General features: G+C 32.6%; 2 protein-coding genes and 1 long non-coding RNA gene across 3 annotated transcripts; all 3 read right to left on the bottom strand.

The window, feature by feature from the left end:
- Positions 1-19,913: 19,913 nt before the first annotated feature.
- LOC134707304 (galaxin-like) lies at positions 19,914-25,592 on the bottom strand. The gene is made up of 3 exons (XM_063566955.1): positions 25,542-25,592; positions 21,367-21,457; positions 19,914-20,507 (listed from the first exon to the last, which is right to left on the bottom strand). Exons 2-3 carry the CDS (start codon positions 21,446-21,448, stop codon positions 19,939-19,941), a joined length of 651 nt encoding a protein of 216 aa, XP_063423025.1. The 5' UTR covers positions 21,449-21,457; positions 25,542-25,592; the 3' UTR covers positions 19,914-19,938.
- Positions 25,593-26,225: 633 nt separating this feature from the next.
- On the bottom strand, positions 26,226-36,305 carry LOC134709499 (uncharacterized). Its single transcript, XM_063569690.1, has 9 exons — positions 36,290-36,305; positions 35,112-35,366; positions 33,644-33,739; positions 32,461-32,553; positions 31,864-31,905; positions 30,822-30,925; positions 29,522-29,577; positions 28,506-28,582; positions 26,226-26,323 (listed from the first exon to the last, which is right to left on the bottom strand). The coding sequence occupies exons 1-9, from the start codon at positions 36,303-36,305 to the stop codon at positions 26,226-26,228; spliced, it is 837 nt and encodes a 278-aa protein (XP_063425760.1).
- Positions 36,306-42,371: 6,066 nt separating this feature from the next.
- LOC134707315 (uncharacterized) lies at positions 42,372-44,213 on the bottom strand. The gene is made up of 3 exons (XR_010105698.1): positions 43,983-44,213; positions 43,213-43,330; positions 42,372-42,707 (listed from the first exon to the last, which is right to left on the bottom strand). It is a non-coding gene; the product is annotated as an uncharacterized LOC134707315 (long non-coding RNA).
- Positions 44,214-72,089: the final 27,876 nt, after the last annotated feature.

Below are 72,089 nucleotides of genomic sequence, written 5' to 3' on the forward strand. Positions count from 1 at the left end.
GGGCTGTGCGGCATAATTTCAACGTTTACCTGCCCTGAATTTCCCAAGAGTTTAAACTAACACTAATTTTCTTAACTACCCCTACCTCGAATGAAAGGTTACCATTGATATCAATGTAAACAATGTGCACATGTAAATGTCCTGGTAACATTCCCAAGTTATGTTTGCACATGCGTATAATGACTACTACAGAGTAATGAATTTTATTAAATTGGCATGCATTTAATATATTTTATTATCTTTCAACATTTCCAACCTCTTAAATGATGCACATGTTGTTACTATTTCTTTTATTATGACTGTAACTTGTTGCACTTCGATATTGATATATTTGACCTAGATACAACTACCGTTCTTGCAGGCTGTTCAAAACTCCGCTCTCTAAAAAATCACATTGCCATAGAATGCAAAACATCCCCCTTTATAGGCTGTACTTTTATGTTTTTTAAAACTTACTTGAAGTGGTATTTTTATGGTTAAAAATTTCACTGCTTTCATCTGTTGATGCGAAAAAGTCATCTTCATGCAAAATAGAACTTCCTGATATTGCTAAAAACATATTCGTATTCATTCGATTTTATTTTTAAATATTTACCTTGAAATTATAAATGCATGCAGTGATTCATTAATTCCTTCGTTTTATTGTCTACCACAGTGTGTTTCTGTTTATCTTTGGAACATAAATATACGTTTTTCCCCGTAATTTCACTACTTAATATTAATGTTGAATTATTGGATGTACTGCATGTTTTGTTTTACTCACATGCATTGATTGCCTTTGACAAATATGGCACAACTTTGTCATATTTGGGTTTTCAACACTCTTAAACTTTGAATTATATTAGGCATTCTAACTTTTTTGATTCGCGCGCTTAAGATAGACCATCACTATATATTTCTACAGCTACAATTTTCTAATACTTCGCTAAAATGTAGATTTGGGTTTTTAAATTAAATAGATGCTTTTTTGTAGGTTGTTTTTGTTTTTGTTTTGTTTTGAGACTGTAACACAGTGATTACTGCTATAACTATATTTTGACTATTTTGCTGATTATGTCTGTTTTTTTCAAGCATCGTTTTAAAAATAACGGAATTTGATGCCATTGTCATACAAGAGAGGATTATCGCTATTAAACCAGGTTCAATCACCCATTTTCTACATTTACAAATGTCTATTCCAAATAAGAAATAAGACATTTGTTGACAATTAATTTGATGTGTTTTGTCCTTTGTTTTTGCCATTTGATTAGGGACTTTCCATTTGAATTTTCCTCGGAGTTCAGTATTGTTGTGCTGTTACTTTGTTTTGTTCGTATTTGCTGTGCATTTTTGAGTTGTATGATACAGTTTGCAATGTTATCTTTCATTTTTTATTGGTAATTATCACCTTTTTTCTGGAAAGATCAAAGCAAAATGCTAGGAAAATAAATTCAAAATCATTTATAACTAATCATCTAAATATGTGTAATACACCAACCTTCAAATGATGGGTTATTTCACGATTCGTTCCTCTGTTTGGCTAAACAGAGGTAAAAACGTGAATATTTTCGCTGAGAGAGGCTGTACTTTTATTTATTTTTTTAAACTTACTTGAGGTGGTACTTTTATGGTTAACAATTTCACTACTTTCACCTGTTGATGCGAGAAAGTCATCTTCATGCAAAATAGAACTTCCTGATATTGCTAAAACATATTGGTATTCAATCGAGGTTATTTAAAAATATATATTTACCTTGAAATTATAAATACATAGATTGATTCATTACCTCCCTCGTTTTATTGTCCTACACAGTGTGTTTTTGTTTATCTTGGAACATAAATATACGTTTATTTTCCGTAATTTCACTACTTAATAATTATGAATGCTGAATTATTGGATGCACTGCATGGTTTGTCTTACTCACATGCATAGATTGCCTTTGACAAATATGGCACAACTTTACAACATTATTTGGGTTTTTAAAACTATTGAACTTTGAATTATATTAGGCATTCTAACTTTTTTGATTCGCGCGCTTAAGATAGACCATCACCATTTTATTCTGCAGGTAGAACTTTCTTATACTTTGCTAAAATGAAGGTTTTTGTTTTTTATTTGATATATGCTTTTTTTACTTTTAAGCTTTATTTTTTTATTTTTTTTTGAGATTGTAACACAGTGATTACTGCTATAACCATATTTTGCCTATTTTGCTGATAATGTCTGTTTTGTTCAAGCATCGTTGTAAAGCTAACGGAATTTGATGAATATGATTCAGATTTTTAGTGTTTTCATTCATGATAAAGAGTATAAAAAAAATCATTCAAATAGCAAGAACAGTTGGGTCAATTTAGTCAAAATAGTTGACATGAAAATGTATAGATAATGGTCTTGAACTCCATCAAACTACTGTGCGACTTCGAAGTTTGAGTTGCAACATCTTTTAATCTTATTGTGTTCATATCGCGCTCTGATTGTAGCTGTTTTAATTGCAAAAACACCAATTGAAGATTAAAAAACTAAGGATTCTAATATGGCGTTCTTCATTTGCTTTATAAATAAACGCATACCATAAATCCAATAAAATATGTTTGCACATGCGTATAATGACTACTACAGAGTAATGAATCTTATTAAATTGGCATGCGTTTAATATATTTTATTATCTTACAACATTTCCAACCTCTTAAATGATGCACATGTTGTAACCATTTCTTTTATTATGACTGTAACTTGTTGCACTTCGAAATTGACATATTTGACCTAGATATAACTACCGTTCATGCTAGCTGTTCAAAACTCTGCCCTCTAAAAATCACATTGCCATAGAATGCAAACCTTTACCCTAAAGAGAGACTTTACTTTTATGTTTTAAAACTTACTTGAGGTGGTACTTTTATGGTTAACAATTTCACTACTTTCACCCGTTGATGCTAGAAAGTCATCTTCATGCAAAATAGAACTTCCTGACATTGCTAAAATCATATTGGTATTCATCGAGTTTTTTTGTAAATTTTTTATTTACCATAAAATTATAAATACATAGAGTGATTGGTCGTTTATTGTCCTACACAGTCTGTTTATCTTTGGAAAATAAATATACGTTTATTTTCCGTAATTTCACTAAATGTTGAAAAATTTGATGCACTGCATGGTTTGGTTTACTCACATGCATAAATTGCCTTATAAAATATATGGCACAACTTTGTCATTTTTTGGTTTTTCAAAACTCTTGAACTTTGTATTTGATTACGCATTCTAACTGTTTTGACTCGAGCGCTTAAAATAGACCATCACTATATAATTCCGCAGGGAGAATTTTCGTAAACTTACCTAAGATGTAGATTTGTGTTTTTTAATTTGATATGTGCTTTTTTTGCTTTTTAGTAAATGTTTTTTTTGTATTGAGATTGTAACACAGTGATTACTGCTATAACCATATTTTGACTATTTTGCCGATTACTAGAACATTTGTATATCTGCTTTGTTCGCGCATCGTTGTAAAATAACAGATTTTTTTATGCAACTGTCAAACAAGTGAGAGGATTACTGCTTTTAAACCAGGTTCAATCCCCCATTTTTCTACATTTGAAAATGCCCGTACAAAGAATATGACATTTGTTGTCAATTTATTTGATGTGTTTGGTGTCTGATTTTGCTATTTCATTACGGACTTTCCACTTGAATTTTCCTCGGAGCTCAGTATTTTTTTTGTTTTACTCTTTTTTGTTCATGTTTGCTTTGCATTTTTGAATTGTTTGATACAGTTTACAATGTTTTCTTTCATTTTTTTTCGGTTAATATCAACTTTTTCTGAAAAAAATCGAAGCAAAATGCTAGGATAATTAATTCAAAATCAATTATAACTGTTAATCTTAATATATGAAGTACACTAACTTTCAATTGATGGGTTATATTCCGTTTCGTTCCTTTGTTTGGCAAAACAAAAGTGAAAACATGAATATATCCATGTGCATTTATCATATGATTACGATTTTAAGTGTTTACATTCATCATAAAGAGTATACAAAATCATTCAAATATCAAGAACAGTTGGGTCAATAAAATAATAAAAGTTGACACGAAAATGTATAGATTATGGTCTTGAACTCCATCAAACTACTATGCAACTTTGAAGTTTGAGTTGCAACATCAAAAGTACGCAATTTCTTTGCTAATATTGTATATACAGTGGACTTAAAATTGATGTTTATAGAAAATATATCATGTTTGTTGTTTTAATCGTTAATTTAATTGTGTTCATATTCCGCTCTCATTGTTGCTGTTTCAATTGCAAAAACACCAATTGAAGATTAAAAAGCTGACGATTCTAATATGACGTGTTTCATTCGGTTTATGAATAAACCCATGCTTAAAATCCAATAAACTTTGTTTGCACATGCGTATATAATAACAACTACAGAGGAATGAGTTCTATCAAATTGGCATGTATTTATTATATTTGAGTATTGTCTCTACTCCATGACTAAATATAACTAAAACACAAATATAAATTTGCCGACAGCCCGTCGAACGTGATAGACGCCATATTTAATTTGTATCTCAAATAATTTCCAGCAGTACACATTTTACAATTATTAAAACATATATATATATGTACAATATTCAAAATATCAAGGTACCCACAGTGTATTCGCTTAAGTTTCTGAATGTTTACCCTTCATAGATCAAGGCCGTCCAGGAAAAACCAACAATTGTTCACATGATATATGAATATGAATGGAAACCTGCATCCGTGCCAATGCTCGAGCCTATCTCCGGATAAAAGTGGCGGACCACACTTTTAATTAGCAAATACGTATACGAATAGAAAAATAAAAAAAACCTACTTTAATTGCAATGAGCAATTAAAAATAAAGGAGCTTACTATGTTGAACGACGGCTAGAAAGTGAAGCGCTTGAAAAACACCAATATATCGGAATACAAAATTCGACTTCTGATTGGTCAATTTTGTCATGTCTTATGAATATTTATGAAAAACGAAACGACAATACAATATTTTCCCGCTTTACTATACGAACCGCGGGAAAATACAAGTATTGCCTCTACTTCAAGACTAAATATAACTAAAACACAAATATAAATTTGCCGACAGCCCGTCGAACGTGATAGAAATATACAAAGAAAGTGTACACGATCCCAAATATGAAAATTATAAACCTAAAACTTGAGAAATTTTCAAACGTTTTTCTATGGAGTCTGCGATATAACCATCTTTACTCGAGTCAGATTTCCATCTGCCGTGTTTTTTCAAACACCTGTCGCTAAAGTCTGCGTTAGCAGCCACTGTGGCACCACCTGATCTGAACGATTGAAGACCTATGTTACAACCAGGACTAATAGTTCTAATTCTCTTAATAAGACACTCCCTAACCGCCGTGTAACTGAGTTACTTATCCTTATTTATCAATTTAGACGCTAAAGTCTGCGTTAGCAGCCACTGTGGCACCACCTGATCTGAACGAGTGAAGACCTATGTTACAACCAGGACGAATAGTTCTAATTCTCTTAAGAAGACACTCCCTAACCGCCGTGTAACTGAGTTTCTTATCCTTATTTATCAATTAACACCACTCTCCTGACCTGTAGATAGGACGAAATAAAAATTGGTTCACATGACTACTAAAACCAGTCAAACGTGTGTATTTAACTAACATATTATATGGACATGCAATTTTAGAACCTGTTGCTATTATAACCTCATTGCTTTGCCTGTATTGGTCAGTTTTGCTCTTAGTTATATGTAAAATCATAAAAGAATCTTGTATATCAATGTCAAGAAAACGCAAAGAACTAAGTTCATCGTATCTAAGGAAACCTGCAAAACAAAGTAGCATCATAGTCAAATCTCTTAACACAAGTAGGTCAGAACAATTTTTAAAATTATCACAAAGTTCTATCAAAACGTCTGTAGTAACTGGATCTTTCTTGTTAGTCTTCTTTTGGCGCAACTCTTTTAAACGCTTCTAACAAAAGTGTTCGTGGTAGGATCTTTTAAACCGTTGATTTCGTGTGCCCATTTTATACCATATATTGCATTATACACCGGATGATAAGTGGAACCGTTGTTAACTAAGTCTGTATGGTATAGTGCTACGTGCACTGGTTGAGCTGGTAAAGCAACATGTCCATGGAGAGATATAAAACGTTCCCATCTTTTCAAAGCATTAAAATAAGATTTTACTGTGTTGTTACTTCTGCTGTTTATTAAAAATTCGCACATTTTTGGATAAAGCCCATGAAGATAACTGTCACCATCGATTCCGCTATTTCTAATGGCTTCCTTTACTGTACGATCTAATTTGGCCCCTGTTAAAAAAGAGAGTAATCATAAATATTTTGATCTAAAATTGTATTCTTAAACCAATCAATCTAAATTTCAAAAATTGTTGTCCAAATATTCGGCCTTCCTTAGTCAAGTTTTCTCCCTGAAAGAAAATGTGTGCAACTATGAAAGCTTTCATGTTCCCTTTCTCGTCTATTAGCATAGGCCAGTATGGTGCAGAGGTCCACTCTGGTATAACTAAAGTAACATTGCATTTTTCTTGTTTTAATTTGTTTGATACTTTAGGAATCAAATTTGGTGGTGGCACAAGCCAATTATTTTTACCTTTCCAGTCAACTGTGAAAGCGTCAATACCTGATGTTCCTGGACACGAATATTTTGAATTGAAATGCTTACACGTGGTGTTGTAGTCATGTGCAATTCTATCGGCGTTATGAGGACCCCACAAGTGATCTAGATATGTAAATATTTCATCCTGTACCTCCCACCTAGGCCATCGTCCAAATACATAACGATTTTCATGCCTCTACTTCACAATGTTTAACGATCTCTCTCATTACTTTGCTGAATATATACCCACTAGAGGATAACCCAAATGGCAAAACATAATACTCATAGTATTCATTTGCCCATTCGAAACCTAAAAATGTTGTATCTGCTTGACATATTTTTATGAAGTGATATGCACTTTTTAAATCGTAGTAAAATACATAGTTTCCCTTCTCAAACAACTGTCTGGCAGTTGTTGCGTCTTCATACTTGTGTTTGAATTTTACAATATGTGGGTTTAAATGCCTAGCATCTAAAACCAATCTTAATTTTTAGCCTTTATTATTTGCTACGGTTAATGGATTTACAACGTGAGGTTTCCTTTTCACTCGACGTATGCAACCTTTTTCTAAAAGTTTTTTTTATCTCATCGGCGACAAAATAAGAGTTGTCGCGTGCAGTTTTATTATTTTCTAATTCTGTTTCTAGAGGTGCTGTGCTAAATGGTATTTTATACCCGTTTTCTATTATATCAACAACGAAATTTGCAGCACCTATCTCTTTCCACGCATCTACACCGTGAAGAACACCACATGCGGGGTGTCGGCTTTGTTTTACATGGGGTGGCAATTTTGAAGCGACAAAAAAGTAACAAGGTAAGTTCAAGCATCAAAATTTCTTATTTTAAGAACTCTCAGTACCATAAAATGTATCGCACGGAAGGAACCGCAACTTAATCTATTTCCTGAAAGCAGAAGCAGTCGTTTTCAGTGCTTAGTTTTCTCAAACACCTCGCCCTAGTTTTCCGTGTTGCAGATTTTGAGGTTTTATATGCAAATTTAGGTATAGAAACTACTTTACACAACTACCCTCCGTATTATTTATATAGAATTGTATTCCTCTCATGGACTACCAAATACCAGGTTCTTAGTAAAAATCAATTGGTTTTAAAATTATTATTCATATAAATATAAAGTGTCGCTCGGGGTGTCAGATTTTGCATGTCAAGGAGTAGAGGCTTGTCATAAAAAAAGATATATTTGCGTGTAAATAAGTCTTCATATGATACATTTTATTTCAGACACAACTTTTATACTATGACAAAATAAGGGTACTTCATTTTGCCTTTTTAGCTCACCTGGCCCAAAGGGCCAAGTGAGCTTTTCCCGTCACTTTGCGTCCGTCGTCCGTCGTCGTCCGTCGTCGTTGTTAACTTTTACAAAAATCTTCTCCTCTGAAACTACTAGGCCAAATTAAACCAAACTTTGCCACAATCATCATTGGGGTATCTATTTTTAAAAATGTGTCCGGTGACCCGGCCAACAAACCAAGATGGCCGCCATGGCTAAAAATAGAACATAGGGGTCAAATGCAGTTTTTGGCTTATAACTCAAAAACCAAAGCATTTAGAGCAAATCTGACATGAAGTAAAACTGTTTATCAGGTCAAGATCTATCTGCTCTGAAATTTTCATATGAATCGGACATTCCGCTGTTGGGTTGCTGCCCCTGAATTGGTAATTTTAAGGAAATTTTTCTTATTTTGGTTATTATCTTGAATATTATTATAGATAGAGATAAACTGTAAACAGCAATAATGTTCAGCAAAGTAAGATTTTCAAATAAGTCAAATGACCGAAATGGTCAATTGACCCCCTAAGGAGTTACCTTTATAGTCAATTTTTAACAATTTTCAGAAGATTTTTAAATTTTTATTAACATTTTCCACTGAAACTACTGGGCCAAGTTCAATATAGATAGAGATAATTGGAAGCAGCAAGACTGTTTAGTAAAGTAAGATGTACAAACACATCACCATCACCAAAACACAATTTTGTCATGAATCCATCTGCTTCCTTTGTTTAATTTTCACATAGACCAAGGTGAGCGACACAGGCTCTTTAGAGCCTCAAGTTTAGTCTTATTAAAGATATGCTTTTGATTTCATTCATAGTATAAAATGCCTCAAAACATTTAGTTTTAAAGCTGGTAAATGATTATTTCTTTTCCGTTTTAGTCACTACTATAGTCAGAAAAATTCATGGCTATGGCTTAATATACCCAAACCTGGTGGAAAATCACAAAATAGTTCTCAATATAAGATCTACCCGAATCCTCCACCAGCCACACTGCATCATACCTCAGCACTTGCTTCATATAAAAAGCCCTCGTGCACGCAGCAAAAATGCATCACTCCAAAAAGAATTAGAATACTCTCTCCAAAGATACACTCACCGGCATCTTTTCCATGGAATGACAACACAACTTCAAGTTATCCTGAAAACATTGATACTACAAAACAGCGATTAAAAATTTAAAAATAGCTCATTTCGCTGCTGAATTTCTATCATTTATCCAAATGGTAATAGAATATACATTTCCTCTAGACAATATTTCGCTTAACTTTTTCCTGGAAACAGTCAGATTCATGTTTCAAAAATAGAATAACATCAGATTGGTCTGTTCAAAGCATTTAATTAGTGTTGTCAACGGTTAACCGGTTAACCGGTTAATCGGTCGAACGACCGAATATCGAATACCAAAAACACTAACCGGTTAACCGGACTTTTTCAATTTAGATAAATTTGATATAAATCTGTATTGAAATCATAAAAATTGTCGTCGTGGTAATTAATTTGACAGATCAATTATTCAGTATATTGATTGCTATAATTGTTAATCCTAAAAAAAAATGATTAGAGTTCGGGGTAGGATCTTAAAGAAACATAATTAGTATAAATGTTTTTTAACAGTAACTTTAAATCAGTAATGAGATTAAATTTTACTAATTATTTCGTGTCCTGTTGGTCTCTTGTGAAGAATTGTCTTATAAGCAATCATACCACATCTTCTCTTTTTATAATTTATCATTTCAAATTGAAACACTACACATTATTTTGGGAGACAACAAGAGAAAAGGAAGAATAATCGGTTTCAGACATACTTATGACATATTCAATTCTACGAGATTAAGATTTTATTTTCAATCTGAAGTTGGTACAAACGCTATAGTTGATACGGTGTATTTGATTACAAGTATCAAAAGTCAAACTCCGCCAGGAATCCTCATGAACAAGCCTAAAATTCTAAAAGCGTATTTATGTCTTGAACGAAAGGTTGTCAAATTGACACTCATACCACATATTATATGGTTCTATTGATAAGGCTTTCAAACACCAACTTAACGGTCGAACGATTATCCGAGTAACCGGTTAGACAAAAGTGTACGATTTGACAACACTACATTTAATTAATTGTATTCCTATGCAACTTAACTTAAATCATTAATGATTTGATAATAAATCGGGAACACCCTTTTTCATTCATACGTGAAATTTTCATATTCTTACGTGCATTTGTCATCATTTTTGTTATTTAAAGGTATAATTTAAATCAAATAACATTTCACTTCTATTTATATACAATATTTTTTCTACTTTGATATGTTTGAGGCTCTATTTGCTATGTTTATCAATAAAAATGCACATTACTTTATAAAAGATTAAAATATGGACCAAATGACATACCTTAAGTTTGAAATTTGTCATCATAGCAGTGTAGGTGTGTTTGAATTAAAAAGTATCAGACAGAGACCTATTTATAAGAAAATGTATTCTTTTTTAATGACAAGCCTCTACCCCTTGACATGCAAAATCTGACACCCCGAGCGACACTTTATATTTTGATGAATAATAGTTTTAAAGCCAATTAATTTTTACTGAGAAACTGGTATTTGGTAGAAGTTCATGAGAGGAATATAATTCTATATAAATAATACGGAGGGTAGTTGTGTAAAGTAGTTTTTATACCGAAATTTGCATATAAAGCCTCAAAATCTGCAACACGGAAAACTAGGGCGAGGTGTTTGAGAAAACTGAGCACTGAAAACGACTGCTTCTGCTTTCAGGAAATAGATTATGTTGCGGTTCCTTCCGTGCAATATATTATATGGTACTGAGAGTTCTTAAAATAAGAAATTTTGATGCTTGAACTTACCTTGTTACTTTTTTGTCGCTTCAAAATTGCCACCCCATGTAAAACATAGCCGACACCCCGCATGTGGCGTTATACACGGTGGTCTACCTTTTCCTTTAAATACCCTACACCTGTACCGTTACCTTGACATACATTATTGTGTGTACTTTTCATTGATTTAAAATCAGCTGATATTTGTTTACACAACAGAGGTGCGCTCGATTTTATGCGACTAAAATTGTAAGTACTATTTATACTTATCTTATTCTTTTGTTCTGTTGCGGCCGTTGGACACTGTCTTATCCAATGCCCACTCTCATGACAATAAAAGCATCTCCCAGGTCTTCCAAATCCACTGCTGACATTAACAGGTATCGACTTACTTCCCGTAGAATTTGATGTCGTTGTTTTTTTGTATGGTGTTGCCCTTTGGTCTGTACGTTTTTTCTGTTTTTATTTTTTCATCTTGGTATCTGCCCGTGACTGAGCCTTGTACATTTTCTTTTCGTCCTCGGAATCTGCCAAAGGATTAGCAATATAATCAGCTACTACCCGCCACCCTACGTCGGACGAATCAGCTAATTTGATTAACTTTTGTCTGTTCTTGATAATGTCCATACCTTCAGTTATCTTCCGTTTCGCGTCGTTAAGATTTGTCTGACTCATGTTGTCTGCTTCCATCTCGGTTGTGGCCTCCCTCATCTTCACGAATACTTTGTGGTTGTGTTTGTACTGCTCTTTGTTACCTCTTATATGTGTCGGACATATTTTCATCTATCTTGGCTATCTGTGTGTCCGACAAGGATTTCTGGTTTTCCTGGATTCTTCTTTGGAAACCGTCTAAACGAGACTCTAGTAAAGTTGTCATATTGTCCAATAACTGTTCTAGTGTGTTTTGCACAGCATTATGCACTTCTGCACGTATAGTTTGTTGAATATCGGCGTCCATGAGCTTACTATGTTGAACGACGGCTAGAAGGTAAAGCGCTTGAAAAACACCAATATATCGGAAGACAAAATTCGACTTCTGATTGGTTAATTTTGTCATGCCTTATAAATATTAATGAAAAACGAAACGACAATACAATATTTTCCCGCTTTACTATACGAACCGCGGGAAAATACAATTATCTATCAACATTTCCAACCTCTTAAATGATGCACATGTTGTTACTAATTCTTTATTATGACTGTAACTTGTTGCACTTCGAAATTGACATATTTGACCTAGATACATCTACCATTCATGCTGGCTGTTCAAAACTCCGCTCTCTAAAAAATCATATTGCCATAGAATGCAAAACTTCCCCCTAAAGAAATGCTGTACTTTTATGTGTTTTTTTAAAACTTACTTGAGGTGGTACTTTCATGGTTAACAATTTCACTACTTTCACCTGTTGATGCGAGAAAGTCATCTTCCTGGAAATTAAACTTTCCTGACATTGCTAAAACATATTGGTATTCATTCCAGTTTTTTTTTTTTAGATAATTACCTTGAAATTACAAAGACATAGAGTGATTCATTTTCTCCTTTGTTTTATTGTCCAACACATTGTGTTTTTGTTTATCTTTGGAACATAAATATACGTTTATTTTTCCGTAATTGCACTACTTAATTATTAATGTTGAATTATTGGATGCACTGCATAATTTGTTTTACTGACACGCAGAGATTGTGTTTGACAAATATGGCACAACTTTGTCATATTTGGGTTTTCAAGTCTCTTAAACTTTTTATTATATTAGGCATTCTAACTGTTTTGAACCGAGTGCTTAAGATAGACCATCACTATATAAATCCGCAGGTAGAATTTTCTTAAACATCGCTAAAATGTAGATTTGGATTTTTTCCTTCAATAGATTCTTTTTTTTTATCTTTGTTGTTAATGTTTTTTGTTTTGTTTTGAGATTTTAACACAGTGATTATTGCTATAACTATATTTAGACTATTTTGCTGATAATGTCTGTTTTGTTTGCGCATCGTTTAAAAAACCTGTAATTCGATGCGACTGTCATACAAGTAAGAGGATTATCGCTATCAAACAAGGTTCAATCCACCATTTTCTACATTTGCAAATGCTTGAACCAAGTTACAAATATGACATTTGTTGTCAATTCATTTGATGTGTTTTGTCGTTTGATTTTGCTATTTTATTAGGGACTTTCCATTTGAAATTTCACCGGAGTTCAGTATTTTTGTGATTTTTACTGTTTTTTGGTCGTGTTTTTGTGCATATTTGAATTGTTTTATACAGTTTGCCATTTTATCTTTCATTTTTTTTTCTTTCGGTTAATATCACTTCTTACTGGAAAGAATCAAAGCAAAATGCTAGGATAATAAATTCCAAATCATTTATAACTATTCACCTAAATATGTGTAGCATACCAACCTCCAATTGATGGGTTATTTTCCGTTTCGTTCCTTTGTTTGACTAAACAAAAGTGAAAACATGAATATATTCCTGAGCATTTATCATATGATTGCGATTTTAAGTGTGTACATTCATGTTGAAGAGTAAAAAAAAATTCATTCAAATATCAAGAAGAGTATAATCAATTTACTAATAATAGTTGACATAAAAATGTAAAGAATATGGTCTTGAACTCAATCAAACTACTGTGCGACTTCGAAGTTTGAGTTGAAACATCAAAAGTAAGCAATGTCTTTGCTAATGTTGTATACATTGTGGACTTAGGAGAAAATATATTTTTTTGTTTTAATCTTTGAGTCTTATTGTGTTCATATTGATCTCTCATTGTAGCTGTTTCGATTGCAAAAACACTACATTAAAAATTAGAAAACTGACGATTCTAATATGACGTGCTTCATTCACATTATGGATAAAGCCATGCTCTTAATCTAATTAAATGTGTTTGCACATGTGTATAATGACTACTACAGAGTAATGAATTTTATCAAATTGGCATGCATTTAATATATTTGATTATCTTTCAACATTTCCAACCTCTTAAATGATGCTGATGTTGTAATAAATGTTTATTTATGACTGTTACGTGTTGCACTTCCAAATTGACATATTTGACCTAGATGCGACTACCGTTCATGCTGGATGTTCAAAACTCTGCCCACTAAAAATCACATTGCCATAGATAAACATTATTTTTTGTGTGTAATTTTTTCCTGTTTTTCTTAATTGCGTATCAAGGTGTTTTACCACCTATAAAATTAACGAAATCTCGGATCGTCTTTTGGGAGGAGTTGAGACCTGAGGAGAATTCTTGGACTGTCTTACAAAGAATGACAATGAGCAAAACTCAAACGGTACCGTAAAATGAGTTATAAAAGGCCTACACATGTAAACATATTAATCGCTTTGAATTAAAAAAAACAGCGGACTGGTTTATTCTAAAGCAAAATACAAACAAATCGCAAACAACGACAACTGCTAAATAGGTCAGACATAGCACATTTACTTAAACCCATCCCTCGAATACAAGAACATGAGTGTGACATCAAAGCGTAAAAAAGCGATAAAAATCAGTTAGAAAGCTGCATATGCATCAGAACAACTCGACGCACCGAAAAAGAAACCCGATACCAAGTACCAATCTAAAAGTGCACGCATATTCTCAAAGCCAGTTGAAAACCAATTACAACTAACAAATACATCATGTTTTCCGACTTTAAACGCGACCACCACGAAATAGCACAGATGTGCTGATAGTGGCATTAAACCCTTATTAATCCAACTTAAAGAACAATCAATATACATCTGAAACATTTATTATGAATAGGCCATAAATAGTCCGACAAAATTATGACCCTTTACAATACAAACATATAAGTATCGCCGGGTTGCAAGCTCCATAGTGTTTATAAGAAGTTTCAATTTATTAAAAGTATTATTAAGTATAAATCCTGCTTCTTATATAACATGAAAACTACTTTTGCTATCTAAAGCTACTAGAGCATTCTTAACATTCCATTGTATCATAATAAGACAACATTCATTTTTTTTGGACATTTTGATACAGCATGAGATGTTGAGCAGGATCTGGTGCCCTTCTGAAGCACCTGAGATCACCCCTAGTTTTGGGATTATTCTGTGATTGTGTTGTTAATTCTGTGGTTGTCTATGTTGTGTCATGTGTACTATTGTTTGTCTTTTTCATTTTCAGCCATGGCGTTGTCAGTTTGTTTTTGATTTATAAGTGTGACTGTCCCTTTGGTATCTTTCGTCCCTCTTTTGGGACTTTTTTTGTCTTTTCTATAATTTAATGCTTCATTAACTAACATGTTCAACATTTATGCATACATACTATCAGATTATTTGAAATTGAATTTAAAAAATTAAGCAAAACCTCATGTAGATAGAATTACTACTTTAACAAAGCAATCATAAGATTTCTTGATAGAATAATATCACGAATCCAAACTTACCCTGAATACTATCGAAAAGTAGCAGTAATACAACATACATCTGTAAAACTAATTAAAAACACAGAAACATATATAAGAGCAACCTAAAGGATATAATAATCTAAAAGCAACAACGTTATGATCATAATGTTCAAGTAATCACAACTGTTCCAGTTCAGGTGTTGATTCGCGCATTCAAACATGTTGAATACATTCTATATGTGCCTGTCCCAAATCAGGATCGTTGATTTCAGTGGTTGTTGTTGGTTCATGTCTGTCAAAAGATTCAAAAGCTTACGTTTTTCGTAAATTGTTTTGTTATGAAATAGGCTGTTAGTTTTCTCAATTGAATTGTTTTATATTTTTCATGTCACGGCTTTATATAGCCGACTATACGGTATAGGTTTTTGCAATGACGAAAGCCGTACCGTTGTTTATAATTACTTATATCCACTCAAATTGACCTTTGGGGATAGTTAGATGTCTAATTGGCAATTATACTAAATCTCTTTATTTGAAACTACAAACGACAAATTTTGACAATAATTGTCATGACATATACTGTGCAATATAATATTGGTACGATTTTAAAACGATTTTCGTGATTTAGTTGATTAATCTTCATCACTCTATTTCAACTGGTTACTAAATAATGCAACACTGGACTTCAAGTTAAAATTCGTACATGTTCATGATAAGTTGGATTTTGGTAAAGTTGAAATAAAGAAAAAGAGGACGGGATTGTAGCTACGACAATTCAAAGATATCGGAGGGCATCTGACACCAAAATTTTCCATAATGGTCACTTAATTCATAATGGCGTTTTTTTTGTTGTGTTGGAAAGATTCCTATCCTTTTTGGTTAATAGTCTGCTTCAATGTGTCTCTTTGAAAACAGAAACTTGGTAGGATCAGAAACTCTTTCAACTGATAACCTCTTTATAGGGATCTCTGTGCACGTGGTGCATTGGATGTCGCAATGTTTCACATATATATTCCATGCATTCTCAAAAATCCATCAAGATAATTCATATAAAAAAAGATAATATGTTATTGTTGTTGTCAGTAGCCATTTCCGATCTTGTTATATTAAATACAAAATGCATTCATTCATATCTTTAATTTTATTAAAATACAAAATGGTTACCGTATACCTGTTTTTACAGAATAAAAATTATATATTTCGATAAGTGAAAACGATAAAGTTATCATATGCTCGTTGCGCTGTATTAGAGTATGCTAGAAGAACACGTGTCCTTCCTTTCGTAACACTTTATTTATTTGTATATAATAGAGATAATTATTAATTCAGTGATATCTGATTTGTATACACTGATTTCTATTGGATTTTACCACCACTAGGGGTCAATTATGCTTGGTCCTCGATTTTACCCGATTTCACTTGAATTTTGTCACCATAGAACAGTCAGGGGTTTTCTTCGTCATAATCGTCTCCCCATTACCTTGTATCTCTTGAAAAAAACAAATTTATCATCATAGCATCCTTACAAGTCTTAAATGACAGTTGTGTTATAGTAAGCTATCAAGCATTATTTGATGTCATTCAAGGCCTTTCATTAACTTAAAACTATTGTCTGGTCGATTGTCAAAAAGAATTTTCAAAATGTCAAATTACACTTACAATGATAATTAAATATTTCGTGTAAGGGAAAACTTAAATCTTTCATTTTGATGACAGTAATGTGATGTTAGTGTGAGTCTGACTTTTATTGTTTTTAATACATTTCATAAATGAAATAATTAGTCTGTCTTAATTTTAATCAAAGAGGTAGAGAACGCAAATGAAATGGAATTCAAAAAAGAAATACACCTTAAAGGACAAGGCACAATAAGTATCAGAGAACGGCCCCCTAATTTCGTTCAAATTAAAAGTGACTTGCCATTTATTATAATACATTATTTTTTAAAGTTTAAAACCTATATTTTTGTAAACATCAATAGATTTTTCAACTTCCGCTGATATTATTCATGCTCTGAGATAATGACATGCACGTACCTGAATGTTTCAAAAAGGGACCATGATGATTAATATTCCCGTGGGTTGTGTTATTAATTCTATAAACTTTGCAACTTTTAAACATTGTCGCATCAAATCTTTTGATAATATTCCTGTCTTAATTGTCAATTTCCATGTCGGCAATACAAAGATTGTCTGTATTTTGAGCAAGTTCTCGAAAGAACGTTGTTTTTTGAAAGAATATATCGACATTTAATATCTTTTTCATAAACTGTATCTAAGAAGTAGTATCATTAACATACAGTACAATTGGAAGTAAACGATCAGGTTTGTCAGAAATCACTAAACATGCAATCGTTGATATGCTTATTAAAGGTTTTGCTTGTCCTAGCACTATGCGAGACTGTGAAATTGAATATTCTACGCGTTTGATATATTATTTATGTGCAGCGAATCTAAGATGCATTCCGCGGAAAGTACTGATAAAATATGTGACAAATTTACAAGATCTAATGTCAGTAATTCATGATACTGATCCTGATGAATTACATGGCTTCGTTGCGCGCGACATCTCTTAACTGACGTAATAAAAATTTGATCATACAGATGTTTCAAATATCAAAAAGAAATCGAATTGTTGAAATATGATATATTAGAATTGACTTAATGCCGAAAGTCATTTGTGAAATGAATACTATAGTATGAATGTATGGACTTTTTCATATTGGCCCTGTAACATGTCCGAGGTATTAATAATGGCCAAGATGGTTGTAATGGCCCTGAGGCAACGCCGAGGGCCATTACAACTGTCCGAGGCCATGATTAATATCAAGGGCATGTTACAGGGCCAATACGAAAAAGTCCATATATTGATACTTTTATTAACCAACTAAGTCAACTTCATTCAAGAACAGTCTTCGAGTCTCGGATCCAAAGTATCCACAAACTACAACAGGACCAATACAGAAAAAGCCAGTTTTATAACATTTTTATTAAATGGTTTTAATTCTTCGAGTAAACAAAGAGTAAGAAACTTACCGTGGCCGTGAGGAAGAACTTCAACTAGTCTTTTCGCATGGAATTTTGGTCAACATTGTGACTGTCAGATGTTATTTCTGATTTCTCATCCAAGTACTTAATTTTATGCTATTAAAATTAATTTCATCTAGCAAATATAAAGTAGCTGGGAAGAATAAATCAGACAGTTTAACTATTCTCAAAGTCTGCTTTCTGAGGATTGAACAACGGAAACGAAACAGTGATAATAATCGAAAGTCGTACTCGAAAAAGGCTGTGAAATATTTCCGTTTCAAGTCGTTATAAAACAATGAACATCATTTAATCTTGTTTTAATGATATTAAGTTTAAAAAAATTTAAAAAATGTCACACTTATTTAAAGAAATAAAAGATTTAATCGATGTCCCGTTTCATCTGTTAATAATGCATGACTGTGATTTCATAATGCACGGGTGTAATTTCGTAATGCATGACTGAGATTTCGTAATGACTGGCTGTAGCAATTTCTCCGTTTATAATGACTAGATGTCGAAATTGTCCTTTTATAAAGCATGGACATTTCTATACATATTGTAGTAAGTTGGTTAATAAAGCAGTTTAAAACTTCAGAATATCGTAATACTGTAATTAATTAAAGGAGAAAGTAATGCAGATAATTGGTGTGCTAAAAAGTATTACTATAAGTTTATTCGATCTCGCCAATACCTTGACAGAGTTAAAAAAAAAAAGATTGAATGATCCTGAAAATGAACAATTGGCTGTCATTGATGAAACTAACTTAAATATGTATCCTGTTGCATTGTTTTACCATCTATCTCAAATAGCAGCATAAAATTCTCGCGATGATATGAGGCTCCGAATGACTGAACAATTGTTATCATTGAAACACAGTTCTTAGAAGAGTTCGCAAAAATGCTATTTATTTATTTCTGCTGATGTTGCTTGTTCTTTGAAAAAAACTCATATTAAAAAAACCAGCTATACTAATGCTATGTGTATAATAAGCCAATCAGTTGCTCGATTTAGATTACTTTTGTCTGTTTGTGAAAAATTTGCTGCTGAAAATAATACAGCTTTGCATGAGGGAGATACATTCCTTAAGTTATAATAATTTCTTACATTTTGTAATAGCAAATTTTACAAAAAATCCGTATTTTAATGCCAACACCAAAGTACTGGCTACTGGGCTGGTGATACCCTCGGGGACTAACAGTCCATCTGCAGAGGCATCGACCGAGTGGTAGTAATAACATTAACGGTACCAATTTGTCTGCTCTAGATAGTCATAACGCATTTACATGACACTGACCTTTAATTTCTGAATTTCCAGTAAACATGTACAAACCTCCTAGTGAAATTATAGCACTTTCAAATACTCTATCAATATGCAATTTCTTTGATCAGATAATAAAATATTAAACATGTTGAATAACTTTTGATAGATACTTTAGGGAGTGAGTGTATTTTCAAAATTCAAATTAAAACAAAATGCTTTTGATGTTTCAGTTTAATTAACAAGGAGAAAAACAATGGGTGTTCATAGGACACATTTTCCCATTCGCACTTTTATATTGCCATGAGCATGCGCAGTATTCCTTTAGCATTGTAATAAGACAGAACACGTTTCCATTTGATGTGTCTACAACTTCAAAGTGAACAACAAAGGAAAAAAATATCAACTTGATATTGGACAGACGGATGAAATATCATATATAAACACAGAACAGAAAACATTATGCGACAGGAAGTTCGTAAGCGGGGAGTACAAAATACGCTACTACATATGTTTTAATGACCATATTTTATTTCATTTAACAAATGCGACCGTTACAACACATTCGAAAACGTCGATCATAAGAAACTGTGCCACAACAGGAACCCTTTGATGTTATCATTCCTCCGCAACAGCTTCGGAAACGATAATCGTAGGACTTTGTTCCACAGCATGAACCTTTTGAAGTTATCACATCTCCGCAGCAGCTGTGGAAACGGTAATTGTAGGACCTCGTTCCACAACATGAACCTTTTGAAGTTATCATTCCTCCGCAACAGCTTCGGAAACGATAATCGTAGGACCTTGTTCCACAACATGAACCTTTGGAAGTTATCTTTCCTCCGCAACAACTTCGGAAACGATAATCGTAGGACCTTGTTCCACAACATGAACCTTTTGAAGTTATATTTCCTCCGCAACAGCTTCGGAAACGATAATCGTAGGACCTTGTTCCACAACATGAACCTTTTGACGTTATATTTCCTCCGCAACAGCTTCGGAAACGATAATCGTAGGACCTTGTTCCACAACATGAACCTTTTGACGTTATCACTCCTCCGCAACAGCTACGGAAGTTTGGATCGTACCGTTGGTAACCACATACGCCTAGAATTAAAAACACAGTTAACATTTAGAAAAGGAATGAACTATTTTTATTCAATTTTGGAGAGAAAACTAACGCAAGAATAATTTATTTTTATTCTGCTATACGTATTGTCGGAATTTTGGAAGTCAAACATAAATAAAGATCTTTTTATGGAACAAATTGCTCAACAGAAAGATGTGTCTTCATATAATTTAATGTTATCGTTTACTCTTTGAACATATAAACCTTGATTTTCATTTTTGAGAAACAGTGTGTAATCAAATAGTCAGATCAATGGTGTAGAGGAGATATAATTTCCTGTTTTCAAATCTCAAATTAAATATCAGTGGTCCCTAACATATACAACTTTAGCACTGGATTTAGGTGTTTACATTATTTTTTTCCTAAATGATCAAGCTTATGTTTAAGCAATCAACCGAATATGTACAAAATTCGAAAAAAATGTAATATCCTTTATAATGCGTGCCAATTTTGGAAGATGAATTTTAACAGCAAAGATTAAGATTTAACTGGATACAAGCATGAATATATTAACCTTATTTGAAAACATTACTCTTTTTTTTCTCTAAACTAATTACTCTCACAATATAACTGTATGTCCGAATTTAAATGTGATAAACCAACTAGCGGTGTGTGAGAATGACCATCATGAATATGTGTCATCGTTGTTATCCAGTATTGAAAATATAGTAATACCCATTTCTTAAAAACAAATACAAGTTTAGAATTGAGATATTTTACAATAACTGTAGGATAATTAAACCAGACCGGCGTGATTTATAGTTTACATCTGTTATATTAGCTACATACATAATTTTAATTTTTATACATGTATGTATATCATATCAAAGTATTTACTGTTCGAACTGTGTAACCATCCGTCCACGAAATGTATATTCAAAGTAAACACGACCAGGACAACGGAAAATCCAATTTTCATGTTGAATGCCTGTGAAAAGAAATATACGGAAGCCCATAGGGGACCTACAAAAAAATTAAATTATTTCGTTATCTCAATATATATATCGTTATTTCGATATAATTAAATCGTTATTTCGATATAATTAAATCGTTATCTCGATATATTTATATCGTTATCTCGATAATTATTTATTTCGTTATCTCGATATAATTATATCGTTATCTCGATATTTAAATCGTTATATCGATATATTTATTTCGTTATCTCGATATAATTTCATCGTTATCTCGATATATTTATTTCGTTATATCGATAAAATTACATATAATTGCAATTTTTGTCTCGCCTGCGACGAAAGTTGCAGTATGCGAGACATAGGTATTACTATCAGGTGGCGTAAACTATTTGTTTAAAGCTTTATATTTCAGAAGCCAGAAGACCTGTATGCTTCATATCTTGTATGCATATACCTTATGTTACGAAGTTTCCGTCTGTCATATGTCCTTTGTCCCTGACCTCATTTTCATGGTTCAGCGACTGCTTGAAAAAAAAAGACTTTTTTGTCATATGAATTTCTCACTTATTATGAGTAATAGGATAACCATATTTGGTATATGTGTACATTGCAACGTCTTCAAGTCTGTCAGACAAGTTTCACCTGACCTCGACCTCATTTCATGGATCAGTGATCAAGGTTAAAGTTACGTGATTAGGTCCGTTTCTCAAATACTATAAGCAGTAGGTCAACCATATGTGGTGTATGGAATGACTAAAACGGGTACATGTCAGTCTGGCAGGTTTTATCTGACCTTGACCTCATTTTCATGGTTCATTGGTTAATGTATTCTTTTTTTTCTTTTTTTTATAGTCTGTTTTTTAAGTACTATAAGCAACAGTTCAACTACTAATGTATATAAGGTGTATGTTATGACTGTAATGGGAACATTTTCTAAGGCAGAAAAATCTTCATATCATCAACAACCTTCCTTCTTGTGTTTTATGATATGCTTAATTAGCCCACATGTGCCGATGGGCTGCACCACCTTTTTATTTTTCTTATTTAATTCTTATAATACTTAATTTAACTTTAACTATAATACATTGTAACACTATTATTAGTGCAATTAAATGAAATAATGAAAGAATGTTTTCAAATTAAAAATTTAACATGACGACGAATAGTGATCCCTATGTGTCGCTTCTGCGTGCGCAGGCGACATCAAATGAGGGTCTACCCAAAAAGCGCATGTGAATCAGTCTGCGACATTTCTAAACGATGGCAGGGTTCACCTGACCTCCACCTCATTTCATGGATCAGTGATCAAGGTTAAAGTAACATGATTAGGTCCGTTTCTCAGATACTATAAGCAGTAGGTCAGCTATATGTGGTGTATGGAATGATTGTAAGGGGTACACGTCAGTCTGGCAGGTTTCATCTGACCTTGACCTCATTTTCACGGTTCATTGATCAATGTTAAGTTTTTGTGTTTTGGTCTGTTTTTCTTATACTATAAGCCATAGTTCAACTATATTTGGTGTATGGGATGATTGTAAGGTGTACATGTCTGTCTGGCAGGGTTCATCTGACCTTGACTTCATTTTCATGGTTCATTGGTCAATGTTAAGGTTTCATGGTTTGGTATTTTTCTTGTATACTATAATCAATAGGTCAACTATGTTTGGTGTATGGAATGATTGAAAGGTGAACATGTCTGTCTGTCTTGTTTTATATGACCTTGATCTCATTTTCATGGAGCAATGATAATTTTAAGTTTATATATGTGATACTTGTAGTGCTTTAGGACTATCAACATTACACCAATCATGGTTAGTAAAGCAGGCGAGACATTTCAGCGTGTGCACTCTTGTTTAACGAATCCACTACAAAGTAGCAACAGGACCTATATAGTGAACACCTATACCAAGTTTGGTTTGATTCTGATTAGTGATTCTCAAAAAGGGAGATGCAAATGTGGTTTTCCATAGGGTTTCAATGCAAATTTTGACCTCCGCTAGTGGCCAGACAGTTGGAATTTCGGATCGGCTCAAAAAGTAACAACACTTGTTAAGGACTTTGGTAAGAACATATTAACTTATAATTAGATTCAATCAAATCAGTTCAGTAGTTATAGAAAACTCTTGAAAATCGACCAAACAGAATGCTCAAAGTCCCCTGGTGGACGTACGTACGGACGGGCGGACGGACAAGGGTAACACTATATGCCAGAATACCCATAGTGGTTCCAAAGAAGATTTTTAAACTAAACGGTTTATGGACGGAAGACGGATGCATGATGATGGCATTGGCTGAAGCTCATGTGATTCTTCAGATTAGGTGCAACAAAACACAAACCAACATATAATTATAAAAAAGAAGATGTGGTATGATTGCCAATGAGACAACTCGCCACAAGAGACCAAATGACTCAGAAATTAGCAGCTATAAGTCACCGTACGGCCTTCAACAATGAACAAAGCCCATACCGCATAGTCAGCTATAAAAGGCCCCGAAATCACAAATGTAAAACAATTCAAACTAGAAAACTAACGGCCTACTTAATGTACAAAAAAATGAACGAAAAACAAATATGTAACACAGCAACAAACGACAACCACTGAATTACAGGCCCCTGACTTGGGACAGGCACATACATACAGAATGTGGCGGGGTTAAACATGTTAGCGGGATCCCAACCCTCCCCTTTTTTTCTAGCAGTCGCTGAACCATGAAAATGAGGTCAGGGACAAAGGACATATGAGAGACGGAAACCTCGTAACATAAGGTATATGCATACAAGATATGAAGCATACAGGTCTTCTGGCTTCTGAAATATAAAGCTTTAAACAAATAGTTTACGCCACCTGATAGTAATACCTATGTCTAGCATACTGCAACTTTCGTCGCAGGCGATACCTATGTCTCGCATACTGCAACTTTCGTCGCAGGCGAGACAAAAATTGCAATTATATGTAATTTTATCGAGATAACGAAATAAGTATAGCGATATAACAATTTAAATATCGAGATAACGAGATAACGAAAAAAATATATCGAGATAACGATGAAAGATAACGAAATAAATATATCGAGATAACGAAATAAATATATCGAGATAACGAAATAAATATATCGATATAACGATTTAAATATCGAGATAACGATATAATTATATCGAGATAACGAAATAAATGATTATCGAGATAACGATATAAAAATATCGAGATAACGATTTAATTATATCGAAATAACGATTTAATTATATCGAAATAACGATATATATATTGAGATAACGAAATAATTTTATTTTTTTGTAGGTCCCCTATGGGCTTCCGTAGAAATAAGTATGTACATGTTAAATTTTGAAAAATATATATATTTTTTTAATTTTCCTAAACGACCAAACAATTCATAAATATAACAGATGAATAAGTTTTCTTAAATAAGCGCATCATCCGTTTTAAAAATGTGTCGCAGAAATTCCTCTTAATTTTTTTTTTTAGTTCACCCCGTAAAGAAAAAAACTGTTGTACTTGCTTCAAAATTGCATATCTTGGTTGTATTCATTCATAAAACTTGTGTAAAATTCAATACACTCCATGATCACACCAACATTACTAGCAACACCAATTAGATCGAAACATTTATATTATTTCGAGAAAAACACAAGTTGAATGATATTGACAGCACCCTAACAGTTATATTTTTGCGATATATATGCCACTAAAAATGTCAAAGTTTATGTGTTATTTTTTAATTGTGTCTTTCTTTTATCTAAATCAAGAACATATATTGACCCGTTTTGAAATAAACGTGACGTATGTGTCCCTCTCGGTGCAGCTAGTCGAGAAGGGTCTGATCCTTGCTGAATTTGTTGGACTTGACGTTGCCAATTATTTTTCTGTAGTGTATTGTAGACCTGTCCGTTTATCCGTTGTTATTTTGGTCATACTATTGTCAAGTTTTTCGATAAAATTATCATCCTATTAGAATCATCAGCATTTTTGCTCTTACATCTTTCAAAATTAAATTGATAAAACACATTTATTTTTATTTTACTTTTTTTTAAAATTTTAAACATTAAAATAAAAAAAATATTGATATTAAACTTACTTTTCTAATGTCTGCCTGTTTAACTTCGCAGTAACAATGACAACAGCTTGATAAAGCTATCAGTTTACATAAAAACAAACGATAAAGTGTCAACATATGTTCCATTTTATATCAATTCTTAAAAAACTTTGTATCTTTCACAGAAAAAATAAAAAGGTCACTTTAGCGCAAGTCATGATGAAAAAGTTATTAAAGCGAAAATATTCCTTTTCATGAAAAGGTTTTAATCATCTTTGCTGTTCTTCAAATTTTCTTCTACGTCGTCGCTGAATAGTTCATTTTTTTAGTGCTGATTTTGCAACATTTTTGCGCATACAAACGCTAAACATGTCAAATATTCATTTCTGGTAAACAGGTCACATGCAAAGAAGGTAGCCATCAAATCTGGTATATTTTATTATAAAAGAAGCCCAATGAAACCTGAAAAAAAAACCAAGCCATTTTAGAAAAGGTGGGGGGGCATCTTGAAAAAATGATTTTTTTTTATGGCCAGCAGTTTTTTCTTAAAAAGTATATAATAGTGATGCTTCGTGCTAATTTTCATGCTTGTATAATTATTTGCACAATTCTCTCGATTTTGCTTGTTAATATCTTCCACTATTTGTTTCTTCTCTATTAAAGTACTTTTCATACTGATTTTTAAACGTTTTGATTTGTTTGATTTCGACAATTCGTTGTTATTTTTCATATCATGCCTCTTAGTTGCATTGTCTTTTTGCGAGCTATGACTTCATTCGGACAACCTATTGCTTCTTCGTTGTCATGCCCTTTGGACCATTTTTCTGAAGAAAAAAATCAATAATATTAACATTAAGTTCTTTAAAAACTGATGAGAGCAAGGCAAAGTCCACTTGGTATGTCAAAAAGGTAACCAGTAAAATAAACTGTCTTACTTTTTACCGGAATGTCCCTTCTGACTTGAATTAAACGTCAGGGAAATCAAATACATTTGTCAATCACAGCGCTAATTGATATAGAGATTTATTTGATAGTCCGGTAATATATTTGACCAAAAACTTTTAAGAATTGCATGGTCAGAAAAAAAACCCGCCGAGAATGTTCTCATCGATGCTCAAAGCCTTCAATGATCTGTATAAAGGTCACTTTTGAATATATACAAAAAATGTTTATTTCACAAATATCATAACAGATACACGTGCAACACACACGAAAAACCAATGACCAATATCAACTGAAACGTTGAAATCTCGTTCTTAAATTATTTCCAAAACATATGATAGAAGTGGAAAATATCAATGAACTTTAAAAATATTATAATCAAACATAACTCTGTGAAAAAATTGTGTATTTACCATGAACGTTTTTTGAATAATCCAGTTTTCAAATTTTACGACCATACAAGTCAGTATTTTTAGTCAAAATTTTGAGAAAATGGGTGAGGGATGCAAAAAATGATTTTACAACAATAATATACATCCCATCTCATTTTGGTCTTTTCTAATTTCTTAGATATGTATTTTTTCAATCATTTATAACAAAAAAGTTGAATTAATATGCATTTTGTTCTTTAAAATGAGACAAATCATAAAAATACAAAATTGGCAGTATGGTAAATTTTACACAAAAAAGCATCAAAATATGATAAAACTTTCTTATATTAACACCTACCTATAGTTTTTGTAAGTTAAATTTATTCAGATTGGTCCACTTCATCTTTATGGAAAGTATGAAAAAAAGTTTAATTGTGGAACTGTGATTTTTTTCACGATAATAGCCCAAAAATAGGTAAAAATCGATGAAAAGTGAGAAAATCATCAAAATTGGGCATTTTCAAAGGGCCGTAGCAAAAAAAAGAAGCACACCACCATATTATTTTTTCTTCACTAATTGTTTTTTTACAGTCTTATAAACCTAAAAATCAGGTTAAGAAAAAAAGTTTAATTCTAGAAATGTTTGGCTCCTCAGAGGTGTACATCCTTAAGAACACGTATTAGTTATAAAATATTGAATTTCAGAATAATAAACTTACAAGCTGATTTCCGTCAGCGACAAATTAAATTAAAAAAAGTTGTTCCTTGAATACCTTTCTATGGAATTTTGATGAAGGTGGAAACGTTCATATACAAGAAAATACTAATAACATGAAAGACTCCCCTTCATTGTACTTTTACTAGCATTGTCATAACAATTATCATGATTATTCGTACTATATTGATTATATAACAAAACTTCTTGCAATGGCACCAATCAAATAGAATTAGGGTACAAGTAAAAAAAAAAAATAATATTAAAAACATGTAAAATTTGTTTGATCATATTTGTTTCATAAGAAAGTAACCCACGCAAGTGCGGACAAACTGTGTTAAAATAAAAAAAAAATACAATTTGTGTGTCCATTTTAATTTTAATTCTTTTAATAGATAACTTTTCTCTTCCCTCAATATGTTTATTGAAGTTTCAATGCAGACAACCCATGCAACCTGATTTAAGTATACATATTTTTGTCTGGTTTTACAATTTTAATTATTCTTGGTGTCCTCAGTGAATTATTGTTTTTTAACCATATTTCGATGACTGACCTAATATCTGTAATGTATCTGTCCTTTTTGGTCATATAACTTTTCAACTGTTCTTGTACATCCTTAAGTGGCTTTCAAATATTCGGCTTTGAATTTTATGTGTTAAGGATAGAGGTAAACCAAGAAAATATAGTTTTAATGTTTAAAATTTACAGAGTACGGTTTTCTTTTTTGCAGTTACACTGTCAGTTATTTCATGATAACATTTCATTGAATGGATATTATGCTTTAAAGAATCAGAAGATAAATAACATTTGTAATGTTACAGAATTCCATAATATTGTACTGTTTGGGGAATTCAAGAGTGAATACAAAATGAATTTGTTAATAAAGGTGAAGAAAGTTATGCCAGTAGGATGTGTCTCCACATACAAGAACTACGTATATTAACTGTTGTTCTCTTCTTTTTTGAGTGAAGACAAACCTGAAAATTCTTTCCATTGGTCTAATAGATTGTATAGAAACAACTGAATTAGTTTAACAAGAACTAAAGTCGTCTCCCTGAAGCTCAATTAAAAAAAATAATGACAAACACACAGTCAATATTGTATATTTATCTATTTAGATCAGAGCAGATATTGATTACAAATCATCAAAATATGATAACAAAACTGAAAATAATTTTTAAACCTAGTGTTTATTTAATACATATTAACGAGATAATTCCTATCCCATCTAAAACAAACAAACATTCGGTTTATTATAACTTTGTAAACTTTGGAAATAAAGAGAAAATGTAGAAGAGAATGTAATATAATGAAGCAAAATTGTTGCAGATATACAATTATTCGGATAAAAAAACTAAACATGTAAGGGATATTCAACCAAGTAGTTGGGAAGTACGAACACTGAAAGTGATGCTAGTTGGCTGCATAGGTAATCAAACCCAGCTTTAAATGATACATTAAAATAAAGTTATAATAGATATAGGAAGATGTGGTGTGAGTGCCAATGAGACAACTCTCCATTCAAATAACAATTTAAAAAGTAAACCATTATAGGTTAAAGTACGGCCTTCAACACGGAACCTTGGCTCACATCGAACAACAAGCTATAAAAGGGCCCCAAAATTAATAGTGTAAAACCATTCAAACGGGAAAACCAACGGTCTAATCTATGTAAACAAAACGAGAAACGAAAATCACGTAAATTTTACATAAATAAACGACAACTACTGTACATCAGATTCCTGACTTAGGACAGGTGCAAACATTTGCAGCTGGATTAAACGTTTTAATGGATTGTTTTTTTAAAACATCTATTACATAACGCCTTTAAATGGTAGTGATAACCGTAACTCAGTAAAGATGAATACATGAGTGTTTGATTTTTTTTTTATTAAAAGCTTGATTACCTAAATTAAAGATATAAAACTGAGTATCAAAAGATTTCACGATTGAGAATTTCACATGGTTTAAAATATTAATTTACTGCACATACCATTTGACACGAATGACAGACGACAGGAAGAATGTCCTCCAGTCCAGCTTTCGAAGCTGCAAGTGACAATCGTATTTCCAATCATGACATAAATAAAATTATGTGAGCAGACGTAATGAAGCTGGTCATCCTGATTATATGAACGTTTTGTTCCAACATTCTATCCATTAGCAATATTTTCAGGCTCATGAACGCACCAAGGTAACATTTTTCATCCTAGTCAAGTTTGGTACAAGCGTTTGGTTTTAAATAAAATATGAATTACAATTGTTTTATCCTGAAGAAAGGGATTAAAGATACTAGAGAGACAGTCAAATTCATAAATCGAAAATAAACTGACCACGCCATGGCTAAAAAAGGAAACAAAGACACATAATAGAACATAAAAAACAAATACATAGCAACACGAACCCCACCAAAAACTAGGGATGATCTCAGGTGCTCTAGAAGGGTAAGCAGAACCTGCTCAACATATACGTTAGAACATTATTTTTAAAATTCTGATAAGTGAAATATTCTATGATTGATTAATAAAGATCTGACTAAAAGCACCAATATTTAATTATTTTTTTACAGTCAATAATTTTTTTGTAACAAACAATTTGTGTAACTTTATTTTCTCATTTATCACGTTTTGTATTTTCATTTACTAAAATAGTTATTATTCCAATAAAGGTTTCTGGTGGTACATTATAGGCATTCAAATATTCCATTCCGGTCCATTCTTTGGGATTTGCTACATCAACACACAAGCAATTTTCCATGTAGATCATGACATCGTCTTTGGTTGAACGCTTTTTCATATGCAAAAAAAGAAGAAGAATTGTATTAAAATATTGTATTCCCTAGTGGGATATTCAATGAACAAAAATCAAACAAAATTCACTTTTTCAATGTGCATGTCCAGAAATTCAATAAAAAAGTAACAATACCGGTGACGATACTGATCAAAATGTATTTATAAATAAAAATTGAACAAGAAATTATTTGTCGAACTGTGTTATATGTAAGTTTATTATTAATTTTGAAGGCTAAATTATTGTCCAATATCTTCCGATAATTAGATGATATTGAAAGTTGAGTTCCGATTGAATTCCAAACGTTATACTTTCAAAAAAGTGGCAAATATTTCCATTGTAAAATCTTCATGAACTTATGTCATTCTGTATGATTTTCTCATAAAAGTCCATTGATTCTTAAAGATAAAATTTCCATGTCTCCCTATTTAGTACCTAATATCTTAAAAAATCATAATTTTGTCATAAATTTCTGACACTAGAAAATGTACAATATAACTTACATCATGTGAATGTGGTGTTTTCAAAATTCTATGTATAATCAGGAAAATACCACCAAAACTAGTGACTGCTCCTATTGCTAAAACTATACCCCAAAATGTAATTCCTGTGTAAAAAGATAAAGATATGATGCTCAAATGTCTGATGCTGCAAACTATTATAAATACTTTTAAAAAGTAAAATCACAAAAATACTGAACTCAGAGGAAAATCAATTTGGAAAGTCCATAATCACATGGCAAAATCAAAAAACAAAACGCATCAAAAACGAATGGACAAGAACTGTCATATTCCTGACTTGGTACAGGCATTTTCAAATGTAGAAAATGGTGGATTAAACCTGGTTCTATAGCGCTAACCCTCTCACTTTAATAACAGTCTCATCAAATTCCGTTACATTTACATGATGCGTTAAATAAACAGTCACAATCAATAAAATAGTCAAAATATGGGAACATCAGTCATCATCGTATAACAATTTAACAGGACACAACAACATCTACTATCTACGAATACATGGATTGATTTGAGTGTCTGACGTCAGAAAAATTATATACGTCACATAAATTTGTCGTTCAATGTGAATACAATAGTTATCAAAAGTACCTGGATTAAAAACAATTTTAAATTTTACATAGGCAATGAGCGCAGACAGGGTTAAAAAATCAAAAGTATGTAAGAATAAATTACAGAAATCAAACTAGTCCAAAAGTTATACATAGAATTTATGAGAATCCAAAACTTTAATTAGTTCTATTTATTCTAAACAAAGTAAACAAATATCATTGTAAAAGATTATAAATATATATCAAGGAGAAGGACAACCAGTACCATATGACCAAAAAGAAAAAACAAAAAGACAAAAACAATATTCATTTGTGTATAACAAACTAAAAAATACACCAAATATTTAAGAATGAGTTATAATTATACATGAGAATCTTAACAGTTAGTACTGAAGCAGAGAATGCTACATCTTAATATTGAGATTAGCAATTCAAAGAAGTTTCCAAACCATACAGCTAAATACGTATAATATACCAACCTTCAATTGATGGGTATTTTTCCGGTCCGTATTTTAATTTTGCTAAATAAAGTTAAAAAACATAAATAAATCCATGTGAATTATTTATATATGCGATGATTTTAAACAGGCTATGATAATTAAAAAAACAAGCAGAGAAGAGTCAATTTGCAAATAAAAGTTGTCATGATAAAAGACCGAATGTATAGATTAGGGCATTGCACTCATTCAAATTAGGGAACGATAATTTAACTTTAAAGGGGGAGGGGGTTGTTATGGCGTTTTGATTCAAAAAGATGCACCTCTTAAAATCAAATAGTTGCTCCCTTAATACACAGTTGCCGACGACTTCGAAATTTAAATTGCAACATCAAATATGTGCAATAGTTTTCTAATATTGTATATACATTGTTTTGTTCAGTGGACTTTGTTTGGGATATATCATTTTGGTGTTTTCGCTTACAATACTATTGTTTTTATATTGAGCTTTCTTGGTTACTGTTTCAGTTACAAAAACGGAAGTTGTCGATTAAAATAAATGACGACAAATCAGTATCAATCTAGAGTGTAAAACCTTTACCCTAAGAGAGGCTTTATTGTTATGGTTTAAAATCTTACTTGAGGTGGTACTTTTATGGTTCAAAATTTCACTACTTTCACCTGCTGTTGTGCGCAAGTCATTCACCTTCAAATTCGACCTTCTTGGGATTGCTGAAAAATATTAAAAGACATCGGAGGTTTTGTTAGAAAACTTCTATTTTTAAATTCAAAAACATGGAAGTGATTGGTTTATTTTCTTAGGTTATTTATTCCTACAGTGTTATCTATGAAACTTAGATACAAAAGGATTTTCTGTAAAATTTAAATGATGGTATTACGAAACGCTGCCACTGAGGGGTTTCTACCCACATGTTTAGATCGACGTACTTTGCTAGTACAAGTAATGGCACTGTTGTTCAATTTACGAGCCTTAACTGCTTTTCAAACTTTGGAGTAGAGGCATAAAGGGCTAGTTTTGGCCCAAGAAAATAAAATGTTTGATAGCCATTTAAAATTGGCACATAATGTTTAGAAATGCACAGGGTCAAGAAATATAAATGAAAAACATGAAGATTTTTATCTGATGACTTCACAAAACCTATGAAAAATACAGAGTTATTGCAGTTTTTTATCTTTATTTCCGTTGTGAAAACATCCACCGTACCCTAGAAACAACAAAATAATTTAAAAGAAGATTGGGCACATACTCGCACCAAATATGAAAATGTTTTTGGGTGCGCACGTACTTTTTTAATCTAAAATATACTTTGTTGCCATGACAACTTGCTCGATGTCAAATTTCTTTTGTTTTTGCTAGTACCTTAAATATACCTTAGTCAAGCTTTTAGTTATTTAAGAATATGTATGATAACTTTTAAATTTGCAGTAATTTTGGGCCAAATAAGGGCCTTATTGCCCCATCTCCTTTGATTTTGTATTCTACATGTTTAGGCGCTTCAGTATCAAATCGGTTTTTCAATCGCCAGAGCTTTAGTAATCCAGTTGAAAGCATTGTAATACTGGTCCAACATGTAAAAGCATTGGAGTATAATTAAATATAGGAATGTACAAAAATAAATGATGTGTTTTTTTAAGACTTTGTTCTCCAAATGCACCTATTACAAATAAAAAATGGAAATGTAAGAGACAATGAGATGAAAATAAAAAGTAAACAGGAAGAAGATTTGTCATAACCACGAACAAAGAAAAAAGACGACTGTAAAATTCATACATGTAGTAATGATTAGATTTTTAAATTTACATGATGTTAGTACACGTTCATCACTGTAACTCTCACTTCTGCCACCTGATGTTGTGATAACTTCATCATCATATACAACAGGACCTCCTATAATTGCTGAAAGAAATCCATTAAAATGAGTTTTTAGATACACGAACATAAAGTTTAACGCTAGTGTGAACGGGGTCTTCATCGTTTTAAAAGGTCCATGTCCATGAACTTCGTGTGTATTGTAAATTTGGGATATCTTTGATATTTCAAATTATAAGGACAAAACGTGGATGGACTTTACTCAGTCCTTGGTTTTTCTATGTTGTCTTTTGTACACTATTGTTTTGATCTTTGTTTGGTTTTTGCCATGCTAATGTCATTTTTTTTTCGACTAATGAGTTTGAATATCTTTTGGTTAACCTTCTTTCCTTTACGGGTAGACTTTATATACATAAATTAAGTGGTACAAGAAAAGCAAAATGAGTATGTTAAATTTGATGTATGCCTTTTTGTGATTCTTCGTTACATTTGTTGTTTTTATAGTGATGCAAGTATGTTTGTTTTGTTCATACTTTTAACGACAAAATTATTTTTATGTCTACCTGTACGAATTTCAAACGCGCATTTTTACACCAGCAATGAAAACCTTCTTTCCTTGACGGGTAGACTTTATATACATAAATTAAGTGGTACAAGAAAAGCAAAATGAGTATGTTAATTTTGATGTATGCCTTTTTGTGATTCTTCGTTACATTTGTTGTTTTTATAGTGATATTAAGATGATAACACAATAATGACTGCTGTACCCCTATTTTTGACATTTTTACTCTTTGAGTATGTTTGTTTTGTTCATACATCGTTGACAATGTAATGGAATTTGATGCGACTGTCATACAAGTGAGAGGTTTAGCTAGCTATAAAACCAGGTTCAATCCACCATTTTCTACATTAGAAAATGCCTGCACCAAGTCAGGAATATGACAGTTGTTATCCATTCGTTTGATGTGTTTGGACTTTTGATTTTGCCTTTTGATTTTGGATTTTCCTTTTGAATTTTCCTCGGAGTTCGGTATTTTTGTGTTTTTACTTTTTGGTATCTTTAGTCTAAATAAAGATATAATAATAGTATTGATTTCACATTAGCTTGGACGTGGCAATGTTATAACATTTTGTCATAGAAATTGTAAATTGTAGAAATTTTAGTCCGAATATTAAGATCATGCATATTTGCGCAGATTTAAGTTATTACAGTACCTATTAGTAAAGACAGTCTCTTTTCTTGCTGGAATATAGCGGTTGTAATGTTTTCAGTAGTATAATAGACATTTTTATTCTGAAACTGGTTGACATTGTTATACAAATAAAATGCGTTAACTATGTATCTATCATCAGAGTATATCTTAATTGGTTATCTTCTGTGTTTGTTTAAGAACCTTTAATACAGAAATCATATCTATGTTCAGTTAATTGAATTTTAAATAAAATATAAATATCTTACGTGTTGTGCTGCCGAGCATATAATGGTCCCAATAAGGCGTCAAATAATATTTAGTAGCATCGTTTTGAAAATTTGCTTCAAGGAATCGACAGGTAGAATTGCCTAGACTGTACTCAAAACCTAAACATGCGTATCCATTCCTCATTAAGCTGAAGCATTTATCCATACACTCATCTACGCTGTAAGGTTTCCCACTGTATTCAATTAACGGTAAACCAAACATACTATATACCCATCTCATGTAATAGGCTTCACCTGTTTAATATAATTATTTCTTTATATTACATGTAAACCTATTTTCAAACCCATTGTGTAATAGATAAAATTTAATGATCATATTTGTAATTCTATAATATGTAAACATGTATGTCGAAAAAGTGTTCAAGTATTTGACATCTTTTACTTTTACACAATTGAGAACTTTACTTTTAAAGACAAAAAATATTATGTCAAGTTTCTAGTTTTCGGTATTATATTTAATATGTGTAGCAACATCTTGTGGAGCCGATATATAAAGTAGTTTTTGCACAACTGTTGATATATATGATATTCCTTGGCGTGCGCTTTTAAATTAACATGGTCTATGTAGAGAGTGGCTGCTTACAAGCATGATTTTCATTGATTGATCACAAGGGTTTAAATGGTCAATTTTCCTAAGTCAGGTTGGAATATGATGTTAAGTACTTGTCTTCTGTCATAACTTTTCTCGTTTCTCGTTTTTATATAGATTACACCGATGGTTTTAAACTAGTAATGTTGGGGCCCCATATAGCTTCCTGTTCGGTGTGAGCCATGACTCCGTGTTGAAGGCCGTATTTTGATCTATAATAGTTTACGTTTACACATTGTGACTTGGATGAAGAGTTGTTGCATTGGCACTTATACCACATCTTCTTATACCCACAGACATCTCTATTTACAGTTTCCAACAATAAAACTATTCTCGTTTTCTTTCTGAAACGACATTGATCTAGACAATATGTGAATGAATGCAACAAAAACTGTCATAAAAATATATAATTGTGGTGTGTACAACCTGTGTTTCTTGATTACTCTTCAACAGGTACACTCAAATGAAAAATTCTGTCGAGTCAAAAATATAAAAAGTTGGAAGACAAATAGAGGTTTATCAATCTAACAATAAAAATTAATCATCCAAGCTTCTTGATGACACTAACCTGTAACTGCAATCATTACAGGAGAAACTTTATTGCTTTTTCTCATGCAAATAAAACTATATTTTGAGTTACAGGAACCAGTGAAGAATTCTATTTCAGGTAATTGAAAAAGATCATATTTTATAACGGCGTATACACACGCACTATAATTGCTTTGTACATGATCGTTCGGGAATGTTGACGTTTCAATGTCTGCTTGAATAGGATGTTGTGTCCAGAAGCTTGGAACCCTGAAATATGTTTCTCATGCAGATCGAAAATTATGATTTGGTAATATAGCTTTTATTAACATTGTCTTTTCAATGAAGAAATATTATGGCATTGATAAAGTTGTTTTGTGATATGTTTGTGTTATAGAAGTAGTAATTTTCTTTTAAGGTGAATACCTAGTTAGATCAGAAACAAAAATGTAAACTAAATACAAAATGTGTTTACAGGAATGAGCATAGTATATACAGGAAGCGCTTTTAGTTGTAATTTGGAAAACTTGTAGGAATTTTGGTCTTCAAGGCTCTTCAACTTCGTACTTTGTTTGGCCTTTTTATTTTTTTTTTTATTCGAGCGTCACTGATGAGTCTTTTGATGACGAACCGCGCGTATGGCGAATATACTAATTTTAGTCCTGGTATCTATGATGAGTTTATTTAATACGTCGGCCAATATGTAGATTTGATGTTAAAAGCAATGTCTAGCTAAAAAAGCTTTGAATGGTCAGCCCGGATTTAAAGTAGTGTCTTCCTCATGACAGTCTTGGTTGACCTTAAATGGAAAAAAAATGTTTTGGAAGGAGAGTTGTCTTATTGGCACTCATACCACATCTTCCTGTATTTATTAAACATTAAAACTCAATATTAGATAAAAGACATTGCTATTTTCAATGTATTTATCAAAGTTGTACAAAAGTCGAACATTGAAGAATGTTGTTGTTGTTTATAGTTAACACGTGTGTAGTTATTTATAGTAAGGTCGGTTTGAATGGGGTTTAAAGTTTCATGCACGAGTGAATTCAGGTAGTTTAAAGTCATTCGAGCCATTGCAGTTAAAGTGACCAGTAGCACTTTTCCAAATAAATAATATAACAATTTTATATTATTTATTTTCAGATTTGTTGACCTTTAGTATGCGGTAACCAGTACCAGCTGAGAAAGTTCGGTGTATATTACACAAAAACATTGATTTCATTATACATATACGAATAATAAAATGTGCACTTGTCTCTGCAAGTGGCGTCTCCCATGTGAGAGTTTGTGGTTATTTGATAAATATTTTATATTCGTTTGAGTTTACGAATTAGAATTTAAGTATTTTTAGTGTTTGGTACAGTTTGACTATCACTGGGGACAACCTCTCAACATACGTAGAACCCTATTGGGAATAACCAGGGAACTTCTTTTGTCTAAAAATAGTGCCAAACATCAAAACATACTCTCCACACTGATCTGTATCCACACTTGTATTCACTGAACATATATTGTATCGACTCTAGTTATTCATTACAAACTTTAATAACAACTTTTTTATTTATTATTATTGATCCACGTCGTGACGATATTCTATTTATTTAGTATGGTGATATGTATATACCCCAGTTATATTTCCAAATTGACTTTGTATTTTAAAAAAAACACCATCTAAGTATGTTTGTCCAAATGTTTGACGTGTTTTTTCTAGATTGAACGAATTTAATCAGTTTTGGTTGATAACAATCTTATGATAACAGCATTTTGTCATAAGTTATAGAGAGTTCAGCATCTGAAACAACACTGTTTTACACCTATAAGCCTTATGGTGCAAAATTGTCTACAATGAGTGAACATGCTTATATAGGTGTCTTTTTTCTATTTTTGGTTTGTGTTAAGTAGTTTATTTATGCTTTTTTTATGATGGGAAATATCAATGTTTCATAGGGTAAAAAATAAATGGGTGTTAAGTGAAAATGCAGAAACACAAAATTCTCGGGATTTTTTCTTGATATTGTTTTGTTTTAGTATCTATGTCCTATGATGAGTTTATTTACAACCACTGGGTCGATGCCACTGCTGGTGGAGATTTATTTCCCCGAGGATATCACAAGCCCAGTAAAAACGCAGCACATGAATTATCATTGATATTTTTATATTTATAAATTAACTGTTTACAAAATTTAGAATTTAGTAAATACTAAGGCTTTTCTACCTCAGACATAGATTACCTTATCTGCATTTGGCAAAACTTTTAGGAATGTTGGTCCTCAATGCTCTTCAACTTCGTACTTTATTTGGCCTTTTTATTTTTTTTGGATTCGAGCGTCACTGATGAGTCTTTTGTAGACGAAACGCGCGTCTGACGTCAATACAAAATTCAGTCCTGGTATCTATGATCTATTTGGGGAAAAAGGAAATATATGATATTTCTATAAATCAAGTGCATACATACATAAATGTAAGACAAAAATGTGTATCAAATATTTAGACAAATACATTCGTCTTCTTTAAACAGATGATTTGTGAATAGTTCATATAACAGATTTTTTTAAAGCAAGTTTGCTTGCGATTATGTAAAATCGCAGAAATCATCAACCTTTAACACGGGTAGTAAGGTCGTCCTATCGAGGAGCGTTTAGTACAGTGATTTTGTCATAGTTTGGATAAGTTTGACATGACGGTGTTCAGTCTTTTTGATGACAATCAATGCAAATATGTAAACATTGGGATATTTTGTAAACGGAACTTCTAATAATTAATTCAAGCTGGTAAGTAGTTTTGTATAAAGTAAATATGCTAGTACATCACAAGTGGTATCATATAGTTAATGATTTAACACAGAACAAAGCTTGCGTATGTAAAAATTTCAAACTTGCTAATTGGCTTATCGTGCATAAAACAAGTTATTTTTGTACAGTCTGTTGCATCACATATGCATATATCTTCGTGATATAACACTGCGGTCAATTATTCTGAAAAATACCAACTTTTGCAATCAATTCAAAATTACTGAAATATCTGTGTCATGGTTTGGTTCATTCGTGTCATGATTAAGTTCATGTTCGACATGGTTCAGTTATGTAATTCTTGCCGTGTATAATGAAGAGTTACTACCAAAATTAACAAAAATCGTTCCATTTAAAACACAAAACGACAAAAGAACGGACATACAATGTAGTAATATGTTATAAGTAGATGCAATATGATAGCCAATGATATAACTATCCACCTGAGATCAAATGACGTAAATGTTAGTTGCTATTTGTCATCAAGAAGCCTTCAACATTCAACAATGAGCAAAACCATATTTCTTAGCAAGATATAAAAGGCTGCGACAAAATTCAATGTTTAGGAATTCCAATTAGAAAACCATCAGCCTTATTTCTATCCAAAATAAATAGCAAAATATGATAAACAGTTACATACGATATTCGCGGTAATACAGACACTTAACTTGAGACAGTATAAACAAAATATTGCGGAGTAAAACATGTTTGCGGTCTCCCCAACCTTTTCTTCGCCTAAACCATGCAACACATGTAAAACTCACCAGATTGGGTTTAAACAAGAAAATCAAGTAACATAAACATTAAAACAACACAAATAAAGTACTGATATTTAGTGGGACGTTGTTTCAAACTAATAGCAATTGATAAAAAGTCATGATTCTTAGATAGCTTCTTTTAAACTACAGGATGGAATTCTGCTGCCAATATTGTGAGCATCTTTTGATTATGTCTAGCAATAAATAACGATATATATGTAGTTTCATTGAATAGCATTATATGAAACAATATTGAGAGGATCCTATTTTTTAATATATGTTTCTTAATTTTTTAATCTTTTATTGCCGCAGTCATATTCTAAACTTAAACTTGAATCCTAACAATACTACGTTTATTTATTTCAGCAGCCATGCAATGTTTGACCAACCCCGAAGATCTACTGCTAAACGTAAAAGGGCAAGCGTGAACCCATATGATGGATTTGCTCATGGTGCTCAAGGAATTCGTCAGAACCATAAAAGAGCATGTTATGATATCTAAATATGTCATTATCTTGAAAATGAGACAATATATCATTTAAACTTTATGAATACTAGAAATGAATCAGTATCACCAACAGCTTCAAATGACCCGTCTAAAGAAGCAATAGATGCAATTGCCTCTGAAAAATTGTACGAGTCCAATTCAATGCATTTGTGTAAAATTTGAAGCCTTATCATGTAAATAAATAACAAACAAAAAAACAATTATGAATTTGACTGCGTTGTTTATTTAGTTACACAAATTGAAAAGAAGTTATAAACTACGAAATCATGAAAATATAAGTTTTCAACACAGACAAAAACCAGGCATTCATAAGTGCCAACTATTGTGAAAGGAAGGGTTTTACACATTTAATTTCAAAAACATATTTACTAAATTCCGAAGTTGCGACTCACCAAAAATGTTCAGAACCTAGTGACGCGACAAGTTGTCCTTTGTCATACCTTACTGTTTTACGCTATATTGAGAATAGTTTGATGGTTTCAGATCTCTGGTTGTCTCTGTCTAATTTATTTACCCATTTTATTGAAACAGGCAGATACAGAGATTGGCCTATTTAATTTATCCTATTGTTGAAGAATTTATGTTTGAGTTGTTGGTTTGCTGTCTCATTTATGTATTTCCTGCGTCATCTTACATTTGATATTACCTAGTAAATTGAAAATCAAATAAGCAAAAATGATAAACGGCAAATATAGATAGCATACACATATCATTGAATGTTCTAAAAAGTTCAAATGAAGTGTACTTTGGATATAAATCACCAAATTACCATCTGTTTCATCTTCATTCATCTTATAATGTGTTCTGTCCTATTACAAACGATGATTTCTTGTCTAGCCAGGTCAAAATTAACAGTTTAAATGTACATGTAGCAGACAATATAACACGTGTTTCTTTGATTTTCAATCCTTTTTTTTCAATCACATGTAATAATATACCACCTCATACTTAAAACTAGATAGCAGGAGTTTTTTCAGATAGTAAAGAAACTATATTACATAAAAAGTAAGGTATTTGAAATAATTTAATGATACTGTACACGATATAAAAAAGAAGATGTGGTATGATTGCCAATGAGACAACTAACCACAAAAGACCAAAATGACACAAACATTAACAACTATAGGTCACCGTACGGCCTTCAACAATGAGCAAAGCCCATACCGCATAGTCAGCTATAAAATGCCTCAATAAGACAATGTAAAACAATTCAAATGAGAAAACTTACGGCCTTATTAATGTAAAAAATTGAATGATGCATTTATACAATAAAAATTGAAAACGATGCATTTATACAATATTACAAAGATTATTATTGATTCGTAAAAATAATACACTGTAAATAAAAGTGTTAAGAATCTGAACACTTTTTGAACGCCCTTTTGTAACACTTCTGGAACGCGTAACGGTGTTCTCAATATTAACATTGGTGTTCCAGTTTTTAACATTATGTGTGCATCTTTCGAACGCTATGTGTTTTATTTTTGAACGGATAGTGTGTACTCCTTGAACACCTAGTGTTTGAATCTGGAACGCGTAACAGTGTTCTAGATATTAACTTTCGTGTTCCAGTTTTTAACATCATGTGTGCATCTTTCGAACGCTATGTGTTATTCTTGAACGGATAGCGTGTACTTCTTGAACGCCTAGTGTTTGAATCTGGAACATGTCCTTGTGAGCAAAATTGTATGCCGTTACGCGTTCTAAGCCTTGTAACACTTCTGGAACGCTCGGACTGTGTTCCAGAAATATGTGTTAATATCTAGAACACATAGTGTATATTACTGGAACACAATTTTACATGTTCCAGAAAAAGTGTTATATTCTCTGAAACATTATTGTGGTCTTGTAAAACAAATATTTTAATTGATTAAAAACGTCTTTAATTGATTAAAAAAGGCAACATTTAAAAAAAAAAGTACAATAAAATGTGAAATATTGAAGCAACTTTAAAATGACAAGTTAGACAAGTTAGAAATATAACATTTGTAATTTGCAAAATGTGTCCAAATATTTACTCATAAACAAAATGCTCGTCATATATTGAAAATTATTATGCTACAACAAAGTCAAGTGTCTTATGTTTAACTCATCGTTTGCAACTTCCTAAGTCAAGAACTGTTCTGAATTTCTTTACAAAATACTGATGCCACTGACTCTTTTATCACCAAAATGTTCCATAATCCACTGGCTGCATAGCACTCAGATAGTCAATATCAAACATAAAATACCCTGTGTATATGATGCTAGTAGTCGAGTCGACGTTCATGTAACACTGCTTCCTTGAACACTTTTAAACATGATTTGAGTCATTTACAACTGATTTTGAGCTTCCATTTTTAGAGGATTCGTCTCCTTTGGTTATAATTATTCTTTAACCTTGTTATCCATCAACCGTAAGTTCTAAAATGTGAAATATGAAGTGTATGAGTAAAAAAATTATTCATCATGTCGACATTCCTTAAGAATATTAGAAAATCTTAATTCCATTATACTTGTCAGCATTATAAGATAAGATGCATTTGCCAATGAGTGGTAATTGAGTGGTCAAATGTGCTCTCGTGTTCTATATCTTTTTTAAAAAAATGGTAGAAAGTGTCCAGCAAGTGCTATTATGTTTTTTAGGCAAAACTTTATCGTCAACTTAGACTTGTCACTAAATTAACTGCTAACATTTCAAGAAACTAATTACCATTTGCCTTTATTTTGAAAGATATTTAGTAATTTTTTCACTTATGATCTGTATACGGATAATTGACGGATGATGTAATTGCATCAAATTTAGCTCAAATAGCTTTCTGATTAATGTAAACAAGTGAATGGTGCACATTTTATTGATAAATCTGCAATAACAACACTTGTAAGAAGTCAATGGACATGCACTCCTATTCAAAATTCTCAAACTTACATATAGTACTTTTATGGTGCAGGATAAGTAGTCATCTCTTGAACTGCAACATGTTCTCTTTATTCTCGAGGTATGCACGAACAATTACCCTTAAGTACAGTATAGTTGGGTTTGTACCCTATAAAAGTAACATAGGAATACATTACAATACATGAATGCAGTGCACAAGGGTGGACATTTGCTAAAATGAATTACTAATTACAAAGCTATTATAAATAACATATACATGAGAAATTTAAAATTAGTGTTGCAGTATGCCTTTTTTACAAACTTCTGTCTTGACATTGCAATGTCATGACAGTTTTTGCATTTGTGAACAAATCTTTATGCATTGGTTATATTTAATTAAAAAATGTGCATCCTCAAAAGTGTAGATGCTCGTTTGATCTTCTTAATGCTTTCTATACACAATGTTTGAGTCGTGTTAGGAATACATGGCGTTCGGAGAAAACGATTAGCTTGAACGCATCATGTTCGAGACCAGAACACATTTACAATAGCAACGATATCATCATTTACGTATAAATTTACAGAGGTTAATTTTTTTTTTTAAACATGATAATTTGAATGTAATCTCTCAAAGAACCGCTACTTTTTTAATCGAATTATGACAGCACAGTTAAGTGGAAGTGGAGGGGGCAGTTTTATGTTCGAACAAAACGTTCTTCCATTTATACTTCAGTGTGTCCTGTCCAAGTAGACATTTGTTGATTTCATGACTAAAAAAAATTTTATGTTCGTCATGTGTAGATAAATATAGATAAACATACCTATTATATCAAGTTTTGTTGTTAATTTTCTTCAGTGAAGCTTCTTCAATCACGATCAAAAACCAAACTTCCGGTACATTAATACGTCACGCGCTGTTATGTACGCGGATATGTTTGGAACACATGGCGTTCAGGGAAAATGGTAAATTTGAACGCATCATGTTCGACACCAGAACGCTTTTACAAGAGCAACGTTTTCATGAGCATTTACGCATTTACATTGTTAAAAAAAAATACCTTAAGAACTTAAGTCGTTTAGAAAAAGATTCATATTAAAAATCAATCATTTGCACGCTTATAAATACGCTCTTGTAAAATGTTTCATTTTTTTTTTACCAAACTATAATTTGCTTATATGCCGATACAGCTAAAATACATTTATCGTCAAATCATAGTACGAATCACCCTTATTCATCGTCTGTTTGACTCTGAAATGATGAAAAAAATTTTCACTCCCCATTACAATATAAGAACATTTTTAGTGTTCAATTTAGAACACTTGTCTTGAATATGTGCGTTAAAAGACTGAACACAATGTGTTATATTCTTTAACGCAGACGTTCAATGTGGAACACTCATGTTAATAACTGAACATATTGTGTTTAAAATTGGAACGCGTCCAGACGCGTCAGGCGTCTGCAATATTTGCAGTGTAGATAAACTTGAACATTATATCGGATTAAATCCAAAATTGGAGTTGTGATCTGTCATATTTTAAATTCGCTTTTTGAAAGTACTTTTTATTGAATTTCAACTATTATAGTTTTAAAACCAATAAGTTTTAAAATTGTTGTCCATGTCACGCGTAACTATTCGGTTTCGTAAATGGTTGAAGACTTATGATGTCCTCTTAATATCTTGTTGTTAGTTTTGTAGTTGGGTTACTGCATCATGGACCTATAACCCTACATCTCCTGTTATTCATCATAAACTGGTTCAAAATTTAAAATAAAGAAAAAGCAACAAATGTATAGTTTTCTAGAAAAAAAACACCCAAAAAACAAGAATTACTTTTTGACTGGCTGCCACTTTTGAGTAGAAGTCTTTAGCTATTTGACTAGTGATGCCGCTCATGATATCCCCGGCAGAGTAAAGCATGGACATATGGAGAAAAGATTATATGTGAAACAGAAGCAACGCTTTTTTTTTTTGTAAAGTTATAAAGAGCAGTGACTTTTGCTTAAATTATATTGTAGAAAACATGTTTACTTTACGCTTTGACGATCACACCAACTAAATTTGGTTAAACAGGTTTTTCTTCTTCTCAGGAAGTTAATGTTTAGTGTAACTTCGTTCTATAACAGGCGCAATCAATCAAATTTTCAGTCTTAAAGTGAAACACATATATATTTATTTCGTTCTAAACCATGACAATCTTGACCAAAACCATGACAAATTTCTAGATTCTTAACCGAACCATGTCAATCGCTTAACCAAACCATAGCAATTCCGATATCTTGCTAATTCTGCGTTACAATTCCAATATAGATAGTTTGACTTCCAATACAGATTCAAGCATCTTATTTGCTTTTCATCTGCTCGTGTGAATAGAACTGAGGCAATAGTTTGGGGAAACAACATACATTAACCATGTCAAACTTACCCAAACTATGACAAAATCACTGAACTACACGCTCCTCGATATGACGACCTCACTACCCGTGTTTAAGATTAAGATACAGTATTGTTTTAACCAATCGAAGTTCTTTTCGTCGCTTTGTTATACTTACCTTGTATCTGACCAAGGAACATTATAAAGAGAAACTTTCAAATCATATATAGATTTAGTTGCATTGACTAGATCTCCGCCATCCTTTTTGCATATGTTGCCATGTGTAACTTCATCAAGATATAAGGTAGCCGTCCAGGTGTCTTCTCATTATAAAAATAAAAAGCAAACATTGACATCATTTAATGGTTTCCTGAAAAAAATCATTGATCAAATAGATGATAAAGAACAAAAAAAACCCCGAAACATTGAAAAACTATATGGTTTTTATTACCTTGGAGATTATTCTATATCATGCAAGTTTTCCATTCCAATGTTCTAACTTTTTTACCTGATAAGATATACGAACTTCGGCCTAGCTTCTGTTTAAAATTATGTTGTGTTTATGACATTATCTTGTGAAATGTAAGTATTCCAAAACAAAAGGACAAAAAGAAAAGCCAAAAAAGATTGGAGGATACAACTATAAACAAGTAGATAAAGAACTTCGAAAAAAGTCAATTAACCCATCAACAGCTTAAAATAAAGGGAAAAAACACCTTAGAAAACAATATTTACCACGAAAAGATTTGGTTCTATACCTTACCTTGAAACATTACTCCAAAATAACAGCAATCCCCAATCTTAATACGTTCAGTATTGCACTCTGTAGGAACCCATCGAAATCCAGCTTCACCGTCGTCACTGATGGGAAATTCAGAATAGTATTCTTGTCCTTCGGTCAGTAAATCTGTACTGCCATTATGATTTGTCCAAAAAACTATTTCCCTGAAATTAAATGTACATAAACATTCAGCATCAGAATCTTGGTGTTTTTTTTACGAATATCATTTAATTTATCCTTTATACTTCATTGTTTTTCTATTGATAAGACAAAACAAGTTCCAACTCAGAAATAAAAAAATCTATTTTCCAGACTTGAATGTTAGCCTTGAATCAATAACAACCACAAATCAAACAAAGTTATCTTTAACTATCTATATCGGAATGATAATGGCAGTTCGGCCACAAAGGGAAGCCCCGAAAGCAGTATTTAACTAGAGGCTCTAAAGAGCCTGTGTCGCTCACCTTGGTCTATGTGCATATTAAACAAAGGACACAAATGGATTCATGACAAAATTGTATTTTGGTGATGGTGATGTGTTTGAAGTTCTTACTTTACTGAACGATTTTGCTTCTTACAATTATATCTATCATGAACTTTGCCCATTAGCAACAGAGAACTATATTTGGTAAAAATTTACATAAATTTACCAAATTAATGAAAATTGTTAAAAATTGACTATAAAGGGCAATAACTCCTTAAGGGGTCAATTGACCATTTAGGTCATGTTGACTTATTTGTAGATCTTACTTTGCTGAACATTATTGCTGTTTACAGTTTATCGCTATCTATAATAGTATTCAAGATAACCAAAAACGGCAAAATTTCTTTAAAAATTACCAATTGGAGGGCAGCAACCCAACAACCAGTTGTCCAATTCATCTGAAAAATTCAGGGCAGATAGATATTGACTTGATTAACAATTTAACTTCTTGTCAGATTTGCTCTAGATGCTTTGGTTTCATAGTTATAAGCAAAAAACTGCATTCTACCCCTATGTTCTATTTTTAGCCGTGGCGGCCTTCTTGGTTGAATGGCCAGGTCATCGGACACATTTTTCAAACTAGATACCCCAAAGATGATTGTGGCCTAGAAGTTTCAGTGGAGATTTTGTAAAAGATTACTTAGATTTATGAAAAATGGTTAAAGATTGACTATAAAGGGCAATAACTCCTAAAGGGGTCAACTGACCATTTTGGTCATGTTGACTTATTTGTAGATCTTACTTTGCTGAACATTATTGCTGTTTACAATTTATCTCTATCTATAATAATATTCAAGATAATAACCAAAAACAGCAAAATTTCCTCAAAATTACCAATTCAGGGGCAGCAACCCAACAACCGATTGACCGATTCATCTGAAAATTTCAGGGCAGATAGTTCTTGACCTGATAAACATTTTTATCCATGTCAGATTTCCTCAAAATGCTTTGGTTTTTGAGTTATAAGCCAAAAACTGCATTTTACCCCTATGTTCTATTTTTAGCGGTGGTGGCCATCTTGGTTGGTTGACCAGGTCACGCCACACATTTTTTAAACTAGATACCCCAAAGATGATTGTGGCCAAGTTTGGATTAATTTGGCCAAGTAGTTTCAGAGGAGAAGATTTTTGTAAAAGATTACTAAGATTTACGAAAAATGGTTAAAAATTGACTATAAAGGGCAATAACTCATAAACGGGTCAACTGACCATTTTGGTCATGTTGACTTATTTGTAGATCTTACTTTGCTGAACATTAATGCTGTTTACAGTTTATCTCTATCTATAATAATATTCAAGATAATAACCAAAAACAGCAAAATTTCTTCAAAATTACCAATTCAGGGGCAGCAACCCAACAACCGATTGACCGATTCATCTGAAAATTTTAGGGCAGATAGATCTTGACCTGATGAACATTTTTATCCCATGTCAGATTTCCTCAAAATGCTTTGGTTTTTGAGTTATAAGCCAAAAACTGCATTTTACCCCTTTGTTCTATTTTTAGCCGTGGCGGCCATCTTGGTTGGTTGACCAGGTCACGTCACTCATTTTTTAAACTAGATACCCCAAAGATGATTGTGGCCAAGTTTGGATCAATTTGGCCAGGTAGTTTCAGAGGAGAAGATTTTTGTAAAAGATTACTTTAATTAACGAAAAATGGTTAAAAATTGACTATAAAGGGCAATAACTCCTTAACGGGTCAACTGACCATTTTGGTCATGTTTGACTTATTTGTAGATCTTACTTTGCTGAACATTATTGCTGTTTACAGTTTATCTCTAACTATAATAATATTCAAGATAATAACCAAAAACAGCAAAATTTCTTCAAAATTACCAATTCAGGGGCAGCAACCCAACAACCGATTGACCGATTCATCTGAAAATTTCAGGGCAGATAGATCTTGACCTGATAAACATTTTTACCCCCTGTCAGATTTGCTCTAAATGCTTTGGTTTTTGAGTTATAAGCCAAAAACTGCATTTTACCCCTATGTTCTATTTTTAGCCGTGGCGGCCATCTTGGTTGGTTGACCGGGTCACGCCACACATTTTTTAAACTAGATACCCCAATGATGATTGTGGCCAAGTTTGGATTGATTTGGCCCAGTAGTTTCAGAGGAGAAGATTTTTGTAAAAGTTAACGACGACGGACGACGACGACGACGGACGACGACGACGGACGACGACGGACGACGACGGACGACGACGGACGACGGACGTCAAGTGATGAGAAAAGCTCACTTGGCCCTTCGGGCCAGGTGAGCTAAAAACACAAAACATAAAAATTATTTCATGTATATAATATAAAAATTAAACAGTTGTACAGTTTAGGTTTTCAAGATTAAATAGGTATACTCCTGCCTGCAGTTGTAGTTCATAGTGTGTTTGCCCTGTGACTACTAGTATAAAGATTTGGTAATGCTCAATATATTCACTAGATCATATCAGTAGGTTGCTGCTCCTAAGGAAGCTATGAAACCAGAGTTCTAAATGGTGAAGTTGAAATGCTCCCTTCGTAAATTTTACGGATGTCATCACGAGTTGGTTGACCGTTATGGAATAACCGTTTCACACAGATGATATCGGATATGTTCCTAAAGTAGTAACTACAATCCCCTTCCCTTTCATGAATGTGACCTACCGAATTAGATATAGGAAGGTGTGGTATAATTGCCAATGAGACAAATAACAATTTATAAAAGTGAACCATTATTGGTCAATGTACGGTCTTCCACACGGAGCCTTTGCTCACAACGAACAACAAGTTATAATTACTAGTGTAAAACCATTCAAACGGGAAAACCAACGGTCTATAGATATAGGAAGATGTGGTGTGAGTGCCAATGAGACAACTCTCCATCCAAATAACAATTTAAAAATTAAACCATTATATAATCTATATAAAAAACGAGAAACGAGAAACACGTATTAATTACATAAACAAACGACAACTTCTTTACTGAATCATACTATTTACCGGATTTGTTATAGCACGAGCAACACGACGGGTGCCACATGTGGAGCAGGATCTGCTTAGCCTTCCGGAGCACATGAAATAATCCCTAGTTTTTTTGGGTTCGTGTTGCTTATTCTTTTTTTTTTAGTTTTCTATGTTGTGTCATGTGTACTATTGTTTGTCGGTTTGTCTTTTTCATTTTTAGCCATGGCGTTTATTTTCGATTTATGAGTTTCACTGTCCCTCTGGTATATTTCGTCCTTCTTTTAGTCACTCTTACATTGGGATCTTTGACAATTCCGTGTGTAGATTTTGACAACGGTTGGTTTATTCTGTTGTACACCTAAATTCGTGGATAAAGTCATCCACGAACCACGAAAATTGGTTCCCCATGAATAAAAATAAATTTCACAGTATAGCATATAAAGTATTGATTTATCTTTCTTCTTTTTACATAGCGGTTATCTACAAACTGCTGAAGTTTGAATAATAAGCAATCAGTGTATGATGACGTAAACTTGTAGTTAAGTGGAGTTTTCACTTCGTGTTGACGGCCACAGTTTTATTTAAAAAAAATGTTTTTGCTTTTGTGTTTTTACAGTGCAAATACTGATTTTGTATAAATGATGGATTTCCTTCATTCTTTTTTTTCTATTATTATATTCTATGTGTTGTACAATATGTGACGGTGGTTAATCCGAACTTCACCGACTTCAACGCACCAAAACATAAACACACAGAAACACTTTTATATACCGGAGCTTGCATTTCCTATCATGATTTTCTTGATAGAGGGTTACTGCTCACAAGTAAGCTATTAAACCAAGAGTTCCAAATGGTGAAGTTGAAATCAACCCTCCGTAAATTTTACGGACGCCATCACGAGTTGGTTGACCGTTATGGAATAACCGTTTCACAAATGATATCGGATATGTTCCTTACGTCGTAACTACAATCCCCTTCCCTTTCATGAATTTGACCTACCGAATTAGACTATTTACCGGATTTGTCATCACATAAGCAACACGACGGGTGTCGCATGTGGAGCAGGATCTGCTTAGCCTTCCGGAGCACCTGAGATCACCCCTAGCTTTTGGTGGGGTTCGTGTTGTTTATTCTTTAGTTTTCTATGTTGTGTCATGTGTACTATTGTTTTTCTGTTTGTCTTTTTCATTTTTAGCCATGGCGTTGTCAGTGTGTTTTAGATTTACGAGTTTGACTGTCCCTTTGGTATCTTTCGTCCCTCTTTTATATAATAATGACACTTCTTTATAAAAAAAATATGTAAAATCTCATAAAACAAAGCAATAGTCACCGAAACATATGTCAAAGTCCTTTGCAGCTTATTCTATAATTACTATTATTTAAGTTCCTCTGTTCAAAGGTATACGTTGCCATCGTATAGCCAATTTTCGTGGTACGAACATCAATCAATGACCCATCATATAATTTAAAATCATTACATCTCAAAATTAGTAAAAAAAATAAAAAAACAAGAACTGTCTTTAAAAAAAATCCGACGTATTTAAATTTGAGTATATGTTAAAACTATCATTCCGATACCTTTCTGTTTACATTCACCAGACCGGGAAAATCTCACATGCGTAGGTGCGTTCTAAAAGTCATGTACGTTGGTACAACAAAGTTTACATTAAAACTTATATAATTGGCTTGAATAAATAGCTGTCATGGATGCAAAGAGCTATTGGAGAAACAATTATTTTAATAAAAATTAAGATCTTTGTAAAATCTAGTTCAAATATCTAGAGTTTGTCACTTGCTTTCCATCACGATATAATTAACGAGACGTTTTTTCAAACACAACCAAATCACCCACCATGAAAGCATTTTGTCCAATCACAGAAAGGAATTTCGAGCATGCGTATTCTGTTGCCATATTTAAGCGTACTGAAGTTCAAAGGGCACAAACCGAAACTATACCGACTACGTCGGAAAAAAACCCCACCCCAACATATCAACTTACATGTACGGTTTATAGTAATCGTCAGTTAAAAATATGTAGGACAGCTCTTCCTGCACACTAGCAGTCAGTTTACACAAACTAGCATGAATTATATCACATGAGTCTTTAGCTTCTTTGTACGTGCGTGTATGGAACGCCGTAACTGCCTTATGGTACTTCATTCTTTATCAAGATGAGGTTTTTCTTTATTATGAGGAGGTTTTTCTCTATTATGATGAGCTTTTTCTCTATTATGATGAGCTTTTTCTTTATTATGATGAGCTTTTTCTCTATTATGATGAGCTTTTTCTTTATTATAATGAGCTTTTTCTCTACTATGATGAGCATTTTCTTTATCATGATGAGCTTTTTCTCTATTATGATGAGCTTTTTCTTTATTATCATGAGCTTTTTCTTTATTATGATGAGCTATTTCTTTATTATGAAGAGCTTTTTCTCTATTATGATGAGGTTTTTCTTTATGAGAGTTTTTTTCTATTATGATGAGCTGTTATAAGGGAATCGTGGGATATTAAGAGATTTAAGATCAAACTCAAAGAAAAATGACAGAATCAGAAACCTTAAAAGTTCTTCGGAATGTTGGCTTGCTCTGTGTGCGGGAAATGTTTGCTAAAGAAAAAAATTACACCAAATATTGTCAGCACGCTTTCAAAAATGAACTGGAATATCTAGGAGTTACCATTCCAGTTGATATTGATTTTGTTATCAGTCAATTTTAAATCAAATTAAATACTAGTTTTATGAGGGTGGTAAAGGGTTATTTTCTTTTATACATATACACATTCATCGATCTGCAATATGTCGAATCCTGTATCTTAGCAAAGCACAAGGTCAGGTTTTTCTCCGACTTTTTATTGACGTCTTTGCACTAAATCCATTTGATGTTTGATGTGTACTGATTGATAATTTAGTCTTAAATGCATGTTGTTGAAGACCGTAAGGTAACCTATACTTGTTAATTTTATGTATCATTTGGTCTCTTGTGGAGAGTTGTCCAATTGGCAATCATACAACATTTTCTTTGTATATAGGTGTACCAGATGAGTTCTATGATGAATATAACAAAGAGAAGACTAAAACTGGTTGGGGGGGGGGGGGGGGGCAAGAAATAGATAATGATCATTTATAACATTGTTATTGTACGCCAAAAAATACTGAAATAGGGCTTGTGCAGAAAAGATTTCGACACAATTCACAAAGTCTCTCAGTTGTTCTCAGTCTATGGCTGGCCCAGGCTTGAGTTCAAATATGAAGTCTTCTGTTAATTTCGTCCCTGTAAATGTAGTGCAGGGCTATCCGATGCAGTTCATTTAATGGATCGGGAATTCACTGGTCTCCTTAAGGATAGAATAAGTTGTAGAAATAGCTAAAAACACCCTCGTTAACGTCCCAATACAATCCCTCTATTGTCTGACTGTGCGTGCTTGGGCATGTAATCATACTGCCGTCACCGTGTTTTGTCAATCCGGTACTGATACATTTTGTAGTCCCTTATCTGACAAGAGGCGGATTTAGCCCCCTTTTTCTTAGAAACATTTGGTTGATTATATAGGTAATCACTGAAGCATGACCGGAGCTGGCCCCGCTTAGGCAGTTAGTGGGACCCACTTTTATATGAAAATTTCTGGATTCACCACTGCTGACAGAACCTATACAAAAACTCTATTGTTTTACAGTCTCTCATAATTCTTAATAGAATGGTACTTGTATTTTATAGTTGTGTATTGTCTGTCTTAAATTGTGTATATACTCTGTATGTACTGTATATTTATGTAGTGCAAGAAAGTGAGACTTTAATAAAATATTGAATCGGAATCTGAATCTACTCCAGAGAGGAAGCTATTAAGTACGGTGGCGGAAGTGTTGTCACAAAAATGTAGAAATATAATATTTAAGCTTACTGAACCCATCAACTCCACCCAGTATAATGAATCTCCATCTTACTAATTTATGGTTAGTGTCTGTGTGTCTTAAGTGATTCGGTGCCGTAACGTTGTATACACGTCTATACAGTCGAACAGTCTTTATCGCTTGGGTACCAGTATATTCTAAGAATGGCATATCTCAACCTCAATCTTTGTACTTTAATTCCTTTTCCCTTCAGTATTGCACACAACATGCGTTTGCCACAACGAGGGAAGTCCACGACAATGCCAAAAAGTATACTGTCAAGGTTGTAATCTTCAATGTCAGAAACAGTGGCGGATCCAGAACTTCTCTTAAGCGGGAGGGGGGGGGGGGGGAGAAGGTGCGCTGAATGACCTAAGGGGGTGCCTCTTCAGTCATACTTCAGTTATTCCCTATATGATCAACAAAATTTTACCAACGAAAGCCCCCCCCCCCCCCCCCCCCCCCCTTGGATCCGCCTATGAGAAACATCTCTTTTCTGTAGTTCAAAATGAGCCATCCGTCAATATATTGTTCTCTCTGAGAGTTGTAAGAGATTTCCAATGACCGATATTTTTAAGTCACAATCCAACAAAGATTCTAGTACATTTTTGTCGACATGGTATTTTAATGGCCATCCAAACTATCATTTTTTTCAGGTTTCATGTTTACATACTTGATGTATTCCCTTCGCAGTGTCATCATATGCGTTAGAATGGTAACTCCTAGATATTCCAGTTCATGCTTTGAAAGCATGCTGACAAAATACGGTGTTATTTTTTCTTTATCAAACATTTCCCGCACACAGAGCAAGCCAACATTCCGACGAAATTTCAACATTTTTGATTCTGCAATTTTTCTTTGAGTTTGATCTTAAATCTCTTCATTTCCCATGATTCTCTTAATTTCCTATGTTTCCATTATAACAGCTCATTATAATAGAGAAAAACTATCATAAAGAAAAACCTCATCATAATAGAGAAAAAGCTCATCATAATAAAGAAAAAGCTCATAACAATAAAGAAAAAGCTCATCATAATAGAGAAAAAGCTCATCATGCTAAAGAAAAAGCTCATCATAATAAAGAAAAAGCTCATCATAATAGAGAAAAAGCTCATTATAATAAAGAAAAAGCTCATCATTATAGAGTAAAAGCTCATCATAATAAAGAAAAAGCTCATCATAATAGAGAATAAGCTCATCATAATAGAGAAAAAGCGCATCATAATAAAGAAAAACCTCATCATGATAAAGAATAAAGTACCATAAGGCAGTTACGGCGTTCCATATGTATGGAACGCCACGACTGCCTTATGTTAATAATCAGCATTATACGCAGTGTTCACAGCATTATATGAAGTGATCACAGCATTATATGTAGTGCTCACAACATTATATGAAGTGATCACAGCATTATATGCAGTGCTCACAGCATTATATGCAGTGTTCACAACATTATATGAAGTGCTCACAACATTATATTAAGTGCTCACAACATTATATTAAGTGCTCACACCATTATGTTAAGTGTTCACAACATTATACGTTTTTTGTTGTATGATGAGATTGATGTATGATGAGATTTATGAATGATGAGATCATTCGGTAAACTTCGTTTTTTAGCGGAAATTACCGAATCCATTATTGGTAAATTACGATAAATTAATGCCCAGCAAACAAATTTAAACAGTTATTATTATATATGTGATCATTAAGGCAGTATACAATATTTAAAACGGATTGAAATAAGTAAATTAAGAAGTATGATCAATTTAACCCAAGTTTATTCCACACCAGGGCATAATCCAGGGTTGAAACTACTTAATTCAATCATTGTCACATTGTTCCCGATTGTAGTACTTTAATCAGTATGACTTTCTAAGATGACAATACGAATAATAAAAATCTGGACTTAAAATAAGGCGTATAGGTACAGCATGTACAGTTTTCAATTTGTTAGACGTAAAACAGCGAATCAAAGATTCAATTTTATTCATAACTCATAAAGGACAAAACTGTTGATTAAAAAATACTCCTTTCCAGAGACTTTTGTTTTCCAAACAAAATCAATAATACCAATATTAAATTGACAAGTACCAGGTCGACGGGTTCAAACAGAAAGATGTTAAAAGCAGAGAAAACTTCATCTTATAATCGGCATGACTTTATCAGATGACAATACCAATACTAAAATCAGGCTTACGCATAGTTATATTCTTTAATTCAGTCACAGACCCGCGATATCACGGGTGTGTTCTAGTAAATATATATACATATTAAGTTGTGAATATGGTGAAACTGACCCGTGTATATAGCAAAATCTTAAATACAGCGTTTCGTGGTACTCCTGTCAAGATTCAAGATTCTTTATGTCTTATAAAACCAAGTAAATGGTACAAAGAAAGATAATTTTACATACAATAACATACAGATTTTGCGCATGACAAGTTTGCACAAAAACGAGCAACAAGAATGACAGATTGTTGGTCAACCTGGAGAACAAACTTCTATATTGATAATTCTAATTAATTTACACAAATTTTTCAATACACGAATATTTTTTGAAATAAATAAACTGCCGAATTTCAGATCCTGTCAGATGCGGAACGTACAGATAATGTAATAGTTAACAGGTGAATATATTATTGGTATCGATTCGACCCGGAACTTCTTAATTATTGGCAATATTAATTATGTGGAAAACAAAAGGGTCTGGAGTGATGTTATTTTTAATCAACAGCATGGTACTATATTAGTTATATATACTCTCAGATCAGAACTTATAGTGTCTTTTTATTGTTGGGATATACAAGTACCCGCCCACATGCACGTTCACTCTATTTTCTTGTTAGATCATATGTATTTATATTTGTACCCATCTAATGAGTTAATATAAAAAAAGAAGATGTGGTAGAATTGCCAATGAGACAACTATCCACAAAATACCAAAATGACACAAACATTAACAACTATAGGTCACTGTACGGCTTTCAACAATGAGCAAAGCCCATACCGCATAGTCAGCTATAAAAGGCCCCGATACGACCATGTAAAACAATTCAAACGAGAAAACTAACACGCCTTTTACAACTGATTTCCATAGTTCGTTCTTATGTTGTTCTGTTACGCCACTGTCCCAGGTTAGAGGGAGGATACCAACATCCCGCTAACATGTTAAAACCCGCCACATTTTGCATATATGTGGCCGTCCCAAGTCAGGAGGAGCCTTTATTTCAGTGGTTGTCGTTTGTTAATTAATGTGTTATATACATGTTAGTTTTTCGATCGTTTGTTTGTACATAAATTAGGAATATTTTTCGTTTATCATTTCGGGGCCTTCTATAGCTGACTATCCGGTATGGGTTTTCCTCATTGTTGAAGGTCGTACTGTGGCCGTTTAGCTGTTTAAAATTTCTGTGATGTCATTTTGTCTCTTGTGGAAAGTTGTTTCATTGGCAAGCATACCACTTTTATATATATACGTGTATGTACCGTGCAAACTGACGAACACACGTAGTAAACGTTTTATTCATCCCCACAAACTCAATTTTCATAAGAGATGATAACTTTAAATGAAAATGTTAAACAGGGTCTTGAAAGGGTAAATTTTTCTATGAAAGTTTAAATTTCTATATAAGACTGCTGATCATATTTAGAAGACAATCTTAGTACTTGCTTAGTACTTGCCGTGCTAAAAAGCGTGTAAAAAAATGGAATAATTGATGTAAAGTTATGTTTAACACCTACAGTGAAATGCTTTAAACTGCATTTTCCATATCTGTTAGATACTTATTCATGTAAAAATGCCAAATTCTGAAAATTGATGCCAAAAATGACTCTATCATGACATATATCAGCTAGCGTAATATGGCACCTATGTGTTATAGAAAGCTGACTGTTTTATTTAAAAGGTAATTAAGCTTTTTAAAACTGAGTACGGACTATAAAGTGGCACCTTGCTAAATTTCTTCAGTAGGAAATGAACTCGAGAATATATCATACAAATTTTCCTACGATATTTCATTAAATAAACTTTTTATTATTTAACTTACATTTTGCCATTCGTATTTCTTACGACGAACAGAACTACTCCAATCATTCACCTCTCAGTTTCATCTTTTCCCTACTTATTTCAATCAGTTTTAAATATTGTATGCTACCTTATGATAACAGGATTTTAATAACTTTTTAAATTTGTTTGCTGGGCATTACCGTAATTTACCAATTATGGATTCGGAAATTCGCTAAAAAACGAAGTTTACCGAATGATCTCATCATTCATAAATCTCATCATACATCAATCTCATCATACAACAAAAAACGTATAATGTTGTGAACACTTAATATAATGTTGTGAGCACTTAATATAATGTTGTGAGCACTTAATATAATGTTGTGAGCACTTCATATAATGTTGTGAACACTGCATATAATGCTGTGAGCACTGCATATAATGCTGTGATCACTTCATATAATGTTGTGAGCACTACATATAATGCTGTGATCACTTCATATAATGCTGTGAACACTGCGTATAATGCTGATTATTAACATAAGGCAGTCGTGGCGTTCCATAATTTGGTCCGTTAAATATTTGACCTAGAAAGAAGATTGAAGTAATTTTGTTCCGACCTGAAATCATGTCGGAAAGTGCTTAAGGAATTTGACGTATCTCGATATGACTTCGCATTAAAAAAAAATAAATGAAAATATCAGTATAAAAACGTTAAAAATTGAATAAGAATGCGAAGTCATATGTTATAGGACTAGGGTTTCGTATTGATCAATCTGATTTTGTCTTTGATTTTACCATTTTTATTCGTCCAGTAGTGAATAGTCTTGTTTTTCATGAAATGATGGTATTAAATTTTGTTTCCCTGGTATCGTTTCTCCGGTTTTAATTAGGAGAGGGCAGTCAAACCTCTATGTACATAATACTAAACATGTTTAGTTATATAAGCCTATACAATTTAGATAGAAATTTCTTTTCTTCTGTCTGTAAATTGCAATTTTCATTACTGGTATTAGTTAAGATAATTATGTTTAGTCTGATTAAGCAAGTTAACCCGAGAATCATTTACTGAAAATTCATAAGCATCAATATACGGGATTTTTTTGTCAGATTTGTTTTTCTTCATTTACAAAGATGTTTGATACCAATTGATACTACTTAACTCTAAAAATGTTTCATAAGAAAAGGAAAAAAAAAAAGGGGCGAAAGATACGAAAGGGACAGTCAAACTCATAAATCGAAAATAATCTGACAACGCCATGGCTAAAAAAAAAAGAAGACAAATTGACACTTAATATAGGCTATCTTTCGCTTCTCTCTCTGTCATATAAAATCTTCTTTCAGAACTTTTGTACTTTTCGATAAAAACACGGCTACTTGTTCTTCTTTCAGATGAAAACAGACACTCGTAGCAAGATATTGATGAACTTAGCATGGGGAGCCGTCAAGCCAATTTATAATGAAAATACCGACATACATGAAAGTTGTAAAACATCTTTAAATTTTGCTAAGAAAGACAGTTTTATAGACAAAAAAGAATGACAAAGAAGAACACGTACAAAATATGGTTGGAGAGTTTGGAAGTATGATTGAAACTGACAGCAACTTATCAGCCGACATCCCAATGGAAGACATAATAATGGCGTCCAATCTCCTTACAATAGTATCTTCGAAAATGTTTTCAGCTTCCTGTACCTTCTATTAACATATCACCATTTCTACCATTTTATAAGATTCCACCAAAACTATCATCGACACCTTCATCAGGAGTATTTGTTCATTCTTCTCTTATTACGACTCACACACCACATCCTTCTCCTTCTGCATCAGCATCATCAGTAACGTCCGTGATCCTGCCATCCTCACAGTCTTCCACAACGATACTTCAATCATCAAATTTTCCCACGACGCATCACTCACTATCGTTCAGAAATTTGAGGTAATGGTATCGTTGCCATTTTCTTCGCCATTGATACAGACAGCTGCCGTGACAGTGGCATCGCCAAGGTTACAAACTTGTGCCATGATTCCGTCATACAAAACTATCCAGACTTCAGTTTGTATGCTACCATCGCCAATAAGTTCTGCTGAAAAAAAGTCTGCAATTATGCTATCGGTGCTCTCACTACCATCTCTTTGGACACAAGCGGAAACAAAAACCAAACAACATACTAATTCCAGATTATCATCTCAACCAGGCCAATTACAAATTCAACCACCGCAGCAATATATTCCTAGTATCAACTTCAATGAAACCAGATTTGAACATTCCGACAATGGCAATATAAAGGTGCTTGGCAAAGAGGCGACAGCTGAGGTGCTGCAAGGCAATTTGCATAATGATTGTTGGGTGAAGAAAATTGTCATTAAATGTTACTAAGGACCAGCACAAAAACGTTAGTTACATTTTTCAAGAAGCGAGAATATTGCAAATTCTAAATAACTCGAATGTGACACCCAAAGTCTATGGAATAATACAAAATAATAGCTTTCCATTATGTTTAGTTGAGGAACTAATTGAAAATTCAATGGAATTGTACAAACTTTTGTCAAACCCTTCTATAACACACTCTGCATGGCTTCATATTGCTTTAAATATTTCAAAAAGTTTAAAAGTAATTCATGACGCTGATGTTCTTGTTAACGACATTAAAAGTGATAATATCATGATTAATATCTATGATTTATAAATTAAATTCATTGATATGGGCCATGCCAGCCAAAAGGGAGGACGGAGTTTTTATCTACCCGAAGCAGATGCATATAAATACCCGCACATGGACCCTGAAATAAGCTGAGGACAGACCACGACAAAAGCAACAGACATCTTCAGTCTGGGATATTTGCTAAGGATGTTCCCGACAAGCCCTTTAAAGGTACAGGGACAACTCTGCATGCATCCCTGTCCGGCTCATCGACCACTAATCGAAGAATTAGTTGAATATATATCTTCGCACATAAAGTAAACTTTGCATGTTGTAAATAAAGGCAACAGTAGTATACCGCTGTTCAAAACTCATAAATCCATGGACAAAAAACAAAATCGGGGTAACAAACTAAAACCGAGGGAAACGCATTAAATATAAGAGAACAACGACATAACACCGAAACGTAACACACACAGAAACGGACCAAGCATCAGACAAAACACCATGAGAATAACAAATATAACATGAAAACCAAATACATGAATTTGGGATAGACAAGTACCGTGCCACGCCTTATCTCAATATCTCAAAAATAAGAGAAAACACAAACGACTCAACGTTAAAATGCAACATACACTTAAACGAACAATAACAATGGCCATCTTCCTAACTTGGTACAGGACACTTTTAAAGGGGAATAAAAGTGGTCGGTTGAACCTGGTTTTGTGGCATGCCAAACCTCGCACTTTAATGGCATAGTTAAATATAACATTGAGATGACAACATAATATTACAGGACTACAATACAAATAAATAGGAGAACATATTAGACAAAGAAAAACATGATTAATAGATAACAAAAAGCATCAGGTTTAAAATTCAATACGTCAAAAACGCGCCTTGTCCACACAAAAATCAACAGTGACGCCCAAATATAAAAGATCGAAAGTGAAAAAAGTACAAAGTTGTACAGCACTGAAGATCAAAAGTTGAAAAGGTTTCGCCAAATACGGCATTGTTTTTATGACCGGGATAAGAACATTCTTATTATATAGAACAATTCCTGCTATTGCAAACAGTAATTTTTATCAAATGTATATGAAAGAGTTAACATAAAGAAACTGAAGTATTAATTAATTACAGAAAACTAAACCCGAATACATAACGCCAAGATATAAAAGATCGAAAGTGAAAAAGGTACAAAGTTGTACAGCACTGAAGATCAAAAGTTGAAAAGGTTTTGCCAAATACGGCATTGTTTTTATGCCCGGGTTAAGAGCATCCTTATTATATAGAACAATTCATGCTATTGCAAACAGTAAATTTTAGCAAATGAATATGAAAGAGATATACATAATGAAACTGAAGTAATAACTAATTACAGAAAACTGAACCCGAATACATAATGCTATTAAAGTTTAACACAGAATAGACACATCGGACTCAGTCCAGGCGTCAACGTAATTAAAAAAATGTGACGTCACATACGATGGCGAAACGGCACAAACGTTATGTCACATTTGAATTTATGAAATTTAGAAACAGCATGACGTCACATATGAAAAACTATCAAAGTGAGATAGAATTAGGATTGATTTAAGATTATATTAGAACTGAATACTGTAATTCATTTAAACAAAATGCATATTGCAATACTTATTAATAGCAATTAACTGTAATATGTATATGTCCAGTTTGTTATGAATAGAACTTCAAACGTAAATAATCGTTCAAAATTTAATATAATTAATAAAGGCGGTGATTAATTTTTCTATCCGTAACACCTAAATATAATAAAAAGACGACAACACATTTGACAAAATCCGATGAGAATTACAAATATAACATTAAACATGTAAACTAAATACATGAATTTGGGATAAACAAGTACAGAAACATGCGAATTCACATTCAGCAAAACAGTCACAATCGGGAATAAGTCACGTTTGGTAATTAAAAGATTAGACGACATAATGACAAACCACAATCTACCATGTGGTAAAAATGTCCTTAGCTAGTTTGGTTAAAGAGACATCATATGGATCCACCAATTCGTGATGGTGTCCATAAAATTTACGGAGTGTCAATTTTAATCTGTCCTCCTCATAACTTTGTTGGAGCAGTTTCTGCGTTAGGAGCACACTCCTGTATATGAAGTCCGTATAGTGTGAACAAGCACGTCAATAACGTATCAATTGTGATATGTGAAAAACATCATCAATATATCGGAAAGTATAATTAAAGAATTTCGCAAGGTGCTTTTTCTTTTTGTCTTTTAGAAGGTTCTGAATAAATTCTGCTTCATACGAATACAAAAACAAATCAGCCAGCAGGGGTGCACAATTAGTACCCATTGGAATACCGACTGTCTGTTGAAATATAAATCCTCCAAACTCAACAAATATATTGTCGATCAAAAAGTCCAGCATTTTAATAATATCATCTTCAGTATATTTTCTGGAAGATTTAGTGTGATTCTTCACAAAATATGAATTATTGTATCCCAAAACAAGAAATTTGTATCTACGATTCCCATTTTTATAGAAAAAGCTCTGTTTTATGAGATGGTGAAGTCGATCTTTCAACTGAGCATGGGGAATAGTAGTATATAGCGTAGAAAAATCAAAAGTTTTTATGTTGCTGCAAAATTGCATAGATTGTGATCGAAGGTTAAGCAGTAGATCTTTCGAATTTTTGAGAATCTACATCTGGTTAACACCACTGGTAGAATATATCTCCTCACAATATTTTTGAAGCCCATCTTTAACTGTAGAAAGAATAGTAGTCAATACTTTAGAAAGATGTTTAGTCGAACATTTTGAAGACCCAGCTATGTATCGTTCTTTATATGGAGTTTTGTGTAATTTAGGTATCCAGTATAATGAGGGCAAGTTTTCTTCGTTTTCTTTGATGTTGATACCAAAAGAAAGAAGGACAGATTTATGATTTTGTAAAATTTCATCCTTGGTAAATGATGTTAAAGAATATGTAGGATTACCAGTAGTTTTATCAATTCCAAGCTCTGTAGTGAGACATTGCAAATAATGTTTTTTTTACATATGAAGACAATATGATTGGAGGCTTTATCTGCCGGAACAACGACATATTTGTCATGCAAAGAGGATAAAGCATCCACAACCTCCGGATTCTTGAAAGGGTTAGAAACTCTAGTACTCATATTACATCTTAGTTTTTGTATGTAAATGTTAAGATAAGTGAATATTTATTTTGTTTTCCTGTTGGTCAATTACAATGTTAACTAAATTACTCTCTCAAGGAGCGGGTGTGCAGTGCACTCCGTAAACATATTAAATGCTTCCAATGTGTCAGAAAATGTATTAACTATTATATATTTCTCAATATTTTTCTAGAAAATGGCTTACTCATATTTCTGTTAACTATTTAGTTCGTGTTGTAATTTTTCTTGGTTGGTAATTTTTACTTAAACAGAACCGCCATTTCGTGTTATCTGTTTAAATGCCAGTAGTTAATTTTTCAAAAGATTGCTTTAGTTTTCTAGTAAACAATCAACTATTTAGTTAATGTTGTTGTATCCGAGATGTTTTATGCCTATATGTTTGATTTATACTTTTTAACGAGCATTAACCATCAAATAGACAAAGTATTCTATTGGTCAAGTCATTTTTTTAAAGGCGAAAATTAATTTGTTTTATAAATGATGCAATTACAACAGTATATGTCAGCGAAAGGAGCCTTTATAGTGTTTACATTCGACTCGTTTTAGTCATTAGGTTTCTAGATATATTACATTACAGAGTATGTGGACACAAAGTAAAAATTTAAATATTATGTTACAAGTTTGATCGTTTATATCAATATACAATGTTATTTCCATTGTTTTATGCAATGAAGGTCTACATATAATAGTAATGCTGCAGTTGTTTTTATAAGTTTATGTAAATAAATTGAAAAAAAAACTTCGGTTTCTTTATAGTACAATCTGAATAAAATTTGGATCTATCATAATTTTCATTCGTATAGTTCTGGACAAAATATTCAATTTCATGATGTTTGATGTATAGGGAAAACGGTAGTATTACATTTTCCAAGCATTAGGTTGGCCTTTTGTGTACCCAAGACAGGGCGTAGGAAGTCAAATTAAGAACGCTGTGATTGGATGTATTAAAGGGTACAAGTTATTTTTTTATTTATCTATTAATAACTGCAGTGTGTATATTTACAATATAAATTTTAGAACCTATTGAAATATTTTTTAGAGAATTATTCGAAAATGTTGCATAATTAGTAAAGGTTGAATCAAGTGCATTTGGTTACTATGCAATTATTCTAAAAATAGTAAAATCACGTGAAGGCCGCGTGGAGTCTGCATGCACAAAGCGTGATAGATATTGTTCGGAACCAAATTGCGTTCTGAAATTCTCTTGATTTTTTTATTACTTTAGCGTATTCTCAATCATTTATTTATTTAGTATATTGATATATAATTTACCAACAATAACAATTAAAGTTACACGATTCCGCACCGAAATAATTCCATGTGGCATTTGTTTGGCAGTAATTAAGATTAATTAGATAGTTTATTCACATAGTACATCAAGAATGGTTGATTTACGTAGAATAACGAATGGTTGGGTTTTTATTTGTTCCCAATTCTGTATCAATAATAAAAAAGAGGAAAAGATACAAAACAATTTATTCAGACTAACATGGCAAGCAATGGTTTTGTTTAAATAACTCACACTATTTTTATTTGTTAAAAAATCCATGATATTAAAATTTTTTTTTTATGATTTTGAAAGTGACTTATTTTGGTTGGTGCATCTTATTGGTTTGTTTTTTAAAACATATTTACATGACACACTGTTATTCAACATGCCACTGTAATAAATAATTTATTTACTTAAAAAATCGTTATGTCTTTTATTTGTGCTCGATCAATAAACAAATGGGGAAAAACATGGATACGTGTGGAATATTCATCCATGACTCAAAACTAAAACAAAACACACAGAAAGCAAAGAAAGCTCTTTTAATGTTCTTCATCTCGGAACCTTCAACACGAAGCACCAACGCTCACCTCACAGCAAGTTTAAGACGACCCCTAGCACTGGTTTGTGCAAAATGAATCGGATAGACGTTGTAAGATGTAACCCTCCAGACTTGCCCCAGTAAAACAAATCTATAATACCGTATGAGGTTTTCTCATTGGTGATGTCCGTACGGTTGACTTTTGTTGGTTTCATCTTTGATTTTTTTCCCTTCAAATTGTGACTTGTCTTTAGTAACAGTGAAAAATGTTTTTAATATATAATGGATTATTTGCAAGGTCTTCGTCTCGTAAAACAGACTTCATCTGACCTTGATCTAATCTCATGGATTCGGGATCAACGTTTAGTCTTCGTGTTGAGGTTTGTATCTAAGATACACACAACAAGCTAACTGTATAAGGTGTATGGAATGATTGTAAGGTGAAAGTTGTACACGTCTGTCTAATAGTGTTCATCTGTATGACCTAATTTACTGATTCGTGAATAAACGTCAAGATTTCATGGAATGTCAATGAGTAATATGATTGGTCAACTCTATCCGGTGTATGGAATGTTTTTAACATACAATTCATTAATTACCAGAAAAGTAGGCGAGACATTTCAATATAAACACTCTGTTTAATGTATTACTTCCTTATCATTTTGAATGATTTAGATGTGGAGCAGGATCTGCTTTCTTTTCCAGAGCACCCGAGATCACTCCAGTTTTTTTTGTGGTAGTTCTAGTTGGTCATTCTTTAGTTTTCTATGTTGTGTTTTCTGAACTATTGTTCGTTGATCTATTTTAGCCATGTGTTACAAATAGAAACGGTGTATCTGTGACTGGGAAATGTGTTGGCCTGGAACCACACACACACACACACAATAAACAGTATGACAAGTCTGCACGGACTCTTACTCTGGGAATAGCTCTTGTAACAAAAGACGACTCTGGTTAGCGCGATGTATAATTTAATAAGTTAGCATGGAAAACACTTGTACAGACTGAGTTGGAACTGCTCAGTGTAATACTAAATCTAATCTACCACATCAAACTAATAACATATTTTATATAGCAAAACAAAAACTAATTCAATAGACTAGACAAATATTTCTCTAAATGAATGAGAAAATTCAAACAAGGGATTACAGAAAATTTAGCACATAAATAATAATAATAAACATTAGAACATAGATTTTTAACAGACTTATTTATGGAATTAAAGTCTTGGCTTGTCATATAATATACGAATAATAGGTCATTTTGAAGTAAAATGTCACTAATTGAAAACAAAAATTAAAACATGAAATTAATATTAGCTTAATCTTCTAAACTTGACTTAAATCTTCCACAATCAAAATAACAAAATCCCTCCGTGGAAGATTGCAAATATAACAAAACAGTGATTTTACAAAATCTTTTACAAAATGTCCGAAAACTCTCAAAATCATTTTTTGTCCATTTTTCCACTCTGACACGTGCATGGTATTGTCAATTTGTTTTCGACTTATGAGTTTGAATATCACGCTGGTATATTTCGCCTCTCTTTTGGAGCTTAGCTTAATACATACACGCGTCCAATTTGTGGTAGCTATTGTTGTGTGTGTAGGTTTCTGTTTGATTGACAATCTAGTTACACGCTCGAATTCTCTTGATTGGGTTTCCCATTCAACTTTTTCTTCTTGTCTTGTCTGACTGAAATTTCAAAACATATAACAAATATCTAGTATAAAAATTTCTATCATAATGACCGAATATCATCTTAATATGTGACCTCATGGACAAAATTAGCGATGTATTTGTGATATTAGTATTCATTTGTCTTGTCAAAGCAGATTTTTTTTTCTAAATAAAATTTACAAAGACACGACTTCAGCTTGGAACTCCACGTGTGCATCAACCCTCTATTAATTATAATTATCATGCAATGTAAATTATATTGGGAGTTTTAGGAATTTCACACGGTCCTCTTATTTTATATTGTTTACATATAATAAGTCATGAAGTAGTTTTCATGCTATCATTTGGTTACCATGAAACCGTTAGCTCTCTTCAGTAACTCAATTCTAAGACATTGCACATTTCATTACAATTGTTGGTGTGTTTATTATATATAAAAAAGAAGATATGGTATGGTTGTCAATGAGAAACCTCTTCACAAGAGACCGAACGACACAGAAATAAAAGAGGGACAAAATAAAACTATAGGTCACCGTATGTTCTTCAACAATGAGCAAAGCCCATACCGCATGTATGTTTTTTATGCATTCTTATAAACCCTTACTATATGTATATTGAAGTGCTAGATGGAGGACAAATGCTGAAAAAAAACTTAGAACACCTGATTTAGGTCGTACGATGGAAATGGTAAAACAATTATATTAAGGTCAGTTCGTCAAAAATTTAAAGTTTTTCTATCGGTGTCTTTGCCAAATCTACTATCAACATCAACAACTGTTTAGATAACATTATATAAGATGTTTATAAATTTGATGGAAAAGAAAATATGATTGATTTAAGTGTTTTTAAAAAGTGAATCCAAACTTCATACATGTATGTACGCTTGGGACATATAATATATGTACTTATTATTAAACAAATATAAATTATCCAAATATTCTTTTATATAAGTACATCTTCTTATAAAGGGTATTTTAGGCAAATTTCCTTTAAAAGCATGATATATGACAATAACAATCAAAACCAAGAGTAAAATAATAAATAAATAACCACACGAACTCCACTAAAATCCGGGAGTGATATCTGGGCTTGAAGTCATAAAACTTTGCTCAGTGCTCGGAGCACAAAAATCGTGCTCGAAACATGAAATCCAGCAGTTTGATTGGTTGAATATCGAGTACGAGTACAAAAAACTGACTCGAAAGTTTAATGACCGCAAGGCCAGGTGTTCCGGAAGGGTAAGTATTTCCTACACCATATACGGCACCCGTAGTGTTATTTCTTTGTTCAGTTTGGTAATGATGGAAGGTTATGACTGAGAGAAAATATCCGATATGATTTCAGACACACTTTTGTCAAAATGGCCAATCAGCTCATGTTGGCGACCGTACAATTTCTTGAGTAATAATCTTAATTTGATTTATTCAAAGCCCTGTCTTAGCAACTTTTGAGAGAGCAGTATTCCTCGTTCAACACAACCAATGTAATTTGAGCTAGCTTCATAGTAACGTATCAAATGAGACACATATACTCCATATGCTGGTGCCATTGGAATGTTGCTACAGAAAAATGGAAAGTTAACGATATGAGAATTGAAATCATCGCTTAATTTCACCGAATGATTTTTGTATTATCGCAATGAAAGTCTAGAGGTCTTCGGAAGTCGTGCTATTTTCAGACATTGTATTTCCCATCAATCCAATTGGATTATTTCACACAGTACAAAAGAATGGACCAAGAATGTGCATAGTACTTACTCAGCATACAATATCCTTATGTGTACATAATTTGTGGGATTCAATGCAATGAATAAAGGCAACAGTGGTATACAGCTGTTCGAATTTCATAAATCGATTGAGAAAAAAACCAAATCCGGGTTACAAACTAAAACGGAGGGAAAGGCATCAAATATAAGAGGAGAAATAAGACACAACAGAAACAACAACACTAAAATGTAACACATACAGAAACAAACTATAATATAACAATGGCCATTTTCCGGACTTGGTACAGGACATTTTGAAAAAAATGGTTGATAGAACCTGGTTTTGTCTAGCCAAACCTCCCGCTTTTATGGCAATGTTAAATACAATTTTAAAATTAAAACATGACTGCAATACAAATAAACTGACGAACATATAGGACAGAGAAACACACGAATAATATTAATGACAAAAGACTGTGAGGGAACATAAGGAAACAAGCAAAATGCTCCATTTAACATATAATATTAATGAAGTCTCTAACTACATTGGAAATAAAAATGTTATCGCACTTTATATTACACAAGACTGTCTGCCATTGTAACAACATGGATTTTACCGTAGTTCTCATTTTCTCCTTTCCCACATCCAATTACTAAATATCCTTTAGTGTCAAAGCATACACTATATGGATCAATTATACCCAAGTCTTTGAAAATGAACTGCAGTCCAAGTAAATCTCCTTTCGAATTTATAACATGTAGTGCATAATTAGAAAGATCTGCAACTACAATGTTATCACTTGGTGTAATAGTAATTCCCGTTGGTCGAAATGTTCCAAAAATCGTTTGTTCCCCGTAGGTAAACTTCAAGCGGCCGTTTCTGTCTACAGCTACTATTCTACCGTTATATTGAGAATGATCGACAACATATACAACATTTCTAGAATCCGTACGGATGCGAAATACATAACTGAATAATTTATTCCCTTTTTTATCGAACTCTAATGTAACTTTGCGTTTATAATCACTACCCAAAATAATAACTTGTCTGATCGAATAATCGTGGACAGGAAATGGTGGTCCTGGTTCTCGTATTCCAATCATTACTTCATTATCTTTGTTTACATGTATGGCCATTAATGTCATTTGGCAAGTATCAACCACCGTCTTGATTTCACCAACAACTGAAATCTTTTGAATCTTGTGGTCATGACGTTCAATAAAAAATATTTCGTCGTTTTAATTAATTACAATATCACATATTATTCTCTTTAAGATTCGCAATATCTTTATTGATGATTTTAAAAGCTTACCTTTCAGCAATTGAAGTTTATCAGAATTTTGACCGTTATATATGAAGTAAAGTGAATCGTCAACCGAGCAAAGTAAAGTATGAACAGCAGGCAAAGTTGTTGTGTATGAATTCGAAACTGAGGAAATAACTTCCGATGTGACTGCTTGTGAACCTGGTAAAGGTTATCTGATATCCTGAATAGAAATAACGTCATGATCTTGTGAACACTGAAGTCCTTGATGTACAGCAATTTTACAGGAGTTACACATGCGAACATTGCAATCAACACATGTCCATTTGATGTCTTGTACTTTGCAAAAATAGCACGAAACTGGTACTTGTGCTATACCTATACCGGGACTCCATGTCGCCATTTCTACAGTTACAAATACAACAAAACGTCACGTGTGCTACTCCAATGATTACTATTTAGCTAACTTTACTAAATTTAGTCCTGGTATCGATGATGAGTTTATTTACAAAACAAAGTTCGGTTTTCCAATGGCCTTTAAACAAGATAAATAAAAACAAGTTATCTTCTGTCTACACAGTCTACAAATAAGTGCAACAATACAGTTGTGTTGATATCAATAAAGAAGTGTAATTTTATTTTATTTATGTCTTATTTGCGATAATTTTGCAGTTTTATTTGTTTGGAAATCATGTAGGAAGAACTTATCTGATTGAAATGATAATAATGATGGCATATGAAGATATGAACCATGCCGTTTTGCATGTTCAATGTTAATCTCTCTATGCAAGCTTCGTAGTATCATTAAGACTAAGCTTACCACGATTAAATAACGGTTTTTGATTTGAATTAAGTGCCTTGGATTATACCCCATACAATGTATCAAGAACCAGTCCCAACACTGAAGCATTTTGTGTTGTTTAAAGATTAAATATATCGATACACTAAGGAGTTAAAAATCATTCAAAATACTATTGAAAGTCCAATCTGAGTTTCAAACCAACATGATGCTGTTCTATCTAGTGACTTGCAATGCATGCGCATTCAATCCAACAATACCGACAGGAAGTTGAACAATCAATAATATGCTGATCTAAAAAATAGGGATCTTGTATGTTATTGTCAATGTACTGTTCGTCTACCTTCTTCATTGCATGGTTTACAAACCTAAAAGATAATACTATCTAACTGTTATAATCAACGTCTTCTACATTGTTTATGTGATAAGTTATTAACTACATGTATGTGTAACCGTAAGGTTTATTTGTATTCGGCAGGTAACCTAGTTTTACATTTACCGATAGCTGGTACGCATTCCTTTTGAGTAGATGGTGCAGTCTCAGGACAACATGGAGAACAAATCACAATGCGGTTACATACTTTGTATCACCGATTTTAGGAACACGACAATTACATAAATTCCAGGCATTACGCTGCCCTTGTATGTCCCTCTTTGCAGGAACTACCTTCATATTATAACCTATATACATGTAGTTATTGTTAGTTGGTCCTTGTATCAAATATACAATAATTAAAGAGTTTGTATATTTACCATGTACCATAAACACACCTCCCCGTTTGGTTTTACTTAAATCTATTGATTGTCTTTTTATCTTGTTTTAGTTCATATATTTTGGCGCTACAAACAGCGTCTTGTAAGTGCTTTATAAGTAAATACAAACAACAAATGGCCTGAAATTTTAAACAAATTTATCACGCATAGTGTTAAAACAAAATTAAATTGAGAGATGATTGGATTATTTTATACAGTACAACTATCATGTACCAATGATTTTTATTATACTTACTACTTATACAAACCCTTGCATATACACATAACCCATCATGAGTTGTCTAGGTAGGGTAGATTCAATTCAACATGTGGGGTTGCTAAAGGAAACCAGCAACATGCTACGGTATGGGCTTTGCTCATTGTTGAAGGCCGTACGATGACCTATAGTTGTTAATGTCTGCGTCATTTTGGTCCCTCTTGTGGACAGTTGTCTCATTGGCAATCATAACGCATCTACTGTTTTTATATACACTCATTGTAAATATATTCCGTTACATCATTTGCAATAAATAATAAAATTGAGAATGGTAATGGGGAATGTACAAAGAGACATCGACTCGACCAAA

Source organism: Mytilus trossulus, chromosome 1 (assembly GCF_036588685.1).
Source record: "Mytilus trossulus isolate FHL-02 chromosome 1, PNRI_Mtr1.1.1.hap1, whole genome shotgun sequence".
Classification (NCBI taxonomy): Eukaryota; Metazoa; Mollusca; class Bivalvia; order Mytilida; family Mytilidae; genus Mytilus; species Mytilus trossulus.

Bases quoted from the DNA above. Each gene is read 5' to 3' on its own strand.
- LOC134707304 (XM_063566955.1), bottom strand. From the start codon at position 21,448: ATGAAAATTGGATTTTCCGTTGTCCTGGTCGTGTTTACTTTGAATATA. The intron at 20,508-21,366 runs GTAAATACTTTG...TTTTAATTCTAG, and splicing joins ATGGTTACACAGTTCGAACA to GCGTATGTGGTTACCAACGG.
- LOC134709499 (XM_063569690.1), bottom strand. The intron at 29,578-30,821 runs GTAAGTTATATT...TGTCACTTGCAG, and splicing joins AAACACCACATTCACATGAT to CTTCGAAAGCTGGACTGGAG. The intron at 26,324-28,505 runs GTTTGTCTTCAC...TTTTTTCTTCAG, and splicing joins CCAATGGAAAGAATTTTCAG to AAAAATGGTCCAAAGGGCAT.